The 71673-nt window shown below is 32.2% G+C and overlaps 6 protein-coding genes and 1 long non-coding RNA gene across 8 annotated transcripts; 2 read left to right on the forward strand and 5 right to left on the reverse strand.

The window, feature by feature from the left end:
* Window positions 1-21403: 21403 nt before the first annotated feature.
* Window positions 21404-22517, reverse strand: LOC137827170 (glutathione S-transferase F9). Its single transcript, XM_068633393.2, has 3 exons — window positions 22362-22517; window positions 22219-22267; window positions 21404-22096 (listed from the first exon to the last, which is right to left on the reverse strand). Exons 1-3 carry the CDS (start codon window positions 22503-22505, stop codon window positions 21642-21644), a joined length of 648 nt encoding a protein of 215 aa, XP_068489494.1. The 5' UTR covers window positions 22506-22517; the 3' UTR covers window positions 21404-21641.
* Window positions 22518-27270: 4753 nt separating this feature from the next.
* Window positions 27271-30290, reverse strand: LOC137827151 (uncharacterized). The gene is made up of 3 exons (XR_011083670.2): window positions 30078-30290; window positions 29043-29199; window positions 27271-27841 (listed from the first exon to the last, which is right to left on the reverse strand). It is a non-coding gene; the product is annotated as an uncharacterized LOC137827151 (long non-coding RNA).
* A 2077-nt stretch (window positions 30291-32367) lies between these two features.
* Window positions 32368-33461, reverse strand: LOC137827171 (glutathione S-transferase F9). Its single transcript, XM_068633394.2, has 3 exons — window positions 33306-33461; window positions 33163-33211; window positions 32368-33042 (listed from the first exon to the last, which is right to left on the reverse strand). The coding sequence occupies exons 1-3, from the start codon at window positions 33447-33449 to the stop codon at window positions 32588-32590; spliced, it is 648 nt and encodes a 215-aa protein (XP_068489495.1). The 5' UTR covers window positions 33450-33461; the 3' UTR covers window positions 32368-32587.
* Window positions 33462-36049: 2588 nt separating this feature from the next.
* LOC137827172 (protein JASON) lies at window positions 36050-39460 on the reverse strand. 2 transcript variants are annotated; one of them, XM_068633395.2, is made up of 7 exons: window positions 39216-39460; window positions 39083-39128; window positions 38921-38991; window positions 38177-38415; window positions 37170-37842; window positions 37002-37081; window positions 36050-36583 (listed from the first exon to the last, which is right to left on the reverse strand). In XM_068633395.2, exons 1-7 carry the CDS (start codon window positions 39360-39362, stop codon window positions 36508-36510), a joined length of 1332 nt encoding a protein of 443 aa, XP_068489496.1. In that variant the 5' UTR covers window positions 39363-39460; the 3' UTR covers window positions 36050-36507. The 2 variants fall into 2 exon arrangements, with proteins under 2 accessions (XP_068489496.1, XP_068489497.1); XM_068633396.2 differs by having other exon boundaries at window positions 38921-38988; window positions 39216-39441.
* Window positions 39461-41499: 2039 nt separating this feature from the next.
* LOC137825353 (uncharacterized) lies at window positions 41500-42522 on the forward strand. The gene has a single exon (XM_068631024.1). The coding sequence runs from the start codon at window positions 41500-41502 to the stop codon at window positions 42520-42522; it is 1023 nt and encodes a 340-aa protein (XP_068487125.1).
* Window positions 42523-59231: 16709 nt separating this feature from the next.
* Window positions 59232-61767, forward strand: LOC137827173 (phytoene synthase 2, chloroplastic). Its single transcript, XM_068633397.1, has 5 exons — window positions 59232-59801; window positions 59994-60044; window positions 60134-60306; window positions 60675-60910; window positions 61257-61767. Exons 1-5 carry the CDS (start codon window positions 59435-59437, stop codon window positions 61627-61629), a joined length of 1200 nt encoding a protein of 399 aa, XP_068489498.1. The 5' UTR covers window positions 59232-59434; the 3' UTR covers window positions 61630-61767.
* Window positions 61768-63761: 1994 nt separating this feature from the next.
* On the reverse strand, window positions 63762-68485 carry LOC137824110 (BTB/POZ domain and ankyrin repeat-containing protein NPR1). Its single transcript, XM_068629567.1, has 4 exons — window positions 67189-68485; window positions 65721-66474; window positions 64969-65163; window positions 63762-64310 (listed from the first exon to the last, which is right to left on the reverse strand). The coding sequence occupies exons 1-4, from the start codon at window positions 67732-67734 to the stop codon at window positions 64039-64041; spliced, it is 1767 nt and encodes a 588-aa protein (XP_068485668.1). The 5' UTR covers window positions 67735-68485; the 3' UTR covers window positions 63762-64038.
* Window positions 68486-71673: the final 3188 nt, after the last annotated feature.

Consider the following 71673-nt stretch of genomic DNA (forward strand, 5'->3'; position numbering starts at 1 on the left):
AATTGTATTACCTAATAGAATCACCCAACAAAATGTAAGTTTTTTTACTAAAAGAAAAAATTTATTATATTGAAACAACTATTTATCCAAATAAAAATAATATTGTCTTTTAAAATAAGTGACTCTCAACCAAACAATTCAACTTGTTTTATTTTTAAGAATTACTGTTTTCTCATAATTCAAGTAAAGCATCAGTTAAAATTTAGAAAATATTTCTTAAAATTGTCTAAAATTAAAAATAAATAAATAAATGTCATTTACGCTTCTTAAGAAGATAAGGTGGCAAATGATTGGAAGTTGTAAGAATTTTATCCTATATTTCATAATTCAAATAAAGTCTTAGTTAAAATTTAGAAAATATTAAAAATGTCTAAGATTGAAAAAAAAAGTGCTCTTTTCGTTTCCTAGAAACACAAGATATGGCAAATAATTTGAAGTTATAAGAATTATATGCTCATCTTTTTCCTTTTTTATTATTGTTATCTAGTCAAAATAACCTTCAATTAATTATGGATAAAAATACTAACAATTTAACAACTAATAAAAGTATTATGTGATGTTATAGTAATACTAATATTGAGATAATACTAAGTCCTTATAAGAGGTGGTACTTGATCCGTAGGTCAATTATCGCGACTTGTCGAATTGATATTTTCAATTAATCAACGTATTTTAAATTAAAAATTTAAATAAAAAATAGTTTTAACATAATAAATTTTTATATTATATTATTTGAAAGAGGAAAATATGAATTAGTATTGTAATTTAAATCAATAATATTTGTAAATTAAATTTCAATTATTAATTATAATGAAATAATTGAATACATAAATGTAATAATTAATTTAATTTATTCATTTAAAGACATCAATTAATTAATTAAAAACCTAAAAAATATTATATAATTAAATATTTTTCTAAAATATATATATATATATATATATATATATATATATAATTTAATAAAAAGAAGTTGGTAAGGTAGAGTTAAGATTTTCAACCAATTTTATTACGGTTTTATGTCATTTTTTATGAGCCAAAATCACTTGGGCTGACTCATCTTGCTACTAGCTTCTTCTTCTTGCATCTTTACATTTTTCATCCTGCACCCCCACAATTTTCTAAATCCTGAAACTGACTTTGACCTTTTATTTGAAAAAGGGCATCATGGTTATCAAAAATCGAGATCTGGGAGTGTGTTATAGATTCATCAATCTAGAACTAAATTATTTTTTTTGGATGAGGGAGTGTTCTGGAAGCAAATTTTGCATAAATTATTGATTTTCAGATTGCTGAATCTGGAAGCCTAATTTTAATTCTATTACGGATTGGTGGATCAGAACTTTTTTTTTAATTATGGATTTCTGAATCCGGAATACATATTTATATTATGGATTGGTGGATCCATAATGTTTTTTTAATGTGAAATGCATATTTTGAATTATGGATTAGTGAATCCGAAATTTTACCACAAGTGCCAATCCAAAATTTTACCAGATTCCATAATCCAGATTGCAAAAATATAAATACAATTCAAGTGCATTTTAGGGTTTAATAGGGACAGTTTGGTCTTTGCATAACATTGTGGGAGTACAGGAAGAAAAATATAGGGGTGCAGGAAGAAACTACCCTTGCTACTAAGTGTTATAAGTGTGATTTCACTTTACAATTTTTTTCTCTTAGTCTTATCTTTTTCATGTGTGTCTGCCTTTTATATATATATATATATATATATATATATATATATATATATATATATATTATTAAATATTAATTAAATAATTTTTTTAAAAGATAAATATTTTGATAAAAAAGACATAATATTATTAAAGATCAATGTAAAAGGATATATTTTCTTTTCTTCCATATCAAATATTAAAGAATTTGTTTGAATAAATAATAAATAGAGTACTAAATACTAATTGCATGAATGTTAAGTAATTATACAAAAGAGAAAAAAATTACACATAACTAAAATTTATTAACAACTACAACATTTATTATTTTTACAAAAATTTGAAAAAAAATTATCATAAAAATTTGAATGAACTTAATAGTCATCGAACGATTTTAGAATAAAAATATATATAACTAAAGGTTGTTAAAGTAAAATAAATTAAGAATAAAAAAAGAGAGAGACATAAGTTTATAGATTATTTAATTACTATAAAAAAATCATATTAACGACGGTCAAAATTCCTACTTCAAAAAGATAAAAAAGGTTGTTAGTCGCGTTCAATATTGACGGAAAAGCAACGAAGAAAAATTATTTTTTCGTCAATAATTATTAATATTATAAAAATATTATTTATTATTAAAGCTATCTTATTATGCTATTAATAATAATAATAATATTAATAATAATAATAATTTTAATATTATTAACAATAATGTTATATTAGTATTATTAATATTAATATTATTATCATTAAAATTATTATTATTATTATTAATACTAATATTATTTTAATTATTATCAATTTTATTAATATTAACATTAATCTTATTAGTTAGTTAAATAACTATAGAGTTGGATAAAAATTTCAGAGTATTATTTCATTCATTAGTTAAACTATAAGTTTTAGCTTTTATGATTTCTCTGCTCACTATTTTGGATATACAATCTCTAGTTTAAAGTTTTCGGTTAAATTTTCCAATTAACGTTTCAAGTTAAATTTTATGGTTAAAGTTCTCAATTTTTTGGTTTTCGTTTAATTTTAGATTTTTGATTTATTTTTATGTCTCAGATTTAAAGTTTTAATATTGTTATTAATTTTTATACATTATTTCAATCTAAATAACACAACTAAATTTTTTTAAATTGTTTCATTTTTTATAAATAAAACAAATTTTCTTTCTAAAGAGAAAATCATTAAACTAAAATTGTACGTAATAAATATGATTTCAATACAATTTGATATAATTAAAGTTGTACATGCTAATTAAAATCGTATTTTGCAACTACGATTTCTTCATAAATTATTTTTAGATGCAGTTTTCATAGAACTTGTATTTCTCACATACGGATTCTTTCAAAATTTACAAAATTGTATTCGTTTTAACTTAGAGAAATTTCTTTCAACTAGAGTCTTTAGTTTAGTCATATAAATAGTGGTTTCCAACGGAGTTGTTATTTTGTATGTTTGATCAGTCTTCTTCCCCTTTTATATCGAGTCATCTCCTCTCCCTCTTTTGTATATAGTCCTTTTTCCAGCTCTATTCCATAATAAATTGATGTCCGTAGAAAATTCATTTATATTGATCTCTCATATATGTTTCCAAAATATCGATCTCTTGCATACTTATAAAAACAACTCAGAGTTGCGCTTAGACGTTAATAGCAATTAACATTTCAAGTCTATTTCTAACACTCAAATATGTTAAGTATTGTTGTTTAAGTCAGAAGCCTAAAACTACCTCTCGGTCAGATTTAAGATTCTCAAACATGTCACAACTATTTAGAATCAAAACAACAATACCAATAATCAATTAAGAACATAATATTATATCATATTTAAATATCACCTCAATACATAAGAGCTCAAACATATTACTTCCAATCCCAAAGGATAGAATTAGCCATGCATACTTCTGGCACCTTCCATTCTCCCAATTGGTTACAATTCACTCAATGGTGTTTTCCTCTCAATCTGGCACACTAGGGTTTATCTCTAGCTTCCTATTTAACCTAATTTGCTAGGGTTAGGTGACATCCTGCGTCGCGTTGATGTGCTTAATGATAAAAACATAAAATGACCCAATTTTTCTGACGCATTCTCGCTCAATTGGTCTTTTTTAATTATTTATGAGAAATCGATATAAATGATTTTTATACGGACATCAATATCAATCAAATGACACAATATTAACATGTTAATCAAAATACAAAAGAGCGAGAAAGATGAAACTCAATCCCTATTTTTCAAATTGAAGCAACAAAGTCTTTGACTTGTTCTCTTATTAATCATTGCCATCACAACAACTTTCAACACACTTTTATTATTTTGTTTTATATTTAGTGAATATTTTTTTTTTATTCAACTGTTCCTTGTGGGTTCGATATTCGTCCTTAGGGACACATTATTATTTCTGACAACGCGGTGCACTTGTCGTAAAAAGTCATCAATGGTTTTTCTCCACATCAAGTTAAGACTTATACGTGGCTTTCAATAAATTGGATCGAACGAGGTCGACACCAAACGAAGTTAAGACTTTGATGACTATTTTACGGCAAATGTACCATGTCAGAATTATAAATTGTCCCTAAGGACGAATATCAAACCCATAAGGAACAGTTGAATTCTCAAGTATAATATTCACTAAATAGAAAACAATATATAAAAGTTTGTTGGAAGTTTGTTATGTATGAGATTGCAAGAATGTAAATAAAGCAAAGTAAAGAGTTGTTTGATTCAATTGGAAAAATTGGGATTGAGGTTCATCCTTCTCACTCTTTTGTATTTTGATAAGCATATATTTGATTAATATTGATGTCCATATAAAATTCATTTATATCGATTCCTCGCATATAAAATTATTAAGATAGTCTCATAAATATCAATTCCTCGCATATTTATAAAAACTCCTAATTGTTACGAACAAATGTTGATAAAAATTAACATTTCAAATCTATTCTTAACATTCAAATATGTTAAGCATTATCATTTCATTTAGGTTAGATACTTAGACGTACTTTCCAGTCAAATCTAAGAATCACAATCATGATAATTCAAGTGTTAAGAATAAAATGATAATATCAACCATCAATCAAGAACAAAATATTATGTTTAAATCTCCCCTCAATACATAAGAGTTTGAACAGATTACTCACAATCCTAAAGGGTAGAATTAGCCACTCATGTTGGTCATTACAAGCATGGAAAGCAAGAAAATAAGATCCAGGATGTTTCTCCTTGACGACTACCTCCTTTAGGGTTTTCTATCTCCTTCTATTCTCCCAATGATGTCTTGGGTTATGTCTCACACCTCATATTTAACCTAGTTGGGCTTGGACTAAGTGACTTCTCGCCTAGGCGGGTTATAGCTTGCTTGGACAAGTTTGAGAAGAAAAAAAAACTTCTCTGGAGTGAACTCGCCTGAGTGAGTCTTGGGTGAGTTCCTTTGGAGTGAGCTTGCTTGAGCGAGTTTTAATATGGAATATTACTGAAATATGGCACTTATCAGACTTGTGCGTGGTTTTTCTTCACATCAAGTTAAGACTTGTACGTGACCTTCAATAAATTGGACCGAGTAAGGTCGGCACCATACCAAGTTAAGACTTGTGCATGGTTTTTCTTCACGTTAAGTTAAGACCTGTACATGATCTTTAATAAATTGGATCAAGCGAGGTCGACACCATACCAAGTTAAGACTTTTACATGGTTTCTCTCCACATCAAGTTAAGACCTATACGTGGTCTTCAATAATTTGAACCGAGCGAGGTCGACACCATACCAAGTTATGACTTGTGCATGGTTTTTCTACATGTCAAGTTAAGACATGTACGTGGTCTTCAATAAATTGGACCGAACGAGGTCGACACCATACCAATTTAAGACTTGTGCATGTTTTTTCGTCACGTCAAGTTAAGACCTGTAAGTGATTTTCAATAAATTGGACCGAGCATGGTCGACACATACCAAGTTAAGACTTGTGCATGATTGTTCTTCATCTATAATATGTAATTGATAACTTGAACACAATATGTTAAGATGTAAACAAATTCTCATTCATCATTTATTTTCGTTGAAACAACCAAAAAAAGTGTTACAACTTATTAGTAAATCTAAATAACAAAGTTCCAAATAATTTCATCTATAATAAAAACGAAGATTAGCTGTTAATCAAGAGCTTTGAAGAATCCAAATCCAAGGTGTTTGATGAAAGGCTGGTGTTATTGCTGTGTGTGGGTGGGATCTGGGTAGAATAAAGTGTGATCCACTCTTTTGTTGAATCTAAAACTGATGTGAATTAAAACCTTTTTTAAATTAAATGTTTTTCCAACTAAGTGAAAAACAACATGGTGTTTTGTCGAATCAACCGGTTGTTTTGCTCTTAGAGGTTTTGAAAAAGGTTGAAAGTTGTTTGACTTGGTTGACTTAATTGTCAAACCAAATCAATCGGTTGTTTCGTGGTTTCAACTGATTGTTTCTTTGAAAATCCTAACAGAATTCAGTTTTGAATGGTGAATCTGTCTTAAATGATTTCTAACTGAATACGCTCCTTCATTAAATGTTTTAACCAATCTTTGGAAAATATAAATAGTTTGTTATATGTTTCTGAAGTGTAAGAAACAATTTTGAGAAATTCAGTTTGACATATTTGATCTCACGTTTTCAACATTCACATCAAGCTTTGGATTTTCAAGTGAGAGTGGAATAGGATTGCAATTGTATTCTTTTCAGTTGTACTTTAATCAGGTGTAATCCTTTTCTCAATCTTCTGTATTTCTGTTGTTGTATTTCCATGGAGTGTTGTGTGTTCTTTAGGTGTTCAAGAATACTCTTGGTGTGGTTTGCCAAGGTAGTGTATTTCTTAGGGGTTCAAGGTCACTACTTTGGTGTGTGGTGTTTGTAATCTGATTTGATTTCTTAGTGGATTACCCAGTTGTTTTTGGGAACTGGATGTAGCTCTTGTTGTAAGAGTGAACCAGTATAAACTGCTTGTGTGCATTTCTCTTTCTTTGAACTCCTTTAAATTTTGTTTTTAAGTTGTTTAAGTTTTAACTGGTATAAACAACCGATTGATTCGAAGAAACAATCGATTGTTTTTTCTGTGTTTTACTTTAAAACAGTTTGTGTTCTTGGCTAACTTGATTCCTCTTCTGGATTTCTTCACAGAGTTTCATTAAACCTTCAAAAGTTTTCGAAAATATCTTATAAACAATTCAGCCCCCCTCTTGTTTAAGGCCATATATTCTAACAATTGGCATCAAGAGCTAAGTTCTTGTAGTTACTCAAGTTTTCGATCCTAAATCTTTTTTCTATGGCTGAAAAACTACCTTTTGGGGAGGGTGCCTCAATTAACAGGCCACCTTTGTTTTGTGGTTTGAACTATCAGTTTTGGAAGGTTAGAATGAAAATCTTTGTTGAATCTCTTGATAAAGGGATTTGGGAAGCAATTGAAAATGACCCTTATATTCCAAAATTTGAAAAGGAAGGTGCTTCTATTGATTAACCTTGGTCCCAATGGACTGATGCTGAAAATAAAAGGGCCAAGTTTGATTGCATTGAAAATAATATCATAACCTCTGCTTTGAACTCTGGTGAATTTTTTAGGATCTCACAATATACATCGGTTAAGGAAATGTGGGATACTCTAGAGGTCACCCATGAAGAGACAAATGATGTGAAAAGGGAAAAGAAACATACTCTAATACAAGAGTATGAGATGTTCATAATGTTCAAAGGAGAATCAATTGTTGAAGTGCAAAAGAGATTAACCCACATAGTCAATCATCTAATGAGTCTTGGAAAAATCTTTGACAAGGAGGAGTTGAACATCAAGATTCTAAAGTGTCTTGATAGATCTTGGCAACCAAAATTTATTGCCATCTCTGAGTCTAAGGATTTGACATCCTTAACCACAACCTCCTTGTTTGGAAAGCTTAGAGAACATGAGTTGGAGATGAATAGACTCAATGTTCAAGAAAGTGAAGACAAGCATGTAAGGAACATAGCCTTGAAAGCTGCCAAGAGACAAAAATAAGCAAGACTCAAGTGATGAAAGTGAGGGAGAAACTCTTAGTTTGCTGTCCAAAAAGTTCAGCAAATTCTTGAAGAGAAACCGCAACAAAGAATCCAACAAAGAAAAGTATGGAAACAAGAAAACTAGTGATTTTAATCCTAACAATTATACTTGTTTTGGTTGTGGAGAACAAGGGAATATGAAAGATGAATGCCCAAATAAAGAAGGCAAGGAAAAGAAGTCAAGCAAGAAAGGGAAATCAAAAAAGGCCTACATTGCTTGGGATGAAAATGAAGTCTCCTCATCAAGCTCCTCATTAAGGTTACGTTTGGATCCAGGGGTGGTACTGTTGTCGACGACGGAAGTCACAACACCACCCCATTTGGTTCCATGGTTCGTTGCGGGTGAGAGTGCAGCTGAAGAGAAAGTTGAGGGAATGTTGTTTCTTCTGAAAGCTGAAGAGAAAGTTTCACTGTGCAGTGGAAGTGCCAAATCATCACCACGCATTTCCAATCTTGTCCTTACTTTTTTGCTGGATTCAAGAAGCACAGTGCCTCTGCATGCATGCCAAGTGAAAAGCAAGAGATTCCTGACTTGGTTCAGGAATCTATTGACCATGTGAAAGTTTGAAACCTCATCAATGAAGTGGGTGAGAGGTAGGTGTGTGAGATTCGTGGTTTCTTTATAAACGTTGCTTCCTCCATTCACAATTCACAGATAAGCAAGTGGACTGAGCAAAGAGAGCGAAGCATAGAGTGTGTAGTTGGAGAGATTCATAAGTCACAGTGTGTGTTAGGGGCTTCATTAACGCAGAGGTTATTCATCTGAAAGTGGTGTGTTCATCTCTGGGTTCATCTGAGGTGAGTTTATATGTTTCATTCAACAGTTAATCGATTATGGCTCAAATATCACAGGCAAAATAATCGATTATGGTGTAATCTGCAAAATTTTCCAGGCATAATCGATTATGTATAGTGTGTAAAATGGCTCATAATCGATTATGTGTTTGGGATAATCGATTATGCTTGTTTTTAGCCTAGCAGCATAATCGATTATGCTTTGATAATCGATTATCTGATGTGTGTGAAAGGGGTCCTAATCGATTATGGGATGTGATAATCGATTATGCTTGTTTTTTGCCTACTAACATAATCGATTATGCTTTGATAATCGATTATTCTCTCTGTGTAAGTGATGCCATAATCGATTATGTTCTTGAATTTTTGAAATAAAAATGTTTGTTAATTTATTTGTTTTCTGTTATTTTCAGGTGTGTTGATCTTCCTATAAGGCATCCTATTGCTGTTGTTGCTGTTGTTGAGTGCTTATCTTCAGGTTTTAATTTTTTTTTATGTAAAATTATTTTATTTAATTTGTGTTTTATATTTATGATTATGGTTTTGTAATATAATTTGTTTAGAATTTATTTTAGTTTATTATGTTAAGGCTGTTGTTGTAATATAATTTTTTTAGAGTTTAGTTTAGTTAATTATGTTAAGTAGTTACTAGATAGTTAATTAAATATGTTAAGGAGTTTAGTTAATTAAATTAATTTTTTCAGTTGATTTATTGTTTTAATTTTCGTAGACAGTTATTAATTTTTTAACATTTAAGAAAATTTTTTATTTCTATGAAATGAATTATTTAGAGAATGGAAACAGAAATTTGTAAATTTTATGTTTTTTATTATATTAAACATAAATTATTTATGTTATAATTAAATCAAATAAAAAAATGTTGTTGTGATTAAAGAAAAGTGAAAAATTTAAGATAAATATTGTTTATAAGAGAATAGATATTGTATAATAATAAATATACAAAGTTAATAAATATTGTATAAGAAAACTGAAATATTTTATAATAATAAATATACAAAGTTAATTTTTTTTAACATTTAATTTAATTGTTTATAAGAGAATAGATAACTTTTTTAAATGAATATTTGTATTCTGTATGGTTAATTTTTTTTTTAATTGGACATAAATTATTAATGTTATTAGTTGAAAAGATTAAAAAAAATGTTTTTGTAATTTTTGTTATGAGATTTAATTGTTCTAAGAAAAAAATAAATGTATTTAAAATGAATATTTTTACAAGTGGAATAATGTGAAATGTGTAATTTGTAGGTTTCTTAAAAAGTAATTGATATTTTAGAAGTGCTATTTTTAATTGATATTTTAATTATAAATGTAGAAAATAATTATTTATTTTAAAATGAAATGTTTATGAAACAGATTTAAAAATATTTATTTTGACAGAATGGAATTCAAAATTTTAAAAATATTTTGATAGGGTTTTCAGTTTTGTAGATTAAACCTAATTTATTAATGTTATAATAAAAAACATTATAAAAATGTTGTATTAATTAAAAATAACAGTAAAATTTTAAAGTAGAAATATCATTTTGAGTTTTTTTTTTAATTTGTATTTCACATAAATTATTGGTGTTAGAATTAAATATTAAAAAAAATGTTATACTAATTTAAAAAGTTAGAAAAAGTTTATTTTAGATTGATAATAAATTATTACAAAGAAAAATAAGTTTACAGAATCCAAATAAAAAGTAATAATCTGTAGTTAATATTATTTTAGATTGTACATAAATTATTAGAAAGATAAAAATAAATGTATTTAAAATGAATATTTTTACAAGTGAAAATAGAAATTTTTAATTTGTAGGGTTTTTAAAAAGTAATTGATATTTTAAAAGTGCTATTTTTAATTGATATTTTAATTATAAATGTAGAAAATAATTATTTATTTCAAAATGAATTGTTTATGAAACAGATTTAAATTTGTTTTTTTTTTGACAGAATGGAATTAAAATTTTAAAAATATTTTGATAGGGTTTTTATTTTTGTAGATTAAACATAATTTATTAATGTTATAATAGAAAACATTATAAAAATATTGTATTAATTAAAAAAACAGTAAAAGTTTAAAGTAGAAATATCATTTTGAGTTATTTTTTTTTTAATTTGTATTTCACATAAATTATTGGTGTTAGAATTAAATGTTAAAAAAAATGTTATACTAATTTAAAAAGTCAAAAAAAATTTATTTTAGATTGATAATAAATTATTACAAATAAAATCAGTGAGTCCCAACCACAAAAAGAGCGTCGCAGACAAGAATTGATGGAGTACTTGGTTCACACTGAACAATCTCGTCACATTATTCGCATGGGACCAGAAGCTTTCATTAAATTATGTGAACGAATACGGGGAACTGGACTTGTTAAAGATGCATATCGATCAACCGTGGAAGAACAAGTAGCGAAATTTCTGCACATTATTGGGCATAATGTGAAGAATCGAAGCGTGTCATTCTTTTTCCATCGGTCTGGAGAAACAGTTTCCCGTCACTTTCATAATGTTTTGAGTGCCATTTTAAGGTTGGAGGGAGAATTTTTAATTCAACCAAATGGAACGGTTGTAGAACCACACATCCTTAACAACAGTCGATTTTTCCCCTACTTTAAGGTTTGTTGATAAAAACATTACTTCAAATTATGTGTAATGTCTTCTTTAGTTTGTGGTTAATTAAAGTTATGAATTTTTGTTTACATTAGGATTGTTTAGGGGCCATAGATGGGAGTCATGTACGTGTTAAGGTTGCACGTGCTGATGCGCCTCGTTTTCGAGGGAGAAAAGATTGGCCAACCCAAAACATATTTGCAGCCTGTGACTTTGACATGAAGTTCACATATGTCTTAGCCGATTGGGAAGGAACTGCCTCCGATTCAAGGATATTGAAAGATGTTTTGGTACGAGGCGATCCTTTGGTTATTCCAGAAGGTTAGTTATAGGGGATTGGGTGTGCAGAAAAATTAAAAGGTTGTAGTAATATATACTAACCCAGTTTTCCACAATCTTTGTAGGAAAATACTATCTTGGTGATGCAGGTTTTATGTTAAAACGAAATATAATAACACCTTATCGCGGGGTGAGATACCATTTGAAAGAATATTCGCGAAGAGGGCCACAAAATGCAAAAGAGTTGTTTAATCATCGACATTCATCACTTAGGAACGTAATTGAGAGAACCTTTGGGGTGCTTAAAAAACGTTTTCCAATTATAGCCAGTGGGACTGAGCCACATTATGATGTGGATACTATGACAAAAATTGTTCTAGCTTGTTGTATTCTGCATAACTTTCTACGCGGGGTCGACAATGATCAGTCTCTGCTTGAAGAAGTAGATAATGAATTGTTAGAACAAGATGTCCAACCAAGCACCACCCATGCTCGTGAACATGATTACAGGATAGGGTGTGATATTAGGGATGCTATAACAAACGAAATGTGGCAAGATTATGTAAACAATTAATTTAATGAAATAATTTATTTTCTACCATTTTTCAATGTTTGTCATCCTAACTTTATTTAAGTTAATTAGATGGATCGCGGAAAAAATGTGGCTTCAAATTCATCAGGTTCTTATCGAGAGTTCACCAAGTGGACGGCGGAGATGGACCTAATTTTGCTCAATGCAATGATTGACGAGGTACGAAAAGGGTGTAGAATTGATGGTAGCTGGACCACTCAAGGATACACTAACATAGTTATGGCTTTAAATGAGGCTGGTTTATCGGGTCTTAAGAAAACTAATGTGAAGAACCGGCAGAAAAGCCTGAAGGACAGGTGGAGGGAAATCCATGATTTGTTTGGTGGATTGAGTGGTTTCGCATGGAACCAGACCACTAAACTTTTTGAAGCCGAGGACGAAGTTTGGAGTGAGCTGATTAAGGTACAATGATAAGTACTTTTTTACGTAAGATGAACATTTAACTTCACATGTCGAATGATATACTAATATGTGAGATGTATGTAGGCCAAACCATCTGCGGCAAAATGGCGTTTCACTCTCATTCGCCATTATGACCTCATGGAGGAGTTGTGGTCTAATGATAGAGCCACGGGAAGTCGGGTGAGGACAGCCCGTGACATGAATTCACCTCCTGACATGACCAATTTCAATGTCAACCTTGGGGAGAATAATATGGATTATATCCCCGAACCACCGAACATTGAGGAGGCAGATGACTACGTCCCACGATCACCAGCTGCTGAATTCCAATCTGGTGACACTCCTTCAGACACACCATCAAACACTCCTTCTATGCCGTCTGCTGGCTCTGCGGGCACATCCTCATCCCGAGGATCAAAGAGAAAAGGCCCCACTATGTACGGCATTGATGAACAATTTGCAATGTTGAATACTAATCTTCAACAATGCGTGTCATCAATGAAGGATGAAAATGAAAATGCCTCTCAGTTGGTTAATATTGCTCGTGCACAGGCAACGGCAGCTCAAGATATAGCTGCCGAAATTAGACGAAGAAACGACCTATATGCTGAGCATGTACACCACCATCGACGCCATGCCTCGTACCAGTACTCAGAGTCTGATATTTGGGCAATGCTCGTGGAGCTAAACATTCAAGATGAACAACTCATGGATCAATGCTATGAGTTTTTATGTGACCATCCCGGAAGAGTTAAGCAACTATTTGGGATGCCATATGAGCGTCAAATGACAAAATTGTTTGGCTTTATGACTAGGCATTGATTTCATATCTCTGCGTGGGGTTAGCTTTAATTATTATTAATCTAATATTTGACTGTCTTTGTTAGTAGCTGGACATGTAATATTTGACTCTCTTTCTTAGTTATTGGGCATGTAATATTTGACTGTCTGTGTTAGTTATTGGACATCTAATATTTTGTTTTGTGAACTCCTACTTTCATTTGCAATGTAATATTTTGGTTTTTGTCATTGTTATATTATTGCTTTATGATATTATGTTAACTTCTGTTTAGTTATTTATTGTAGTAATTGCATTATAGATGGCATCATCATCCCACAAACGTAACAGAACCCGTAAGGGTAAATCTCCAGCAGAAGATGTTGACGTTCCTCCTCCACCAACGAGGATTCCAGAAGTTCTTGATTATTCAAGATACTTCAGTACCAGGCGTCAAATGGTGGTTTTTGAAAAGAACTTTCACGCAAGAGCAGTATTACCACCAAAAGTGATGCATACTCCATTTTTTGGTGGTCCAGGATTTCAATTCCAAAATCTTTTGAATTGGCAAGGTTTACAACCTTTCCTCGGAATTAATCTTCCGTATTATGAGGATTTGGTAAGGGTTTTTTATACAAATGCAAAATTCACACCTGCTGGTCACCTTGCCGTTGAGATTTGCGGCAAAATGATACACATCAAAGAAGTGGATTGGATGACCATTGCTCATCTACAGTATGACGGTCTTAAGTTAACCCCCGGGACGATCCCTGAGGAAGTGAATTTTGATCGAGCACTAGCACTATCCACCATGATTCGTGAAGATGTTGAAGGTCAAAATCTGAAAAATGTCGATAGTCTGAACATGAATGACCGACTGTTGCATTACACATGGGTGCATATCTTGTGCCCTCGAGGAAGCAATTATGCACAACTGCTGAATGAAGATATTTTCATGATGTGGTTAATCAAGAATAATGTACGCATTAATTGGCCTCATTACATAATGCAACAGATCATCAAATGCCGGGATAACAAGATGCCTCTCCCATATGCAAATTTGATAACGAGGATCTTGCAGGTGTATGGCTTTGACTTGTCCAATGAACAAGCAACAATGCTAGGCTGGAATAATTACTTTGGCAAAAAAAGTATGACAAAATTAAATATATTCCAGGTCAATGGCATATGGCAACTTGGTAGACCACAACATGCAAACGAAGAAGATGATGAAGAGGATGAATTGCCACCACAAGATGATGAAGGTGGTCAACCTGAGGAGGAAAACCCCACTCAAAGGGAATTGTTAAATCAGATTTTGTCCGGCATGGAAAGGATGAATACCCGATTGGACAGAATGGAGGTTACTCTGGCTGACATTCGACGTCATCAAGGCTATTGAGTGTGTTATTATTTTGTTATTGTCATTGTTATTTTTATTTCTAAGTTTCATGTTGAACATTGATGAATTGTGTTTGTTATTTTTGACGTTGACATTGTTATTGTTAAGGTTTTATGCTACTTTTCATGCTACTTATTTACATAATCATATTGTTTTTAATGCAACTTTTTTACCATCTTATTACTTCGACAACATTGGTTAAGTGTCATTAATGTCTGCGTATCACAACACGTCGTCATCTAGTTGTACTGGTTGTAGTGTGCAAAAACGTGGTACTTTTACCCATGCTACTGGGACCACAAGTGCCTTCGTTGATCCTATTTGTCATTGTGGACAATTTGCTGTTTTGAGAATAGCGACAACACAAAAAAATGCTGGAAAAAAATTTTGGGGTTGTCCCAACTACAAGGTAAAATTTATTCAATTAGGTTTCAAACAAACTTAAGAATGTTATTTTAAACTTATTCATTGTTCAATTTTATTGTTTTCTTCAAAACAGATTAGAAGTGGCATGGTTCTAGGCTGTAATTTTTTCAAATGGTGCATTGAAGACGTTGCCGATGAAAAAGATGAAATTATTATCATACAACAGAATAAGATATGTCTTCTAGAAAACCGTTTGAAGGTCTCCACAAGAAGGATTCAAATGTTATTACTGAGAATGTCTTTTCTTTTTCTAATTAACATTATTATGTTCTTCATGTAATGACTTTATATTATATATTTTGACACCTACTTAATTTTCATGTTATATTCGAAATTTCTATTTTTTTTTTAAATATATTTTATATATATTTGTATATATATAACATAACATAATTTATAAAATCATTTATAATATTAAAATTATGTAAATAAATTAATTTAAATTAAAAATAATTCTTAATTAATAAAATGTTAAATAATATAATTATACTTTAATTTTAAATTATAATTAACTAAAATATGAAATAGGATTAATCATTATTTATTCTTTTTTATATACAAGGGTAAAATTGTAATCTCACAAACTTTACTCTTCAAAATAATTTATAATATTCTTACAACTATCACATCACTCACAATTTCCAATAAACTTTCCTCACACATCCACTCTAACATACCCCAATCCAAACAACCTCAACTTTCTTCACACTTTCTTCACACTTCCACTCCCACTCACCCTCAACTTTCCACTCCCACTCACCCTCAACTTTCCACTCCCCCACACCCTCTAATCCAAACACACCCTAAGTGAAGATGAAAAAGCCAATTTGTGTTTGATGGCAAGGGGAGAAGATTATTCAAGTAGTGTAAGTTCTTGTGCCTCTTTAAATGCTGAAAACTATAGTCAATTGCTTCAAGCTTTTAAAGAAACTTATGAGGAAGCTAACCGATTGGCTCTCTTGAAACCGGTTGAAAGGGTTGAACAACTGGCTTGAAAATAGAGTCAAGACACTTGAAGAAGAATTGGAAAATTCAAAAACTGATTTTGAAAATATTGAATTGCATTGCAAGAATTCTTCTTGCTTGAGTCACTCAAAAGCTTGTGAAAATTGTAAAACTCTTGATAGTAAAGTCCACTATCTAAGAACTATGGATAAACTTTCAAAGGGTAAATCTAACTTTGAAAATCTCTTAGCATCCCAAAAATGTGTTTTTGGAAAATCTGGTTTGGGATTTAATCCTCAAAGCAAGAAAAATAGGATTACAAAGCCTTTTTCAAAAGTGTCAGAAAAACAACCGATTGAAAAATCGAAACAACCGGTTGTTACATGTTTTTATTGCTTGAAGAGAGGCCACTCTGTTAGATTCAGTAAAATTAGGAAATATTTTGTTCCTAAAGATATTATGAGATGAATTCCCAAAGATTCTGAAGTTCCCAATGATAAAAGTAAATCAAAAGGACCCACTTTTGTAAGGGGACCGAATCTTGTTGCTTGAATTTATTGTGTTGTAGGAATACTAAGAGAAGCATGGACTCTTGAGTCATCAGATCAAGCTTTTGGAAGGAAAAGATTATGTCTGGAATTGAACTAAGGATTCTGTACCAGCTTAAGTCTTCTTAAAAGCCAAAAGAAGTTCTCTTGATCATGCATTATGACTCAATGAAGGGGCGTTATGACAAAAGGATAAGGCTTTCTTTGTTTCTGTTATTTTTCTTTTCTTAATTTGTGTTAAATCTTCATCTAATTGTGATATATGTGGAGCAATTACACTTTGATTCTTCTCTGCTTTTAAAAATTCTAATTATTTGTTGCTTTAGAAAAACAACCGATTATTTTTTCGAAACAACCGATTGTTTCTCCTCTGACAGCACTGCATAAAACTGATTTAATTTCTTTATGCATTCTATCTTTTACAGATTTCAATCTTAAAGGAATTATGAGTCAATAAAGCAGTCATATGGATCTGATTTGGTTCAGGAGGAGGTTACTTCTTGTCATAAAAGGAATATATTCCATATCTTCGAAATTCAAGTGCCTTTATGACTAGTCAAATCCACATGTGTTGACCATGTGTTTTTCTGGTATGGGCTGACATGTTTTCTATGCAAGCTTAGACCAGATTCCTCTTCTTGAAGACTAAAACCCACTGCAACCAAAGGATCAAAGAGGGTTTTTTTGTTGCTATAAAACCCTCTGCAGCTGTTTTTCTACACAAAAACAATCAATTGGCACATCTCTAGCTACATCTCAATTTTTTCTCTATTTTTTTTTTCCATTCTGTTATCATGGATTCCACTCCTCCATCATAAAAAAGGATCAAAATCAGGGCTGTAAGAACAGGACGGTCTTGAAGGCTGGTTTTCAGGGGACAATGAGTTGATTGAAAAATATCGCTTTGAAACAAGTCGAAAAGTGATAAACAACCCAAAAGTTGTCTCTTTCAGCTAGCTGAAAAGTCAAAAACTGGATGATGTGCGAAATCTTCTCAAGGAACAACTGCTAAAGAAGTTATTGGAGATGAAAGGGAACATTTATCCTAATCTTATTCGAGTTTTCTACACCAACTTGAAGTTTGTTGACAACAACCTTGTTTCTCATGTCAAAGGTGTGGATATGGAGATTAGTCATGAGGTATGGACTGCAGTAACTGGTTTGAAGTATGCTGGGCTGAGAATCAACAAAGTGAATATTGGTGTGGTGGAAGATTTCAACAAGATTAAGTATTATAGAAGTTGTTTGAAGAATCCTCAAGCACAAGTAAGAACTTGTTCTATTGGAGGGTTCAAGTTGAATGAAAGGTTGTTGGCTCTCATTGTAACTTGGATTCTAACACCAAGAGGGAGCAATCATTTTGTTCTCACTGAGGAAGATCTTGTCTACATATACTGCATTATGAGCAAAGTCAAGATCAATTGGATCCATATCATCAAGGAACACATGCAAATATCTATGAGGTTAAGTGACTATCATTATCCTTATGCTATCTTGATTTCTAAATTCATAAACTATTTTAAAGTAGATCTTGAGGAAGAAACATCCGAATTGAGGAAATCAACATATGAAGTGAACAATGGTTCACTAAGCAAGATGGGTTTTACCAAGATTGGTGGAAGATGGGTAAGCAAGGATGGTGAACATGGTGGTTCCTCAAGTGGTGCACATGCTAAACATGATGAAGAAGATCAAGAAGCTGCTGAAGGTGTTGATGTTGATGCTCAAGATGAAGATCAACCTGCTACTGAGATAGGTGTTGGAACAAGTGCTGGAAATCAAGGAAATAAAATTCTCTCAATGTCTCCTTTTGAGAGATTCATGGTAAATAGGTTGGACAACTTTGTTGAAAATCAAAGAAATCTTCATGATCTTTGTGCTACAAACTTTCAGAACTTTGACAAAAGATTTCAAAGCATGGATACTCATTTTCAGAACCTTGATGAACAAATTGAAGTTGTTCAAAACCAACTTTATGAGCTGCAATATGGGAAAGATGATTGAAGCCAAGTTTCGTTAAATTTCTATGTGAGTATTGCTTTATTTTGAACTATTATGTTTTTATCTCTTCCTAATTCTATTTGTGGAGACAAATAGGGAGAGAAAATGGTTTATGAGTTGTCTTAAAACTACTATAAAGTATGCTTTAATTTCGGCTGCATATGTTGTTTGATTTTGGTGCTGTAGTTTTGATGTTTTTGGCATAGTTTGTGGCTGGTTTTTCTACTCTTGTGGTTATGTAGAAAAACTAGTTGATGTATCATCATAACCTGCTATTAGAGATGCTCTAGATTGCATAGTTTATGTTTTGCACGTGCTGTTTCAGATTCAAACAAGATCAACACAAGCAACCAGGGATTTGTCTTAATCAAATAGGGGGAGATTGTTGATCAAGAGTGGTCAAGAGCTTTGAAGAATCCAAATCCAAAGTGTTTGATGAAAGGCTGGTGTTGTTGCTGTGTGAGTGGGATCTGGGTAGAATAAAGTGTGATCCACTCTTTTGTTGAATCTAAAACTGATGTGAATTAAAACCTTTTTCTAAATTAAATGATTTTCCAACTAAGTGAAAAACAACCTGTTGTTTTGTCGAATCAACTGGTTGTTTTGCTCTTAGAGGTTTTGAAAAATGTTGAAAGTTTTTGACTTGGTTGACTTAACTGTCAAACCAAATCAATCGATTGTTTCGTGGTTTCAACTGATTGTTTCTTTGAAAATCCTAACAGAATTCAGTTTTGAATGGTGAATCTATCTTAAATGATTTCTAACTGAATATGCTCCTTCATTAAATGTTTTAACCAATCTTTGGAAAATATAAATAGTTTGTTATATGTTTCTGAAGTGTAAGAAACAGTTTTGAGAAATTCAATTTGACATATTTGATTTCAAGTTTTCAAGATTCACATCAAGCTTTGGATTTTCAAGTGAGAGTGGAATATGATTGCAATTGTATTCTTTTCAGTTGTACTTTGATCAGGTGTAATCCTTTTCTCAATCTTCTATATTTCTTTTGTTGTATTGCCAAGGAGTGTTGTGTGTTCTTGAGGTGTTCAAGATCAATACTCTTGGTGTGGTTTGCCAAAGGCAGTGTATTTCTTGAGGGGTTCAAGTTTGGTGTGTGGTGTTTGTAATCTGGTTTGATTGCTCAGTGGATTACCCAGTGGTTTCTGGGAACTGGATGTAGCTCTTATTGTAAGAGTGAACCAGTATAAACTGTTTCTGTGCATTTCTCTTTCTCTGAACTCCTTTATATTTTGTTTTTAAGCAGTTTAAGTTTTAACAGGTATAAACAACTGATTGATTCGAAGAAACAACCGATTGTTTTTTCTGTGTTTTACTTTAAAACAGTTTGTGTTCTTGGATAACTTGATTCCTCTTATGGATTTCTTCACAGAGTTTCTTAAACCTTTAAAAGTGTTTGAAGAACTCTAATTATCACCTTGCAGCCAGCTTGCTATCCATGTGAATTTCTCCTGCTTTCCTTAACACCAAATCTCCTTTTCAGAACTCTCTTGGGCTTACTTTGCTTAAAAATTTTGCTTCAATTCTTCTCTTGAGAGCGACTTCCTTCACCTTTTCTTTATCCCTCAACTCATCTATTGTATCCAAATGGAAAAGTCTTCCCTTCTGTTCCTCAAAATCTCCTACCTTTCTAGATGGAATTTCTAACCCAATGGATAATACTACATCACTTCTGTACACCAACCTGAAAGGAGTTTCCCTTGTTGTTGATTGAAATAAAGTGTGGTATGACCAAACTATCTCTGATAAAAACTCCACGCACCTTGTCTTGGCTTTCCCCACTTTCTTCTTTAACCCTGCAAAATCACCTTATTTGCAGCCTCCACTTGTCTATTTGTTAGGGGATGCTCCACCATTGAAAAAACATAATGAATTCACATCTCCTTGCAGATGTCCCGCACCTTTTTACTTACAAATTGTGTCCCATTATCTGACATCACCTCCCTTAGTACTCCAAACCTGCATATTATAGATTTTCAAATAAATTTCTATATTTTTCCAGCTGTTATTGTAGTTAAAGGTTCTACTTCCACCCACTTTGTAAATTCGAGAATGTTTGGAAATCCGACTGGACCCCCTATTCGTCTTGGTGACCTAGGAATTGATGATTGATTTGTTTTTGGAACTCTTCATTCTTCCTTTGGAATTGGTCCTGAACCCTAAAAGATTCCTCCAACATCTCCCTCGTTTGGACATTCTCCCTTCTCAAATCTTATTGGGCTCTCCTAAACTCCTCAACTCGTTCCTTATTTTGCTTTCTCATCGCCTCCATCATTTTCATTAAGGTCTCTGTTGCATCTGGTGCTTCATTGCCTTCCTCCTATTACAGTATGCCGTGTTGCTCTTATTATCATCTAGAAAATTTTTACGACATAAGATTATTTTACATATCTCATAATGGACACAATGTTCTAGCCAAGAGGTATATCTCTCAAGCATCTAGTTTAACCAGAAAAATTGACTTTTAGCTAAATTGTTCTATCTATAGTCTCCTTCTCTTATTATATTAAGTCCTCTCTTTTTCCTCTTTTATATCTAGTTCTGTCCCGTATATCCAACCAATTGTTGTAATAAACACTCTCCCAATTAAATGGAATTTTCTTCCTTAATTTCAGATATCGGCTATAAAGCTTAAATAGGTTCGGCCATTACCTTAATTTCAGAGATCGTTTTGCCACATAAATGGGAGCTCACAATACTTAATTGATAATTTCTTTAAAATCTAATCGTACTCCATGGTTTATCCAATTTTAGAATAAAAAACTAGTCTGTCTGCGGAAATTCGGATTAAAATTATTATACTTTGAGAAAGAAACCGACTGTGTATGTATTATAAATAAAACTGCCACATAACTGTTAAAACATGACTTCTTATATCATTTTAGGAAACCAATTTAAAGTCTACAACTGAACATGAAGTTTCAAACCATTACACTTTTATTTAATTTTAGAAAACATTTGTTGCCTAAAGATCTTTGGGTTTATATTGCAACATTACTCATAATTTGGTAAAAGTACATTTATTCTTCAGAAGCACGTCCAGATATGGATGATACTAAATGCATGGTCCATGAAGCCCATTCTGGAACTAGACTGGAGGTGGGTAGAGTTGGATAACCTTCTTCCACGATGGTCTACTGCTTATGTCATCCCACCAACCACTCACATGCTTCCTCTCTTTTATCAGATACCCTTTATTCATTTGGTTCACTATAAAATATGTAAATGGAAGATGACTTATATCAGCAAGACTGAAGAAATCCCCACCCAAATACTTGCTCTTTGACAGCCTCTCCTCATAAACATCCAACACCTTCAACAGCTTTGCTTCACTCTCTTCAATCACCTTTGGATCTGGAGTCATGCCAAATAATGGAGCAAACAACAGATGCACAGCCAAGTCATAAGCTGGTGGGTGAAAGTTATGTGCTTCAACTTCTAGCCATTGTTCCACAACACCCCTCTCTTCCGGTGTCCTCCCCAACAGCTCAACCCCCTGAGATCTGTATTTGTCTGCATAATACCTCATTATAGCACGAGATTCTGCAGAAACAGATCAAACACAGACAAGTTACAAGGTGGTATAGCAGTAAGATAAGAAAAAATAACTGAAGAAACAAAATATGAACAAAAAAGCAAAAGTATATAGGAGTTGAAAGTGTAACCATATAAGGTGTAGTCTCCATCTTGGATGACAGGAACAACTCCAAAGGGCTGCAGATATGATGAATAAAGAAAATGAATGAGAAGATAAAGAAAGACGTAATCTTGAAGAGTGATGAGGGTGGGCAAAAAAAGAAAATTGAACCTGTAACTTGAGAAACTCGGGATCCTTGTGCTCTCCCTTAGTGAGATCGACTGGGACAACCTCAAATTCGACGTCCTTCTCAAGGAGACATACTAGCACCCGTTTAGTGGAAGCACAGTGAGGACCGTACACCTTCACTACCATGTTTTGATTCTCTTCAGAAACCCTTCAACAAGACTGAAGCAGTGATAGAGCCAAACACAATTTCTACTTCCTGGTAACACTTCTTATAGTGCCCCTACGCGTGAAATCAAGCGCATGTTTTCACACTGTAGTTGTAAATGGATTTGGAATGGGTAGGATAGAATCAAACTCTTTTACTTAATATAATAAAAGATTTGTGTGGAATTAGATAGAAGTTTCGAGTGGTTGGTCCTTTGGGAAAAGAGGAAAAAGAAGATGTGAATATAAATATTACAACTACCAAACATGATGGGCAATGATTTAGAAAGTAAAGATGAGGGGGTGGATATTATTGTGGTCGACAAATAATCAATGTGCTACCTTTAATTGTACAGAATTCGGATTACTGTGTATAAAAGTATAACATTTATATTGATGTCTATTAAAGTTAAATTTATAGTATTATTTTTTTATTGAAAGTTAAGAAAGAGATAAATATTTTAGAACGTGTTTCCCACCAAAAAAATAAATAAATATGAAGTAGAAATTAAAGATGTTTAATTAAAAGTTGAGGTATTATTTATAAATAAACAATGAAATAAAAAATTAAATAGTTTAATAATTATTGACATATTTTATTTTTATTGCAATACAAACATTTTAATTATGTTAATTTCATTTGAGTTCTATTAATATTTAACACAATTAAACAAGTATTTCGTCTTTAATAAGTTGTCACGTGTGTTTGTGTTTATTGGAGAAGAAAAATAATAACTTTAACCTGTAATTAACTTTAACCTATATTTTCTATTTTATACATTAAAAATTCTTTGTGATTCTTTTAAAATTTTTGAATAAACATACGTGATAGTTACAAATACAAAAGTATTTAATTGTATTAAATAATAGAATCCAACAAAATGTAAGTTTTTTTTATTAAAATAAAAAACTTATTGTATTGAAATAACTATTTATCCAAATAAAAATAATATTGTCTTTTGAAATAAGTGACTCCCAACCAAAAAATCCAACTTGTTTTATTTATTAAGAATTATTGTTTTCTCATGATTCAAGTAAAGCATTAGTTAAAATTTAGAAAATATTTCTTAAAATGGTCTAGCAATAAAATTGAATAAAAAAAAAGTGTCATTTTCGCTTCTTAAGAACATAAGATGGCAAATAATTGGAAGTTCTAACAATTATATCCCATATTTCATAATTCAAGTAAAGCCTTAGTAAAAATTTGGAAAATATTAAAAATGTCTAAGATTGAAAATAAAATAAATAAATAAAAAAGTGCTCTTTTCGCTTCCTTGGAAAGTTGTAAGAATTATATCCTCATATTTTTTCCTTTTTTCTTCTAAGGACCAACTCATCAACACCTACTTATTATTATTATTGTTATCTAGTCAAAATAACCATCAATTATGATAAAAGTACTCATAACACTAAGACCTACTAAACCTCGCGACTGGTCGAATTGATATTTTCAATTAATTAACCTATTTTTAAATTAAATATTTAAATAAAAATATTTTAATAGATTAATTTTCTATATTATATTATTCGAAAGATGTAGATATGAAATAGTATTGTAACTTAAATCAATAATAATTGCAAATTAAGTTTCAGTTAATTATAAAAATAATTTAATACATAAATGCAATGGTTAAACTATAAGAAAAGTTGTTTTTGGAAACTAAATTTTTGAGTTTCTAAAATGATAAAATTAGTCAATAACTTAATTAGAAACTAATTTAAAATCTAATTGTAGTAAGTGGCTAAAATCATCTTCGTTAATTTTATATACCAATTTAGATTCTAATTTAGAAACCAATTTAGTTATCAATAAAAACCAACTTAGTGACCAAATATATAGAAACTAATTTAGTAATCAATTATATAGAAATCAAATTAACAACCAATTTTATTGAAACCAATTTAGTGACCAAAATATATAGAAACTCATTTAGTGACCAAATATATAAATATAAAAAAATGGTCACTATAATGGTCTCCAAATAATATAATTTTTTGTAAAAAAAAAAAATTTATCAAATGGAAAAATCAATTCATTTGAAATATTTTAAGATATTCTCTTGTGTCTAAAACTAGTTTCAATATAAGTATGCACATGAAGGAAATTAAATCATTAGAAGGAACAATCCAATTTAGCTTAATCTTTCTTTGTCGAGCCTTATTTAAATTATTTTTCATTATTATAGCATCTCGCATTTCAAAATTATTTCTTGCCCACTTATGATCTGGTGCACAAATCGAAAACTTCTTCTGCATTAATAAAAAAACAAAGTTAATTATATGTAAAACTAACATACATAATAAAATTGAACTAAATAATTAAATAAAGTTAGTTATATGAAATCAACCAAAAACTCTCCGAACTACAAGTCTCTTGTTCTAAACACCAAATAAGATGCATCTTTTAAAAAAGCAAACAAAAACCAAATAGTTTTTTATGACTAGTCGCTCGGAAGAGAAAAATTAATCAAGAAATATTGACCTTATAATTATGGATTGATTCACTTCATCTGCAAACAAAGCAATAGACAGATTAAAAAGTTATAGTACAAAACGAATGGAAACAGCTTAACCTTTTAAAACTTAATTTCTATAAAAAATAAGGAAAAAGTTGTCTCGTATCATTTCTCGAATGGCTGTCAGTAATTGCATATAAATGAGGGCTTTCACTTGCCTTACACTTGTAGGCTTCAATATAGTCATTTTATCATACTAGAGAGTTTACTATCATTCGTGGGACTCCATTAAACTTGACTTTCGACTCGTAAACTCGTAAGAGTCTACTTCATAAAAAAAATTTAACAAAAGAATAATTCATGAAAACAAATCCATAATATTGAAATAAACAAGTTCATACACTAATAAAATAACTAAAACAACACAAATGTTATAATTTAAAAGTCTCATTCTTCTAATTCTTCAAGAAAATCATCTAACTCTAAAACAAACAATCAATTAGTCATTCTGCTTTAAAATTAAACAAAAATCCAATATGTCCAAAGCAGTAAAAGAACTTCAGGATGTCCAAAAATCTGCCCCAACCCAATGAACAAAAACGCCCCAACCCATTTTTAAAAGTTCAAACCTAATTTTGAAAACCCTAACCCAATCCGTCCTCACCGCAGCAGCAGGACTTACCCATCAAAGTGTTTCGCGAACGGCGTAGTGTGACGAGGATCATTGTGAAACGAGGTGTGACAACCAGCGGCGCGATGCGACGAGCGGTGCGGTACGAGGAGCAGTGTGGGGTTGTGCGAGGCGAGGAGCGACGCGGTACGAGGCAAGGAGCGGCGCGGTACGAGGCGAGGAGCGGTGCGGTGTGATGAGCGGTAAAACCCTAAAAAATCTAACCTAATCACAAGGAAACACATCGTTTTGAGTCCATTTTACGCAACTCGATAACTCGACCTTAAACTCACGAGTTTAGCCGAGTTTGACCGAGTCAACTTCGGATTCGGGTTTACTCAAAAACGAGTTTACTCCCGAGTTGACTCGCCAACCTTCACCTGACTCTTAAACTCAAACTCGTAAGGGTTTACGAGTTAACCTTAGAGTTTGATAATTTGATTATTACCATACAAAGTAACTTTCTTAAAAGGGATTTATGGCAACCAAAACAGGCCCAGCTTTCATCTGAATTAAATAGTTATGCACTTAAAGAGGTTATGATTAGGAAAATAAATCAAGATAGAAAATTAAGAGATATAAGCTTACATAGATCATATCTTGGTTGTATCTATATTGCAGGTTGAATAAAACTGCTGATTCATTTAAATAACTAAATAGAAGGTACCATGATAAACTGATTTCAAAACACAGCAGCAGAGAAAAATTGAAATCCAAGGCCAAAATTATCTTTTTTGAACCATAAGAATTTGTATCATTCCACCTGTTTTCCCTAGAGGATGTCAAAATTGATGGCAGGGGCAACGTAACGGATACCAAGTCTTCATCTGCATTAGATGGTCGGTCTTTTAATGATCAACCAATTTATTTTAAATTCTAAGTGTACTTTCTTTTTGGTTTGAGGTTTAAACTAAAAAAATAAAAACTTTGAAATGTACTGATGAAAAATGCCACAATATTTACAATACAATAATATGAAACTAATCTAATCATTTTAATATTATCACTAATTTATAAAAGTAAAAATTTATGTTGGACTCCCACAACTTTTGTAACATGGATCAAGCATCATGAACCAGGTGCACACGAAATAACTCAGTTCTAGAAGGATTATAAAGCCCTTAACCAAGAGAGGCTAGAAAGATTAAAAAGATACACCTCATTGAGGAAAGAAGTGTTCACAACAAAGAGGAAAAAAAAGCAATTTGTCAAATACTTTAACAACCCAAGATTAATTTTCAGAGTAAACAAAATTTTGGTTTAACTACAATATTAGTGTCATTAACAAAGTGCACAAGAAATTACATACCTCACTGAGTACTAACACTACAAAGAGAAGAAAGCACAGTAAATAAAATTATAAAGTTAGCCCTTCCACTCTACAGGTTCCATGCATTTGGTTTTGCAGAGGCAAGCAGAGGTATTGATCCCAATCCCACATATTTGGATTCTAGTTTCTACTAATTAAAGCATGCCTTGTCTGACAAAAAGTCTTTCCAAAGTTCCAAAAGCATTTGTCTCAATAAAGGGAAAACAACTAAACTAGTTGTAGGTGCGTACTAAACCTTTTGATGCTCCAAATACCATTATATTATACTACACAAATCACAATATCTCCAAGTTCTAAATAAATAAATAAAAACCACATTAACAATACCATTGAAATGTAATCAGATACACAAAAATCTACACAATTAGGTAGTTAGCACGATGTCAAAGTTTCAATAAACTTTGAATTTTTGTTTGAGCTTGCAAGCCTAAGGCCTAACTAAACCAACAACACTGACCATATACCGTGCATAAAGATATTCACAAGTTAATGAAACTTGATCAAACTAGACAAATAAAACGAAGACCTCAAATTAATATCCCCATATTAATTATGCAGTTGCTTATTATTTTACTAGAATTACCTTCAAAACTAACAGCCACACAACTTACAACAGAGTACCTTTTATGTGTAATAATCTAGGATTTTAAGATGGGAAGATACATTGAGTAAAGTTGTGAAGTTTCGATGAGCAAACACAAAAATAAAAGACAAAGAGCGAGAATGAAACACGAATTGAAACTTACTATGATAAGCTTAAAGAGGTTAGTCTCATTCGAAACAGAGAAACGTCATTGTTGCGGGTGCGTTACCGTCTCAAGGTGCGTTGTCGTTGTAGGGTGTGGTTTCCGGTTGTTGAGTGCTAAGAGTGAGAGATGAGAAAAAAAGTTAAAGAAAACAGATAAACTTTGAAATTCAAAACCTTACATACCAATTGGTTAAATTTAAAAAAATTAAATAATTTTTTGAAAAATATGCATCTTTATTTAAATTTATTTATTAAAATTTTAATTTAAATAATATTTTGAATTAATCATTAATTTAATTTTATATTTAAATAAAATTAAAAGATTAAAATACTATTTTAAATGTAATTTTTAAATTTATATTAATTATTTTAATATTATACTAAAATTATTAAATTATTAAATTTATTCATATCAATTTAAAATATTTTATAAATTAATAATTAATTTTATAAAATTTAATTACTTCAAAATTAATATTTAAATTCAAATAATAGTGACTAGAAATTTAAGTATCTCATTATAATTATATAATGATTAGAAACTACAAAATTAGTTTTAAATTTTATTATTTTTAGTGACTAAAATTAGTTTTTAAAATAGATTAAAATTAATTAAAATAGTTTCCAATTATATCTTAACAAGATTCTCTCTCTCTCTATCTCTCTATCTCTATCTCTCTCTCTCTCTAATAAATTGAAACATAGATGAATAGAATCTTACACGGACTACTTCTTATGCGGGACAGGATGGTCAAATGAACTTGCATTTCTTATATAGGTTGGACCAACCTGACCTGCGTTTTGCGAGTCAAACATGGGAGGGACCAACCGACATTGCCACCTAATTTGACATGAAATATTTGTTTTGCCCTTAATGATTTAAAAGACTTTGTCTTCTGGATTTTCATATACGTAAGTTAAATTACAAAGTTCTGGATATGCAAGTTCGAAACTAATATGTCACTTTCGGATTTAGTCATCCAGAAGCTTACCTGACCAACATAAATGACCTTCTGGATGCCATGATCCATAAGCAAACATAAATGAACTCGAGATTCTAATATTTAACATCATTTATAGCACACCATTTCGAACATAAAAATCTGAAACTCATAACTCACTTCCGGATATGATCATCCAAAAACTTAAATGAAATATAAAAATGATCTTCTGAATATCGAAGTCCGGAGTATATAACAACCACATTCAAATTTTTGCATCTATAACTAAATATGAAGCCTTCCGAATATCACGATTCGGTAACAACTTAACCCCATTATCAACTAAAACACAAAACGTAAATAATTTTCCTTACCTCATAAAAGATTTACACCACACCACGCTTAAAAGTAATGACTTCATTCCACCACCACACCAACCCAATTCACCACCACTCAAAACGGTTCAGCATTTAAATCACAAAGCTTCACTTTTTTCTGTGATGAACTATGATGGGAGCAACAGCATTAAAACTGCAGAAGCAATGCATAGCTATTTAAAGTCTGAAACCCCTACTTTCCAATTTATTTCAGTTCTTACTCTTTTAAAATTTCTCTAATCAAATTTCAAATAGTGCTTTTACCATGCTCTTTGAAATATACAAATAGTTTATACAATTATACTATTCATTCCACTGGCTGCCTCAGAAAAGAAATTGCACTGCTACATAAATAATTACTTTATGCCACTCATTCCTAAAGCTAACTATGACAGACAAAATATGCAAAAAGGAGTTACTTTCATCTATCAAAGTTGTGTGCTATTATTTTATTTGACTATTGAAAATCTCACCTGTGATGGTCTCTTTCTCACCCTCTAATCTATCAAAAATCCATTTAATGGAGCCTAATTTAGAAGATTAAGTGCTTATGTAGCCTATTAAATGCCTCTTAAGCATCCACACGGCAAAGCTACCTAAGCAGTAAAGCACATTAGCAGAAAGGCTACTTTAGTGACGTACAGATTTTTGAAGGACTTGGGTAATGATAGTAAGTATTTTTAGGATTGAAGCAAAGTCAAATTAATATTTTTTAGGTACCAAAGTGATAACATGTGGGTTTTGGCTTGAATGTTTATGGGCAAAAGTGATTCATTGTGGTACATGGTGATGAAAGTGATGGCTATGGCTTGGACCCGACCCGCTCTAGTCAAGTTCCATTTTTTTTCAGTCAAGTCCGTTAGTAGAACCAGTGTAAAGCACTATGTTCAATTTATTGGAACCCATCAAATATAAATTCTTGTGTGATTGCCATGCTCAGAGACCTTCAAACAACATTACAGAAGAAACAAGAAAAACTAGCAAGCCTAGACAAAAGGATTGAGGTTAAAATTAATGCAAGCAATCAAATACCTTCGTTCACATCTCCGTTCGCCTTTGCTCGCACCTTCGTTCTCCTTCGCTCGCACCTCCGTTCGCCTCCGCTCACACCTCTGTTCGCCTTTGTTCGTACTTCCGTTCGCACCACGACCACCACCCACAACTTCCTCCTCCTCCTCCGACCACCGCCTGCAGCTTCCTCTGCACCTTTGTTCACACCACGTCCATTTTTGGGTATTTGGTGTCCTAAAAGCACCTACAACTTCCAAATAACTCTGAAGCTTACAAAAAATCAAATTCCAAGTTTTATCTAATTGTCACATTCTTTTTTTACTGAAGTCACCTCTTTATAAATAATATTAAAAAATATAGTATTTATGTAAAATTAAGAAATAAATATTAAAGGAGTATTTAAATATCAATGATAATAAATATGAATATTTTAATTAATTAATAATTTTCATACTAATACATTTTATAATTTCTAACTAGCAGATACTTACCTCTATTAATAATTTTTAATTGAAAAAAATAGAAACAAGTAATAAAACTGTTATAATAAAAAAATTAATAATTAAAAAATTATTTACAATTTAATTCTGAAAATTTATTTATTTTTATAAAATTAAAGTTGTTTTAAAAAGATCATTTTATTTAAATTTAATTATTTAGCATAATTTATTTTTTTTAAAGGATTAATTTTATTAACAATAATTATTTTTTTTATGTAATTTTATTTAAAAAAATTATTTGAGGTGATATTTTAAAAAAATATTTAATAAATTTTATCTAAATTTAATAAATTACAAATATATTTGACACATATTTTTTAAATAAAAAAAATCAGTAATACAATTAATTATTTTTTAAATGGATGAGTACTCATTAATATTCAAAGTGCTTGTATAGTTTTTTAAAATAAAAATAAATTATTATTATCATTAATAGTAGTTGTAAAATAAACAAGATTTAGCGACTAAAAAATTTCGATGGCTAAAAAATAAACGTGTTTAGTGGCTGATTCAGTGATAAAAATAAATAATTATATCTAGTGACCGAAACAAAATCGGTAGCTAAAACATAAACAAATTTGATGGCTGGTTCGGTAGTAAAAATAAACATTTATATTCAGCGACCAAAAGAAAATCGGTAGCTAAAAAGTAAATATATTCAGTGCCTAATTTGGTGGCAGAAAAAAAATAATAAAATTTAGTGACCAAAATAAAATTGGTGGCTAAAAAATAAACATATTCGGTCGCTAATTCGGTTGCAGATATATTTTTTCCAATTTATTCGAAACAATCACCACTTTAACGACCAACGGTTTTGTCACTTTCATGTTCGGTCACGGATTCATTCGCAAAACTAACTAACATGATTTTTCATGTTCGGTCGCGAATTCATTCGCAAAACTAACTAACATTATTTTTTATGTTCGGTCGCGAATTCATTCGCAAAACTAAACTAACTAGCATGATTAATAATTCAGTTAGTCGCCATTTCGAATTCGTTCGCAAAACTAACTAACATGATTAATCAGTCGCTATTTCGATCACAAATTTGTAAGTTATTTCGATCGCAAATTCGACACTATATTGTTCGCTAAATTCAGTAACTACAGTATAAAAAAAACACTCTTCTCCAAAAAATAATTCAAAACAAAGAAGATAGGACAATGTCAAGAATTCTCCAAAAAATAATTCAACACAAAGAAGATAGGACAATGTCAAGAAGATAGGACAATGTTGGACAATATCTTAAATGATATGATGAAGGGAGAAACACCCCTAATTTTTTAGTATCAGATTTAGCGTTTTACTATTGTTATTAAGTTTTATGCAAAAAAAAATTTAATCAAAATAACATAACTAAATCTTTCATAAATATTTTACCATTTAAAAAAAAAACAATTTTTTGAAACTGATGAAGTCATACATACTAAATACAATTTTAATACAATCTGATAGTACAAATATAATTCTGAAGTTGTAATGATTTCAATACGATATAATATCACTATCACTGAAGTTATAATGTCAAAATACAAATTCAATTATAGAAATCTTTTTAAAAAAATTGTTTTTATATTATACGAATTTAATTATTTCCTAATTAAAATCACATTTTACAACTATAATTTCTTTAGAAATTATTATCTACATAAAACTCGTATTTGACACATACGAGGATTTATCCAATTTTAAAACAAGAAACTAATCTGTCCATTTAGAAAAATTTGGACTAAAATTACACTAATTTTTGGAGAAAGAAACCGACTAAGTATTATAAATAAAACTGCCACATAAAAACATGACTTATAGCATTTTAGGACACCAATTTAAAGTCTCCAACTGAACATTAAGTTTCAAACTATTACACTTTTATTTAAGTTTAGAAAACATTTGTTGTCTAAAGACTTTTGGGTTTATATTGCAACATCACTCATAATTGGATAAAAGTACATTTATTCTTGAGAAGCAGAAGCAGGTGCAGTGCAGAGATGGATGATACTAAATGCATCATCCATGAACTTCATTCTGGAACTAAACTGGAGGTGGGTAGAGTTCAATAACCTTCTTCCATGATGGTCTACTGCTTATGTCATCCCACCAACCACTCACATGCTTCCTCTCTTTTATCAGATACCCTTTATTCATTTGGTTCACTATAAAATATGTAAATGGAAGATGACTTATATCAGCAAGACTGAAGAAATCCCCACCCAAATACTTGCTCTTTGACAGCCTCTCCTCATAAACATCCAACACCTTCAACAGCTTTGCTTCACTCTCCTCAATCACCTTTGGATCTGGAGTCATGCCAAATATTGGAGCAAACAACAGATGCACAGCCAAGTCATAGGCTGGTGGGTGAAAGTTATGTGCTTCAACTTCTAGCCATTGTTCCACAACACCCCTCTCTTCTGCTGTCCTCCCCACCAGCTCAACCCCCTGAGATCTGTATTTGTCTGCATAAAACCTCATTATAGCACGAGATTCTGCAGAAACAGATCAAACACAGACAACTTAAAAGGTGGTAGCAGTAAGATAAGAAAAAATAACTGAAGAAACAAAATATGAACAAAAAGGCAAAAGTATATAGAAGTTGAAAGTGTAACCATATAAGGTGTAGTCTCCATCTTGGATGACAGGAACAACTCCAAAGGGCTGCAGATATGATAAATAAAGAAGATGAATGAGAAGATAAAGAAAGACGTAATCTTGAAGAGTGATGAGTCTGAGGAAAAAAAGAAAATTGAACCTGTAACTTGAGAAACTCGGGAGCCTTGTGCTCTCCCTTAGTGAGATCAACTGGGACAACCTCAAATTCGACCTCCTTCTCAAGGAGACATACCAGCACCCTTTTAGTGGAAGCACAGTGAGGACCGTACACCTTCACTACCATGTTTTGATTCTCTTCAGAAACCCTTCAACAAGAGTGAAGTGAAAGAGCCAAACACAATTTCTACTTCCTAGCAACACTTCTTATAGTTGTAAATGGATTTGGAATGGATAGGATAGAATCAAACTCTTTACTTACTAATAGAAGATTTGGGGTTGCTAGAGTTTGTTTTTTCTAAATATACTTTGACAAGTGTAAAAATTGCTTTATTTGTGGGTTCAGATTTCAGAAAAAAAAAATTTCTTTTCTCAATTGTAACTTGGTGTAGGACTTTCAATATATCATCACTTAGTTGAGCAGTGATATGTTCACACTTTCTACTGACACACTCTCATTTAACACTTAATAATTTTTCAAAAGTTTACATTATATTTACCAAAACTTATTGGATACTCACTTTTAAAAACTCTCAATCAACACTGCTCTTTTAACAAATATATGATAAATGAGTTTGATGTGGTAAATGGTACTTTGATAAACATGATGTAAACTTTGAAAAATTACTTATTAATAGCAAATTGTTTCGTATAAGAAAATATAATCTTTTAATAAAATAAAATGTGAGTCTATTTGAAAAGATAAAGAAATGTTTAAATGATTACAAACAGATGCATTTAATGATGTGGGCATCCAAAGTAACATTTTTTTATTTTTTATTAAATTCATTTTAACTCTTCCCAGGTCATGTTAGGTTGAATCTGTATTGATTGGGGTACAGCTGGTTTAAAAAAAAATATAGGTGTTGATGGGGGGATCTGTTGTGCCGTGTTTGGAGAAACAGGAGATAATTTATTATATTTATTTATGTAATTTAAATGAAAGCATGTTGTGCAGGGTCAAAAGTTGGCAATAGAATAATAAAGTGATTCCAGAAATGGAGGGTGGTGGAAGAATCACTTCTTAATTTTTAATTGATTCAAGATCTTCAATCTCACTGGGGTAAATCCTTAATATATTTTGCTATTTTATTAGAAAATAATATTTAAACTTAATAAAATGAAATTTACATTTATTGGGTTGATAAAGATTATGATGTCCTTTTCCATTTAGAAGTTCTCTTCCGTCTTGGTTTTGGGAAAATCACTTACTTGCCGTCTTCAATAACAATGGCAGTTTAGCAATCCATGATTACCACTCTTGCTTCCTCTATTTCAAGATTTTCCCATTATAATGTTATTTCAAGATTTTGTTTCTTATATAAATTATGGAAAAAAAAAATAACTAAGCTATCTCATTTAAAAATGAAATTATATTTTTCATTGGGAAGTTTACTCACATGTGAAATAAATAAAGTTACACTTTTTAAGGATGGATATTCAAAATATTTTTTATTTTATTTCATTAAATTTTTTGAAAAACCAAGATGTATTTATTATAGGTTAGAAATGAAAAAAAATTATAAGTACATTGACACTTCTGATCTGTTAACTTGGAAGAAATAGAAATGTATAGAATTTTTCAAAGATTGGATCAAAGTCCAAAGACTTTTATTATTTCTCAATCACATCAGCAAACATCAGAAGAGGTCACCTTACTCACGCACCTGTCACTCTCAATAGAAACTGACGAAAAGGTACAACCAAATGTACCCAGACAAGATCAAATTCTTCCACCTTCCACCACCTCCATTCCTTCCGTATACTGAAATTATAACTTCATCATTTTTATTTACACTCCTATTTCTTGAATCTGAAATATATAATACAATTTTATATTCTAAATTTTAAAATTTAGAAGATATCTTTTGAATTTGAAAATATATTTTAAACTTTAAAATTTGAACTTGGAATATAAAATTGTATTTTGAATTTTACAAGGTCTATATTATACAATTTAAAAATCAATAAAAAAACAAAACATATACCTTTTGTCAAAGCATAATTTTGGAATTAAAATATTTATGAATAATTTTGAAATTAAAATATTTATGGAGGTGTAAGAAGAAACGGAGTGAAAGAAGAAATTGTCATTAAAGGGTAGGCAATTGCTTCCTGCACCCAATCAATTTTGACTCGCATCCAACGAAAATTTTAAAACTCCAATCTGTCCTTTTCACACATTTGTTTACAAATTTTAATTTTTGGAAGACATTTTTATACATTCTAGATTTCGAAATCCGAAAGGTTATTTTCATATTTCATTTAAGCTTCTAGATGATCATATCCAAAAGTGAGTTATGAGTTCCAAATTTTCATATCTAAAATGGTATGCTATAAATGGTGTTGAGAACTGAAATTCGAAACTCATTTATGTTTGCTTACAGATCTTGAGATCCAGATCATTTATATTGTTCAAATAAGTTTTCGGATGGTGAAATCCGGAAGTAACATTAGTTCTGCATTTGTAGATCCAGAACTTTGTAATTTAACTTGTGGATATAAATATTCAGACAAAAATTTAAAATCATTAAAGATAAAATGAACATTTCACGTGAGTCTGAATTGATATGATACAGGAAGAATCAGCCTAGAGGGTATGTGCAGTAATTGGCCCAACCCAGAATGGCCTAAAGAAAAACACAAAACGCAACCGGAAGGAAAGAAAACACAACCTGAGATACGAATGTACTTCATTAAAAGCTAAAAATGTGAAGTAATATAAAAAAAAATGAACATTGCAATAAAATAACTTATTCAGTCAATAAATCTGTGACTTTTTTAAAAATATACAGACACCTTATCGCCAAAAATCAACGGCAGCATTTCTAATCTACAACTAACAAGTATCATAAGAAATCCTGAAAATGTTATTAAAAGAAGCCTCCTACCGTTCTCATTCAAACATTTCAGTAGTTTTCTCACCTTCCTCCTGAGAATGAAGTATTTGTTAGTGCTTACGCAGGCATGAGATGAGACTATTGTCACAGACAGATAGATACTTCTACGCTACTGCAAATTTGTATAATAAACAGCGTATACAAACCAATTAGCATACTAAATGGTGTTTATTATTAGTAATTGGTTTCCAGAATATTGAATTAATTCCCTATGAAGAGATTACGATGGGATGAGACGGACATATACAGATACCAAAATGACACCACATAAAACATGAGTTTTGACTATAGCTGCTGTGATGATGCAGTATCATTTTCTTCAATGTCATCAAATTCCACCGGTTTCCCACGAACAAGCTTCCTGTAAATCAAATAAAAAATTAGGACATTTACACATACATATTTTAAGAATTAACGAGTTAAAAATATAAACAGAATACTGCTATTTCAAAATAAAAACAACAAATTCCTAATCAGAATGAAACAACTAATTGATTAAAACACAGTGAAGTAGTGGCAACAAAGACATGCCAAACAAATGGCTATTCTAATTCAATCATTAGGAATGAATTTTTATCCTTCAACTCGAGTGAAATTTCTATGGTCAACAAAAATGAACCATTACTAAGGAATGCATCTAGCATGCCCTTGATGAAATTGTCACTCTTCTTGTCATGTGGTTCACAAAAATTTTACAAGTTTAAAGATTCTCCCTTCTTTTGGTCCTTTAACCTTTTTAACTGGTAAGCAGATTACAATCAATTGTTAAGTAGAGAAACCTTTTTGATATAAAATTCTCAGACAGTGCCTTATCCAGCCTCTCTTCAAACGGGGTTGCGTGCCATTTTACTTTCTGGTCCTGTGGACAATTAGATAAAGTGCAGTGATCAGATGGAGTATACAGATTTAAAAACCATATAACACCAAATAATGACTGCAAGACATACCTCCTTGTACTTAGTTGTTGAATTCGGGATGCCATTGCCATACCACCACTTAAGAGAAATGGGGGAATTCTCCTCAATGACTGATAGAGGAGTTAATCTAGAAGACAAAATTGATTTCTCCTCATTTTCATATCCATTTGAAATTTTCTTCAACCCTTCTTCTGGGGTAGGAGTTCCATTTTGAGATTGGTCAACCAAATCACTCAGCTCACTTGAATCTTCTTCAGGGTTAGAATCTCCGTCCTCTAGTATTTTGCACCGGAAGATATTATCACTTGGGTTGTTTGTTGGATAGACAAACTGGCAACGAACCTGAGCCTTACCACTCTGTAACTGTTCTAATGATGCAGGATACACAGTTCCTGGTGTTTGCATCTCATCAAATAACTTCAACGGGGTAGGATAAGGAGATTGTCTATATGCACTTTGGTGGTTATTTGGTGATTTGTTTTCCTTCGTATGCCAATCGTCTGATGAGCTTCCATAGGATGCCAAGTCAGTTTCGTTTTCAAAACGAACAGACTTGTTCTTTCTCTGAGTATTGGCGGGTAGCAAAGGTGAAACTAAAGCTGCATTCCTTTCGGACCTATCTTCCCTATGAAGAATCCCTGCATAACTTTTTTCTATGCAGTCAACAGAGTCATCCTGAGTATCTTGTGCTTTGGAGATGCAACTGCAAAAGAAATGAAATGAAACTAACATCTGATCAGGTTCTAGTTCTCCCTCCCACTATTTTACACTATCAGTGGACAATTCTAACTTCCAACCAAAACATCATTTGAAATACAACCATTTGAAGGACATTTCTCTTAAAAACACAACAAATGATCTGATTCTTTATTCGATACAGTTTCTCTACCATGAGCTCTAACTGTTAGGAATGTTGTATCCACCGCTTACTATAATAAAAATTAAGTAAAAAACAGAAGATTCACCTGCCATGCATCAAATATCACTTGTTCAATTTCAATATCAGCATAAGAAAAAAATTCAAAATCACGAATAACCTGCTTGGCGTGTGCTCAAATGAATCCATACTATTTCCCCACTTTTGACAAAGTTTTATGGGAGTTGGTTGATCAAATGGTTGGACATCTGGTTGCAGTTTTTCCACAGACGTGTTAGGAAACCAAGTATGAAATCTTGAAGGGTCATCGGGAGATGGTGATGTTTTCAATTTCTCAGATGCTTTACAAATTTCAATAGGAGTTCCTGTTAAGGTCCCACAAGCTTTAAGAAACTTAGCCTGTAGTTTAAGTAATGAGACAATCAAAATTCAATTGACAAGATCGAATGTGAGAAGAAAAAATAATAAACAAATTGTAAAAGAAACTAAGTACTATTTAAAATTTGATATATACCATGGTTCGCATATACAGTTTTAGAAATTGAATACAAAAAAGTTATAACATGAATACGCTGTAGATGATACAGAGAGCAATGGATATGACTGACTTTTAACAAGCCAGATTGAAAAAATACTAATGGTTCTAATTGTTTCCACCATTCTTACACAAAGAGGTTTATAAAATCACCTTTTGTTCTTCACATTTTGCTTGTATACTACATTCAAGAAGCTTCTTATGTCAGTTTGCAGATTCATTTTATCCAGCTTGACGCGAACTCAAAAGATAAACTATTAATCTTATTTTACTCAATGCCCTAACTTGCTCAAACAAAAAATTATAACAACCAAAAACAACCAGATAAAAAATCATTTCAGACCAATATTAATAGCACAATAAAAATACCTCGTCCTTAAGGTCCTGGAAATCTCCCTGAAACCCCACCCCATCAATCCGTGCAGAATCATCTCTCTCTGCTAAAAAATGTTAGAAGACGGAATTAGTGAAACTACTAAAAAGAGAACAGAAAACATAAAAGTAGAAAGAAAGAAAGAAAACGAAAAGCACCTTCAAATAACAAAGAAGACGAACTATTCCGAGATATCACAACTCCCTGATTTAAACACAGAAAAAATCCTAATTATTACAAACAAACAAAAAGTAATTAAAAGAGAGAGAGATGCGAAATGTGAAATTTTACGTTGGAACGATTGGATGTGGGAATCAGTTGCGGTGTGGGCGTAGGGCGAGCGTCTCTGATCCGGAAGCAGGCGAAGAAACAGCCCATTACTTTGTTGAAGGATCGGAAGAAGAAACGGATAATGAAGCAGAACACTCTCCTCAGCATGTCATGCAAATTCTGACACCCTAATTTCGAATTCAGTTCAAAATCGAAAGGGCGTGAACGGTGCGTGTTGCGCAGAGACTGCAATTTGAATTTTGAAGTGGCTCAAAAGCGAGGGAAATTAAATTAGTTAATTATTTAATTATTAGGATAAAAATTGTTAACTCAATAATCATTTATGAGAATAAATTTTTTTATAACTGTTCTCTTATTCTACTCTTACATTAGACCGTTTTACCATACTTGTACCAATATATAAACAAATAATTGTTTTTAATTTCTACTCTTTAATTATAAAACGTTTTATATTTGACCAGTATAAAATAAATAGCTTTTACAATTTTATTATAGAAGTTTTGTATTTTAAATAGTTAATTGAATTTAAAAAATAGTTACAAAATTGAAATGGAAAAATAATAAAACAAATTATACTGATAAAAGTTAAATGGGTAAGGAATCCAATTTTTTTAATATCTTTAAAAATTTGTTGTGTTTTATAGATATTACATTATAAATTTATTATAATTGTAAATTTATTGGAATTAATATATAAGATAAATTTATGTTACAATTTTTAAAACATATTAATGTACATATATGTTCTAAAAAAGAAAACATTAATTTAAATTATCATTATTTTGTAAGTGAGAGATAAAACAAAAAATTAGTCTTTAGGATAACATTGTTAATAAATTTATTTATTAAATTATAACAATAATTGAGTATAAAACATAATTTATGTTTTAGTAGCCTTCTTACTTATTTTTATGTCATTCATAATATTTGAAGTTTTAAAAACTTTATAAAAACTAATGAAATGTATTTAGACATGTACTGGTAAGCTAAAACCGAGAGGTTCAGGCCGAGAACTACATATTGAACAACCAAGAGGTGTTAGACTAAAATCGAGAGGTTTAGACCGAAAGCGAAAAAGACATACATAAAAGAATAAAACAAAATATAAATATTATTATAAAAATAAAAGTCCAATTAAGATAAAACTTACATGAGGGGTGTGAAAATAATAAAAAGGTGTAGAAAGAAAGCCCAAAAGTAAAGGGGAAAGCCCATTAAAGAAACCCTATAAATAGGAGTTCAGAGTAAGAAAAAGGTAAGAGTGATTTTATCTGATGAACATTAAACTATTTCTGACTTTGGCATCGGAGCGACTTGCAGGTACCCCCCTGCCGTGAGGAGAAGCCGAGAGCACTTGCTGTGAGGAGAAGCCGAGAGCCCTTGCCGTGAGGAGAAGCCGAGAGCACTTGTTGTGAGGAGAAGCCGAGAGCCCTTGCCGTAAGGAGAAGCCGAGAACATCTGTCGTGAAGAGAAACCGAGTGTCCAGCCCAAGATTGAAGGATTTGCATAAAGAATTAATCTTGTTAATCCATTTCGAGTGTTCTTGGTCCCTGTTGTAAGAACATTTTGGCGGTCACCGTGGGGCCGAGAAGTAGTTGAAAAGGGTTAAAGACAAGATGGACCAAATAGAAGAACAAGGTGGAGAACAGGAAGACAATGTTAACATGCCAATGGCAATGTTGGTACAACTACAAAAAGAATTCGAGATGTTAAAAAAGAATAATGAAGAAGAACTAAGCATGTTGAGAGCCGAAAATGCACATATGAGGAGAAAACTGCAGGAAGAGACAGTTCTGAATTCGTCCTTTGAAACTGTTCAACCTAAAGCACAAATGAATGAAAGACTTCATCACAACGAAAGTTCCCAAACCAAAAGAAGATTGCTTGATACCTCTGGGGTTTTTTCAGGAGCATCCTCCATAAAGCATCCGTTTTATGATGTTATAGTTGATACTCCATTACCTGACAATTGGAAAAATTTGACAATTGGAAAAATTTGACAATTGACAAATACGATGGAAGTACAGACCCTGATGAACACATTGCAATATATACCACTCAGATAAGCTTGTATACGTGGAATGATGCTATTATGTGTAGAGTGTTCCCTACGACGCTGAAAGGAGCAGCTTTGAGTTGGTTCACGCGCCTCCCACCTTTGAGCATTGATTGTTTCGATACACTGGTAGGAAAGTTCGGTGCTCAATTTGCAACCAGTCGCCCTCATCATTTAACATCAATTGCTTTGGTGAACATAAGACAAGAGAAATGAGAGTCATTAAGAATGTTCATGGAACGCTTTGGAAAGGTTGCCTTAGGTATTCGAGATCTTAGCCCAGAGGTTACCATGCATCATATGATAATAGCATTGAAGCTGGGACCATTCGCCGATAGCCTCTGCAAAAAACCTGCAACCAATTTGGATGAACTAAGGCAGCGAGCCTCAAAATTTATGCAGATGGAAGAACTGAGAGAGTTCCGAAACCAAGTGAGGGTTGATGGAGGTGAGAAGAGGGTGATGGAAAGAGAAAGCGGACCTATGGTCAGAAGAGCCCGAGAAGAGTTCAGAAGTCGAAAATTCCAACAATATACACCTTTGAATACAAATAGAGCAAGAATTTTGCAAGAAGCCATGGCAGCAGAAATAATACCACCACCAAGAAAAGCAAGAACACCAGAAAGGGTAGATCATACCAAGCGGTGTGAGTATCATAAAAATCATGGCCATCATACAGAAGAGTGCATCGGGTTGAAAGATAGAATAGAAGAATTGATCCAAGCGGGACAGTTGAAACGCTTCATTCAAGGAGGAAATACGAAAACAAGATTAAGTCCTGAAAAAGTGTTGAAAGGGAGAGAGGTAGGACAAAGAAGAGTGGAAGGATTTGAAAGAAGAGAAGATAGAAGAGTTGAAAAAAGAGATGATAGGAGGGAGGGAAGGCCAGAACGAAGATGTGATAGGTTTTATCAAAACACCCAGTCGGTTAGGCGAAGTAGGGAACGAAGTCTGGGAAGGCCGGTCAGAGGATTTATAAATACAATTTCAGGTGGTTTCTCTGGCAAAGAATCTTCATCGGGAAGAAAACAACATTGGAGAAGTATCAGAACCATTAATCACATTTTTAAAAAAAGAACTTTGCCACCGATGCTTTTCACAGATGAAGACTTTCAAGAAATCGATCCCGATCATGATGATCCTATGGTGATAACAGTAGAAATAGCCGAGTATGCTGTCATGAAAACCTTGGTTGATCAGGGGAGCTCAGTTGATTTTTGTTTTGGGATACTTTCAAAAGGTTGCACTTGAGAGAAGAAAATATTGTACCTTTCCGAGAACAAATTATTGGCTTCTCGGGTGAAAGAGTTAGCACTAAAGGATATGTTGATTTAATGACAACATTCGGCAGAGGCAGTAAAACTAAAAAGATCAAAATCAGGTACTTGGTGGTGGACGCTTCCACATCATACAATGTGTTGCTAGGGCGATCTTCTTTGAATAAGTTGGGAGCAATAGTTTCAACACCGCATTTAGCCATGAAATTCCCAACAGAGAAGGGGGAGATAGCCACGATATATGTCAATCAAAAAGATACTCGGGAATGTTACGCAACAGGCTTAAAGATGAATTTGAAAACAAATAGAGATACTGAAAGAATGGTGGCGATGGCAGATTTGGACCCCAGGTTAAATGATGAGAGGTTAGAACCAAAAGAAGAGACAACAGTTGTAGTATTGGGACGGGACGAGAAGCAATGCACTTACATAAGTGGAAGTTTGCCCAAAGAATTGTTAAACAAACTTATCACATTGTTACGCAACAACAAAGACTTGTTTGCTTGGAAACCATCTTATATACCTGGAATCGATCCAGAGGTAATTTGTCACAAATTGTCGGTATGTCGAGAAGCGAAACCGATATCTCAAAAACGAAGAAAGTTGGGTGAAGAAAGACGAAAAGCAGCAATTGAAGAAACCGAGAAGTTAATGCAAGTTGGTTTCATTAAGGAAGCTCAGTACACAACATGGTTATCCAATGTGGTGCTAGTCAAAAAACCGAATGGAAAATGGAGAATGTGTACCGATTATACAGACTTGAATAAAGCTTGTTCGAAAGATACATATCCATTATCCAACATAGACCGATTGGTAGAAGGGGCGTCTGGACAAGAAATGATGAGCTTTCTCGATGCCTATTCAGGGTATGACCAAATACAAATGTATGAGCCGGATGTTCCAAAAACAGCTTTTACCACAGATACTGCCAATTATTGTTATAAAGTCATGCTTTTCGGCTTGAAGAATGTTGGAGCAATATATCAAAGACTCATGGATAAAGTGTTCAAAAATCAAATTGGGAAAAACATGGAAGTATATGTGGATGATATGGTTGTGAAATCGGAGGAGGTAGAGAAACATTTGGGAGACCTTGAGGAGGTGTTTGCACGCATAAGAGAATACAATATTCGTCTTAATCCGGAAAAATGTGTTTTTGGTGTGAAAGGTGGAAAATTTTTAGGCTTCATGTTAACCAACAGAGGTATCGAGGCAAATCCTGATAAATGTGAGGCAATAATGAAAATGGGAAGTCCAAAGAATTTGAAGGAGGTACAAAGACTGGTGGGGAAGCTGAACTCATTGTCAAGATTTCTACCAATATTAGCCGAGAGAACCAAGCCGATAGTTAACTTGTTGAAAAAATCTGAAACCTTTGAGTGGAATGACCGATGTGAGCAAGCCTTTACTCAGATCAAAAGCATAATAGCCGAACCACCAATCTTAGTTAAACCTGTGTCAACCCAACCTATCATAGTTTACCTAGCAACTTCAAATGAGGCCATAGGAGCAGCTTTAATACAAGAAAACCCATAGCAGAAACCGATATATTTTGTAAGTAGATCCCTTCAAAACGCCGAAACCAGATATCCCAAGGTTGAAAAAGTCGCCTTAACATTAGTGTATGCTGCAAGACGCCTTCGGCCATATGTTCAGAATCATCTGATAATTGTGAGAACAGATTATCCAATATCTAAAATTTTGAGAAAACCAGAACTTGTAGGTCGAATGGTGACGTGGTCGATGGAGCTTTCAGAATACGGAATCAAGTATGAACCAAGAGGACCGATCAAAGCCCAATCACTTGCAGATTTCATTATTCAGATGCCGACAGCAACACAACCGGAGCAATGGACATTATATGTAGACGGTGCGTCAAGCAAAAGAGGAAGCGGAACAGGGATTGTGCTTGAAGGACCAGATAACTTCCAAGTAGAAATGGTGTTAAGGTTTGAGTTCAGAACATCCAACAACCAAGCCGAATATGAAGCTCTTGTTGCAGGGTTACTACTGGCCAAAGACATGGGAGTCGGGAATGTCATTTGCAAAAGTGACTCTCAACTTTCGGTGGGACAGGTGCAAGGGGAATATCAGGTAAAAGATCCATTATTAATGAAATATTACCATAAAGTGTTAAATATTATGCAATGCTTTAATAAGGCTGAAATGAAATATATTCCGAGAGAATTAAACATGAAGGCAGATTCATTATCCAAATTAGCAAGCCAACAGAGACAAGGGCAACATAATTCAGTCATACAGCAAACCCTTAGTTAACCGACAGTGAGTTTAGAAGAATGCTTCAATATTGCAACCTTAAAAGATGAATGGATAAAAACGTACATAGAAGTAATAAAGAGCCAAGAACAAGGAGTTGAACCAGATGCAAAAACGGCAAAGAAAGTAGCTAGTTTTGTGTTAATCGGTGATGAACTTTACAAAAGAGGATATTTTATGCCTTTGTTAAAATGTCTGTCAAGAGAACAAGCCGAATATGTAATTAAAGAACTTCATGAAGGAATTTGTGGACTACACTGTGGAGCTCGAACAATGGCAACAAAGGTCTGTAGAGCTGGTTACTATTGGCCGACAATCAGAGAAGATTGTGAACTTTATGTTAAAGCATGTAAAAAATGTCAAGAGTTTGGAAGTTTAAACCACATACCGGCACAAGAGTTGCAAGGAATTGTTTCCCCTTGGCCATTTGCAAAATGGGGAATTGATATACTTGGCCCGTTCCCACTTGGACGAGGACAAACCAAGTTCATGATAGTAGTTGTGGACTACTTCACAAAATGGATAGAAGCAGAAGCGTTAACTAAGATAACAGCTCAACAAGTTCAAACGTTTGTATGGAAAAATATAATATGCCGATTTGAAATCCCACACACCATTATAACTGACAATGGCCGACAATTCATTGACAAAAAACTTATGGAATTTTATGTAGATTTGGGAATCAAGTCAACAAATACTTCAGTTGAACATCCGCAAACAAATGGACAAGTTGAAGCTGCAAACAAAGTTATTCTCGGACACTTAAAGAAGAGGTTAGGAAGCGCTAAAGGTTTATGGGCAGAGAAGTTACCAGAGATATTATGGGCATATAGGTGTACACCTCAAACGTCAACTGGAGAAACACCATTCAACCTCACGTATGGAACAAATGCAATGTTACCAGTAGAAGTTATTGAACCAACATTACGAAGGCAAATGGAAGATTGGAATGCCAACAACGAATGCTTAAGGACTGACCTTGATCTTATTGAAGAACTCAGAGAACGAGCAAAAATAAAGGAAGCAGCAGTGAAGAGAAGAGCAACGAAGAGGTTTAATGCAAAAGTAAAACTAAGAGATTTTAAGGAAGGGGATTTGGTTTGGAGAATGCGAACTGATGCTCGAAAAGATCCACGACATGGAAAGCTAGCATCCAATTGGGAAGGTCCTTTCAGGGTACTGGAAAATTTACAAAATGGGGCATATAGATTAGAAACTCTAGAAGAGAAAGTAATACCAAGAACATGGAATGCGAGTCATTTAAAGTTCTATTTTAGTTCAAATATATGTAAATAGAAGACTTTCGTGTACATACTTATCATCTAATCAAGAAGCATTACCAAGTAACAAAGTTCATCTTGTTAGCTTTCATACTTAATCTTCCACAACACATAAACATTCTTATTCGGTCTTGGATGATTTCACTCTAAGTGAAAACCCACCCGAAAAGGCACATATTTACAAAGCTTTCGGTCTTGGATAATTTCACTCTAAGTGAAAACCCACCTGAAAGAGCACGTATTTACAAAGCTTTCGGTCTTGGATGATTTCACTCTAAGTGAAAACCCACCCGAAAAAGCACATTTACAAAGTTTTCGATCTTGGATGATTTCACTCTAAGTGAAAACCCACCCGAAAAAGCACATATTTACAAAGTTTTCGGTCTTGGATGACTTCACCCTAAGTGAAAACCCACCCGAAAAGGCACATATTTACACAACTTTCGATCCTGGATGATTTCACTCTAAGTGAAAACCCACCCGAAAACATCTCATTCTATGCCGAAAACACAAATAGCGAATAATTGCCACATTAAATAAAGCATACTGTCATACTTCACAGCAGGGTAAACCGCATAAAAAACCTGAAAAGGTGAAATTAATTGCATAAGGTTGTCTAAATTTCATCCATCATTATCATACTTTACATAAACTTTATCTTATATGTTCGCCCAAAAACGCTTTCTCACGTCTTCTAAAAAGTTCCTTTTTAATAGTTACAAAATTCGTGCAGAATCCTCTATTTTGGAACACTTTCGCATACAAAACCGAAAGATACTTGTGCCTTAACATCGTAAATACCGAAAGATACTCAGTGCTTAAACCGAAAAGTAATCATTAAAAATACTGAAGTTAAGAAGTATAAGTTAAAAGCATTTAAAACATTTCAAACATTTTCAATTACCAGACTGAAAAATTAAGCATCTAATGGTAAAAGTCGAAAGGTCTATCACGACACTTAATCATACAACCGAGAGGTCACAACCACATTAAATAACAATCGATGAAGTAACAAATAAAAAGTATCCAACACAGCATAAGACAACTGATAAAAAGAAACTATTAAACTTTATACGTATTGAGGTTCCAAAAAAGAGATTACATTCAACATTCCACAAAACTCCATACATGGGTCAGCATTCCCAAGATACCCATACATAGATCAGCATACCAAAACAATTTCACTTTCAGCAAAGCAAACTTGTGCCCACCTAATCCTCAATATTAATATCTTCAACGTCATTGTCCGGAATCTCATTAACAGGAACTAATTCACCCTTATAAAAATCCTTCTTAACATCAAAGTTGCCTTCATCAATAGGAATCTTATAAAAATATTTAGCTTGTTGAAGGCCTTCTCAAAACCAAGGTTGTGTTGTTCAAAGATAAAGCTTTCAGCTTCAAAAACGTTAGTCTTCAGCTGATTTATCTCTTCATCCATAAGTTTGATCGTGTTCTTGTCAACTTCGTTTGCAGAGGATAATGTCGATACCTTCTCGCTCAAAAGTTGGTTTTCTTTAAGTAGTTGAGCATTCTCTTTACCAAATCTTGAGTTTTCACTCTTCAATTCAGCAATTTCCTTCCCAAGGCCTTCCTTTACAGCTTCTTCTTCATTTTTCTGTTTCTTCATCTCTTCTAATTGCCAAGACAAAGAGCTCATTTTTTCCTTATACTTGGCAAGATCAGTCTTCAATTTTTCAAACTCAGATAGAGACACACAGTTTCCATTTTTCTCTTTCATCATCTTTCCAAACAGCAGACCTCTACTTGACAATTCAATAATAGAATCTGACAACGAAGCAGCATCCATATTTTTTAACATGTTGTAAGATGGTTCATTAAAAGAAGTTTGAACAAACTTCGCATATTTTGTTGAAGCACTAAAAATTGTTTCAGAAAGAGGTTCAGATGAAACATTTTCAACATGGCGATGATGCCGAGACGACGAATGTGATCTCTTGTTGTTTCTGTCTCGTTTATTTGACTTCTTCGAGGGACCGGCAGCATCAACATTACGTGTAACTTCACCCACTTCAACATGTGCAACCGGTTCCACGAATTCTACTTCCACCACAGGATTCACCACATTCTCACGTCGCGGAGTTACATCGCCCACCTTGTTCAGTAGTTTTGAAAAGTAAGATCGAGCTTTCGGATTCGTGCTTGCCATCAGAGCTGAAAATCCATAAAAAACTTAGCAAAGTTAAAAAAACTCATCCTATAAAGCAGGAAAATGTGGAACAACCACGTACTAATAAGATCTTCTCGAGGACTTGATGAAGTGTACAATTGTAGCAAGGCGCGAGTGGGAACCTGGTACGAGAGACGACTAAAAACTTCAATAACATGACGATCGGCCGCACCCATTGAGTGAAACGATATTGAGTTAAACTTCACGGGATCCCTCGTCCAATACAGAGGAAACTTTGGAGAATCTCCATCAAAAAAATACTCTCTTCCTACTGGTTCTATTAAAATTTTGAAAAAACCTCCCTTAAAATCCTTATATGATGATGTAAAAGGTTTAAGGAAACAAACATTGGATTTGCTGATAAGGGATAACCACCCTGGCCGTTTCCCAGGCCGAGAGCTATAATAGTACAAGAAAGAAGCAAGACTGGGAGAAAGCGATAATAATTTACACAAAATGCTAAATGCTTGCATTGCAGCCCAACCATTGGGATGAAGCTAAGTAGGAGCAACATTAAGGAAGTTAAGAACGCCTATTTGAAAGTTGTTCAAAGGCAATCGAATATGAAGATCTCTAAAAAAGCAAGCATAAAAATAAAAAAATTCATAGCTATCACCCTCTCGGCCATGACAAACATTATCGACATCTCCAACACGCCGAAAAGAAATAATATCATTTTCAATATCAGAATAATAAATTTGAGAATGGGAAAGAAAACTACGAAGTTCAATAGCAGAACGATACTTCGAAAAAAACACTCGGACCTTAGGATTAACCCATTGATAACCTGGACGAAGATTTTTCCGAGGCAATACAATTCCGAATTCTTGAGGAGCATCAATAGTCGGAGCTCCATTTGAATCGTTCATACAAGAAGGAGTAGCAGATGAAGACTTCGAGTCTGGATGATCTTCTTCTCGAACCACTCGCCCAGTTGATTCACCACTCGCACTCGAAAAATCATCAGAAGCAGAAAAACTCGAAAGAGACATATTACCTTTGCAAGAATTGATTGAAGATTGAAAATGAGCTCCCTTTTTCAATAGCAACGAAACACACATTCATAAAGGTTTGAATGAAGAACCTATTTATAACCCAAAAATACACCCTAGAATTCGAAACGTTGCACCAATATGAAACCGTTCAAAAATATATAATATAACGGCTAAAACAGCAAATTCACGTCAAATAATTTAAATTCAGCAAACTAAAGCACGAAAACCAAGGCATTTAATATCAAATCAAATCAAATGTCAAAATTATTATATTATATTAAGACACAAATATTTTTGTTTAAACTTAAAGTATTTCTGTCTCGGGGGGCCAGTGTACTGGTAGGCTAAAACCGAGAGGTTCAGGCCGAGAACTACATATTGAACAACCAAGAGGTGTTAGGCTAAAACCAAGAGGTTTAGACCGAAAGCGAAAAAGACATACATAAAAGAATAAAACAAAATATAAATATTATTATAAAAATAAAAGCCCAATTAAGATAAAACTTACATGAGGGGTGTGAAAATAATAAAAAGGTGTAGAAAGAAAGCCCAAAAGTAAAGGGGAAAGCCCATTATAGAAACCCTATAAATAGAAGTTCAGAGTAAGAAAAAGGTAAGAGTGATTTTATCTGATGAACATTAAACTATTTCTGACTTTGGCATCGGAGCGACTTGCAGGTACCCCCCTGCCGTGAGGAGAAGCCGAGAGCCCTTGCCGTGAGGAGAAGCCGAGAGCCCTTGCCGTGAGGAGAAGCCGAGAGCACTTGCTGTGAGGAGAAGCCGAGAGCCCTTGCCGTAAGGAGAAGCCGAGAACATCTGTCGTGAAGAGAAACCGAGTGTCCAGCCCAAGATTGAAGGATTTGCATAAAGAATTAATCTTGTTAATCCATTTCGAGTGTTCTTGGTCCCTGTTGTAAGAACAAGACACATTAATAATATATAATCTATGATAAAAGATTTAATAAAAAATAACAATGGGTAGATTTTTTTTTCACAAAATTTGTTATTATAACTATTATTTATTATTGAATTTTCTCAGAGGAAAATTGGAATATATGTATTATTATATAAAAAAATTAGACAATTAAAAAGGTTAGAAAAATACATATATGTAGGTGTGTGTATTTATATGTGTCTCAAAAAAAAATTATTTTTATTACCCAATAAAATAAATTTACAAACGATAATCTTACAATGAAAAATATGATTTATATGAATATAAAAAAAGTTGTTAGACATCATTATAGAAAATCATCATACAAAAAATAATATTTAATTATCATATAAGGGTTTTTTGAAAATTTGAGAAGAACTTCTCAACAAAGCAACATATAGTTCATAATGACTAAAAACATAAAGGGAAAGACATTGGATATAATTTGTTTATGTGATTTATTCATGGTAATTACAAAACTTAACTTCATGGAAAATTATTTTCTAAAAATACATAGGACTAACATTTTCTATTATTTTATTTAATATTTAATTCTTAATAAGAAACAGGTATGATAATGTCTTTTTCTTTTACTTAGAGTGAAACATGCACTAATGATGTATTAAAGAAGCAAAATACATTTTTTATGGTAAAGGTTTAGAGTTTAGAGTTTTATAATGTAATAAAAAAACTATTAAAATTTAAATGAGTCATTTTTTTTTACGTGACAAATACCAAATAGATATGCTTTAAAAATCCTTTGCTATATTATTTGTTATCTTATATGACCACTTAAATCAATAATTCCTACCAAATAAATATAATGTATGAAAATTTTAAATTTCTAATTCCTAAATTACTCCTTGTAAGATCAAGTAAAATGAAAAAAATAGCTTATTTTATACCAGGAAATTTGACAACAAGAATAAATAAAATATCTAACCAGAAGAAATGGATTAATAGAAATAAATCTTTTGTGTTGATTGTGCGGAAGAACTCCATGAATGATGAAAAGAACCTGTGATGAGAAAGATGCAGAGATGAAGGGAAGATAAACCATAAAAGGGTTGAAAGAATCAGACCAGAGAGAAGGGAAAAACGTGAAATAGTATTGTGAAATTGAATTGGGAAAAAACTGAATTACAAAAGTTACCAAGTAAAAAGTAATACTAAGCCTAAGATACATGCTGAAAGAAATAAAAGAAGGCCCCAAATCCCAAACAATCCAAAATAATAATAAAAAAATATGCTAACTAACACCCCCCTCAAGCTGGGAATAGATATTTTGCATTCCCAGCTTGGACTTGAGAGCAGTAAAGGTGGAAGCAGCCAGTGGTTTAGTGAGGATGTCAGTAGTTTGCATGGAGAAAGTGATTGGAAGCAACTTGAGAAGACCAACATTAATTTTCTCTCGGAAAATATGACAGTCAATCTCTATGTGCTTCGTTCGTTCATGAAAAACCTGATTTGAGGCAATATGAATTGTTGACTGGTTGTCACAGTATAGAATTGCAGGTTCAATGTAGGGGATACCAAGATCCTTAAGAATGTAAGTCAGCCACTGAATTTCACAAGTGGTTGCTGCAAGAGCTCTATACTCGGCTTCCGAAGAACTTCTTGAGATAGTAGGTTGTTTCTTGGACTTCCATGACATAAGAGACTCACCCAAGAAAATGGTGAAGCCAGTAACAGATTTTCTGGTTTCAGAACATGTGGCCCAATCAGAATCACTGTAACCTCGAAGCTGGTTGTTACTATTCTTGTGGAGAAAAATTCTCGAGCCAAGATTACCCTTAAGGTACCTTAGGATGCGAAAAACAGCTTGTTGATGGTGCTTTGTAGGGGAAGAGACGAACTGACTTAAGTTGTTGACACTAAAGGCTATGTCAGGCCGTGTGTTGGTGAGATAGATCAGTCGTCCAATAAGTCGACGGTAGGTAGATGATGATTCTTCATTGAGTTGGACGCTGTCCGTGGAAGAAAGGCGAGAGGAATGGGACATGGGTGTAGGCATGGTGGCACAATCCAGCATTCCCGTTTCATGGAGAAGATCAAGTGTGTACTTTCTTTGACTGATATGTAAACCAGATTTGTTGCGAGCCACTTCCAGTCCCAAGAAATATGTGAGGTCCCTTAAATTTTTAATTCTGAATTGTTGATCCAGCAACTTAGTGATATGAGCGGTTTCCTCATCATCGTTTCCAGCAAGTACAATATCATCCACATATACAAGAAGAACAGTGAGTTTAGTATGAGTGCGTTTTAAAAAGAACGAATGATCAACAAATGACAATGTGTAATTATGTGAAAGTAAGAAATTAGATAATTTGGCATACCATTGTTGGCTAGCTTAACGAAGACCATAGAGAGATCTTTGGAGTTTGCAAACGTGGTTTGATGAGGGGAGAGTGAGACCGGGTGGTGGCTGTATATACACTTCCTCGAGGAGATCTCCATGTAAAAATGCGTTATTGGCATCGAGTTGTTTGAGAATCCAATCATTGGAAGCAACAGCAGCAAGTAGTAAACGCAATGTTGTCAATTTTGCAATAGGGGCAAAGGTATCTATGAATTCAAGGCCTTCTAACTGTGTGTACCCTTTGGCAATTAGGCGTGCCTTGTACCGGTCAATAGACCCGTCTGATTTGTGCTCTATCTTGTAAATCCAACGACAGCCAATAGCCGTCTTCCCAGGCAGAAGTGTGGTAATCTGCCAAGTGTGATTGGCATCAAGTGCAATCAACTCCTCTTGCATAGCTTGTTTCCAGCAAGCATGTTTTGAAGCTTGTGAAGCTCTGAATGGGAAGACATAGAAAGAATAGTGCATTTAAAAGCAGGAGATAAAGATTTATAAGAAACAAAATTATTAATGGGATATTTAGTACTTACACTATTTGTGATGGTCAAATCAGTTTGAAAATATGCAAGGTATGTTGGTGCCTTTCTTTGTCTATTTGATCTCTTCAGTGGTATGTTCAGATCATCAATTTGTGTATCATCCAAGGTCTCGCCATTTTGGTTAGGATCCATGTCCACATCAATTTGTGCAGTACCCATAGTCTCATGAGGATGACAATTATTTTGAAAAGTAATATCACACCTTGAATCATAATTGTGAGGAACAGGCAAAGAAAGGTTGTTGGAATTCACACAAGAATCCTTATTCAAATTATATGGAAAATGGTTTTCATAAAAGATAATATTCCTTGATACCTCAATACTATGATTTTTAAGATTTAGAAAAATATATCCCTTTGTGTTGGAGGACAAACCGAGAAAGATACCATGCACGGAACGATCATCAAGTTTCTTTCTGTGTGCAGTGAGAGTGCTAGAGTAACACAAATGTCCAAATACGCGTAAAGAAGAAAGATCATATGGTCTACCATTCAATTTTTCATAGGGTGCAATGTTGTGCAACAAAGGAGTGAGAGTGCAATTGATTAAGAAAACAACATGTTGTACAAAAAAATTCCAGAATAAAGGAGGTAAATTTGCTTGAAAAAACAAGGCACGGGTAACATTTAAAATGTGTTGATGTTTTCTTTCAACAATCCCATTTTGTTCAGGTGTTTCTACACATGTGGTTTGATGAACAATGCCTTTAGAAGAAAAGAATTTTTTCATGGCAAATTCAGCACCATTGTCAGTGCGAATAATTTTAACCGTAGTTTTAAATTGATTTTCAATGTAAGCAATAAAATTAACAATATGATTTCTAACTTCTGATTTTGTGTGTAAAGAAATAACCCAAGTAAAACGTGAAAAATCATCCACAATGGTTAAGAAATATCTAAAACTGTGCATGGAAATGACAGAACAAGGACCCCAAATGTCCATATGCAGTAATTCAAACATGTTAGCATTATGAGATCTACTTAAAGCAAAAGGGAGTTTCTTTTGTTTGGCACGAAGACATACATCACATACATGCGGTTTTTCAGCAGGAATATAAGAGTATTTAGTTCTCAAAACATTTAATCTTTCATCTGAAAGATGCCCCATTGTATAGTGCCACAGATTAATGTCTTTGACAGTACAATTGAAAGAAGGAGCAATAGTGTGTGTAGCAGTATTACGAAAAAAAGAAGATTCAAAAGCATACAAGCCAGCTTTGACACTAACTATATCAATCCTCTCTTTGGTTTGATTGTCCTGTATCACACAATTATTGGAGGAGAAAATTAAATTGCAGTTCAGATTTAAAGAAAGTTTAGAAGTAGAGACAAGAATAAAGGAAAGTTGAGGAACATATAAGACATCAATAAGGTAAAATTTGTGATTAAAAATCACAGTTCCAGAATATTTTGCAAACACATGACAACCATTAGGTAGACTAATAGGAATAGGTTTAATGTTTTTTGTACGAAGTAAACTCAGATAAAGAAGAACACACATGATCAGTTGCTCCTGAATCTAGAATCCAATAATTTATACCATGCTATAAATTATTTAAGGTAAGAATATTTCCAGTTGGAGACCTCTTTGCCATTTTATGATTGGTGTCTACAGTGAACGAGCCCACCTGATTTACTTGAATATTGGCTACAGTATTATTGCTGGTGCTTTGTCTAAACAAATATGACAAAACTAGATATTGTTGTGTTGTGAGGTGATATTCCCCTTTTTTCCTGTTCTTTTTGGCGAGGCTCAGAAAACACATCATCAGATATAACAACATTATTAACTTGATTGGTTTTACTACCATAAAACTTGTATCCAGGATGATACCCGTGTTTCTAATAGCAAGTTTCTATGGTGTGACCATTTATTCCATAGTGGGTACATATTTTCTTATTCCCATTATTTTTGAAAAACTTATTTTCTTGATTAGGAAACCCAACCTTATGAAAACAAGCGTTCTCTGAATGGCCATTTTTACCACAAAAAGTGCATATCACAAAAGAAGAGATGTGATTAGAATTAGCACTATTAATATTTGAGACAGAAAAGTTGATGGCCAGTTGACGTTCTTGTTGCACCACAAGAGAAATTTTTTCGTTATAGGTGGTATAGGCTCCATAAGAAGTACATGGTGAAAGAAATAAAAGAAGGACCAAGCCCCAAAGCCCAAACAGTCCAAAATAATAAAAAAAAATATGCTAACTAACATGGATCTATAAAAGTAGACTTTATATCTTAATATATCATTGTATATAAATATATATATATATATGTATATATATATATATATATATATATATTTATGTGTTAGGTAATATTTTCTTTTTGTCATGAAATTTTCTTAATAAAAACTAGTTTCGTGATATTGTAAGCATACTTAATTAGTTTTACGATTTTTTTTTTAATTTGAACATAAGTATTTTATTATACACTAGAAGAAGCTCATGTCCGCGTTTATGTGTCTGTCTATTTTAAATATTTTTTAAATTTTTTATGTATTTTCTTTGTTATAAATATTGCACTAATAGTTTAGAATTTTATTGAATTAATATATGATATAAATTTATAAATATTATTGCAATTTTACTATATACATATAAAAATGAAAACACTTATTTAAAGTCTTATAACCTTATAATTTTATAATAAATAATTATTTTTTAATATTATAAAATCAAACAAAAATTAGTATTTATAGTCTATTTGAATTTACTTACAATTTATTAATAATATTACTTATTAAATTATAATAACAACTTAATATAAATTTTTAATTTAAAATAAATAATTATTAAATTGATTATATTTTAATTATAACAGATAAGATTGGAAAACGATGTATGTAGTGTAGATAAAAGAATCCAGAATAGATTAATTGTCTTCAGAATATGTGAGTGTGATTGAACATTACACGTCAAGTAACACATGACTAGTTGTTATTGAACACATGATTACTTATGAAACATTATGAATACTTTTTTTTTTCTGACTAAGTTTCTATATTATTGTTGTTTGAGGGTGAGAATATGAAGTTCGGACATTTCTTGGTGTGTTGGTGTCGGATACTCATATCGGACACCAACACTCGTATGATATTTGTATGACACGTATTCGTGAAGTGTCCAATTTAAAAAGTATTTGTTGGATTTCTGACAATTCTAGTGTAGTTCTAACACAATTTTAAAAAAGAAAAATATACACTAATTTTCTAAAAACTCAAATTTATTGTATAAATTTTTATTATGATTATAAAAAATAAGAAACAAATCCTTGTGAACCAGTTATGAAAAACATGTTTCTGTTCCAAAAATAATCTGAAACATACTTGTACATATGAATCTTTATTATCAATTTATATAATTCATAATTCTATAATATATAGATTCGTGTTCTTATGGTTTACATTTTAAAAATTATACGTATCTTCGTATTCGTGTCATGTCGTATCAATGTCCGTGTATGTGTTTATACTATATTTAAGTGATAAGAGTTAAGTGATGCAGCATTATTTGGTTGTAAATGGTTATCGTGGTCTTTGGTAGATCACAGAGTTAGGGACAAAAGTTACGGACAGAGTTAGGTACCTAGTTGCCCTCATCACCACATACATTCAGCATAATCAATTTCTATAGAAAATGACAATTTTCAGATTCCAAAAGTGCAGGAAACCATATCCTTCACTTCAACCTTTCTCACCTTAAACAATGCTAAACTCCATTCCTCATAAATGCTTCAAAATACTTTTATATTATAACTCTCTACAAACTATGAACAAAGCTTAATAACATTTCGTAGTTCTGAGAGTGACAATCTCTCTTAAATTCACGGGCCAAATACTTCTCAAACACATTTTCACACTTAAATCGCTGATTAAACTAAAAGAATAGAAACCAAACTTGTTATTAATCTAATAGTAATCACCTTTTATTACATATCTCATGCATTATTCATCAAGAAAGACACGTACTAATTTTTTTAATTAAAGTTGCAATGAATAGTTAATTAAGGTTCACTATATTTATATTTGTTGCTTGATGAGTTTATGTTAATGTGACAAACTTCCAAACTTGTCACATTCCTCGCAGCATCTTTCATGGATCTGAATTGGCATCAAGGTTGGGTAGGAAAGAGTAGCATGATTGTTTTATTCATGTTGATAATTTCTTTGGAAAATTATATATATATATATATAATTTTTTTTTTAAATATTGTTTTATTCATGGTCTTAATGAATTACTTTATAATTGTTTTGGATAATTATATATATATATATATTTATTTATTTTTTGTTAAAAAATATTTATAATTTTAATAGAACCGTTATATGTTTTTTTTTAATAATATAGGATAATTTTATAAATTAATTATTGAAATGAGTATTTTTTTAAATTATTAAAATAGATAAGTCGTGATAATGTTTAAATAATATTGAACTTGTGTCAGACAACTTATTCTAATTATATTAAAGTTGTTGACACTAAATCCTAAACACAACTTCAATTCAAATATATTTATATTTCAAATATATTAAACTATTGTCACTTTCATCTGACTTCTTAATATTATAATTATGACAAATTAACACAATTTATTTATTTTGATAATTTTTTAAATTTTTATTATTTTGATAATTAATCTATAAAATCATCATATTTTGTATATGAAAAATTAAGTTATATATGTTTTAAATTTGTCTTAATGTTTTTACATACAAGTGAGACCACAAATCACATACTTCACATGGAATAAATAACTGAAAGAGAAAAAAATAGAAAGAGTTGTTTCTTTGCATAAGTTTATAGTAATAACTGATTGATTTCTTAATCAGATACTAACCAATTGTTTCAACTCGGATCAAGCCAGTTTTGTATGAAATTGGAGAGATTGAAAAATAAGATATTTATAGAAATAAATAGATATTATGAGTATTTATAGAAATAATTTTAAGCATCTTTTCTCACCACATAAGTTAGAGGATTTCGATTTGCCTAGCAAAATTCATTAGAATGTTATATGTGATATTTCTATATACATCAACACATCAACGTAAGTGCAAATCTTATTCTGATTTAACACTAAACCTACGTGTTAGATATACTTGCAAATTTGTTTGTTAATTGTCATTTTGATATTCATTATACGTGTACAATTTTACTTAAATATTGGTCAAGAAAAATACTTGAAAAAATCTTACCTGAATACATAATTGACACAACACCAACTTTTTATGTCAATTTTATTATTAAATCGAAAATCTAAATACACGTTGAGCTTCATATTCATGTTTCCAACTTGAAAACCAAAATGATTCAAAGTAATTTCAACTTAAATATAAATGTCCGAATATCTGATGTATCCATCAAATCTTTTTAGTGTTGATTTCAGTAGTTCTGTAACATTGGTTTGTCTTATTATATAATACTTTTCTTTTTTCAAGAAAAATAATTTATTCATCTTAATGATCTTATCATATTCTATTTTTTGAGTTAAATTTAAATTATATTTTTAATATAAAATTAGTTTATCTACATATTTTTATGGTTAAAGAGTAATGAAAAGTAAAAAAAAGTGAAATGTAATAAAAACGATAACATTTCATAAAAATCGATTAAGAAAAGGTTGCTTTGCTTTTCTTACGTTTTGTTATATATATAATTTCATATTTATTAGATCAATGAAAAATTCAATGATAAAAATGTAATGTTTTAAAATTTAAAAATAAAATGTGAATGAAGACATAATTCGAATGTGTGATGAATAGCGTACCGAAAATCTGTGGCTCTGAATGTGGTCAGAGTAATGCACAGGAAAAGAATTTGAAAGACATTTCAGCCATGAAATACAAAGCAAGGAAGCTAAAACATTGGACCACACACTGGGTCTTTAGATGGGATAATGATTTTATTTTTTTAAATTCATACAAAATTAATTTTTCCCTTTTTGATGGTTATTATTATAAAATATAATGCAGTAAAAGAAAATAAAATTCTGGCTTAAAAATAGAGGGTGAGAGAGATGAAGGTGTTGCACTAAAGACAAAGAAGTTGATCCCAAGTTGATCACGTTCAGGATTACAAGGCCACTGTCCATACATTTTGACATGTGTAGGCTATGGGATTCATGACAATCACAACTTCTTTTTCTATATCTTTGGTCAGCTTCTAAAATTAGTTACAACCTCAAAAAACAAACAACCTTACTCATTTTGCTAACCAAACTTCATTCACAAAGGTTTTTCATTTTCTTCCTTCGCTACTTCTCAAGCTGCACCCTAAGCAGTGGAAGGAAGTTTCCCTGCTCTTGAGATGTCTGGTGTTCTTGTTTGGGTGAATTGTGGACCCAAAGAGAACATCAACTCCTTGGTGAGCCTTGCAGGCAGGAGTAGCAGTGGTGAAAGGAACCAAAGGAGGTTCTCAGGACTCGGTTTTTCTAGTGGGGTTTCTGCTTTTTCTGGTGCAGTGGCAGCTGAAACTGCAAGATCCTCGGAGGAGAGGGTCTATGAAGTGGTGCTGAAGCAGGCAGCTCTTGTAAAAGAGAACAGAAGGGGTACAAACATTGCTCTAGATATGGACAAAGAGGTTGGAACTGATTTCGCCAATGGGGATCTGTTGAATGTAGCTTATGATCGGTGTGGTGAAGTCTGTGCTGAGTATGCCAAGACATTTTACTTAGGTGCTTGTTACTCTTTTAGCCTTCTTTCATCCCTTTTCTCTTCTTCAAATGAATTTTGGTTCTCGTTTTGTACGAAATTGTTGCATTACAAACTTTTAATGATAGTTGTTGATCAATGGATTTTAGAATTTTATTTGCTGCTGGTATATTTTATTGTTTAATTGACTTGTCTTCAAAACTGTAATTTTCTAGGCACACAATTGATGACTTCAGAGCGACGAAAAGCCATTTGGGCAATTTATGGTATCTGTCATAAGATTACATTACTTACTGCTACTTTCAGCTTCTTCAGTGAGATTTGTTTTGGATTGAGAATTCATTGTGCATTGCAGTGTGGTGCAGAAGAACTGATGAGCTAGTGGATGGGCCAAACTCTTCACACATCACCCCTGGGGCCTTGGACAGGTGGGAGCAACGATTAACTGATGTTTTTGAAGGTCGACCCTATGATATGTATGATGCTGCCCTCTCACATACTGTCTCAAAGTACCCAGTTGATATTCAGGTACTTTACATGCCGAATCAAAGATTGAGCTTTACATAATTGTTGGACTAAACTTACATAAAGTTTTTTAGCTACTTTTTGTGTTATTCTTCAGTCAAAGTTAGAGTTTTAGTTTGGTAATTTATAATGCAGACCTTTATTACTTAAGAGTACCCTGATGAAATTTCAATTCTGCATGGAACCCTTACTTAAACTCGAATGCAATTACATCTTAGTTTTATCCTTTAACATGTTCGGATTAGATACTAGAACGAAATTGGTCATCTTATATGAAATAGAGGAGTAATTGATTCTGACAAAACAAAATTGTGAAACTAATGTGCTAGAACTGATGATCCTAATGACATTGAACTGTGTCTTTGAAACAGCCCTTCAAGGACATGGTCGAAGGAATGAGGATGGACCTTAGGAAGTCAAGATACGATAACTTTGATGAGCTGTACCTTTACTGCTACTATGTTGCTGGGACAGTAGGCCTTATGAGTGTGCCAGTAATGGGGATAGCACCAGAGACAAAGGCTTCAACAGAGAGCATTTATAATGCTGCATTGGCTCTAGGCATCGCAAATCAACTTACCAACATACTCAGAGATGTCGGAGAAGAGTAGGTGTTTTTGAGACTTCCATGCCATGCAATTAAACAAAAAACAAAAAAGAAATTAAATTTAACATCTTGTCACTAAAGGGTATCTAACCATAACTTACCAAGATATGAAAAAAAATAGCAACATAACTAAAAAGCAAAATAAAACTAGGCCTATGCCACAGAACATTTAAATAATATATGCACCAATAGTGTAGAATTTTTCTGCATGATCTTGTCACAAATCTCATGTATAATAAGTTGACAATGTAAAAACTTTTACACTATGTATGCTAAACTCTAGTTTTAATTGTCCTTACCATTCAAATCATGTTGTCTAACTTGGTCCTGTTGTTGGTCATTGCAGTGCTAGAAGAGGAAGAGTATATCTTCCACAGGATGAATTGGCACAAGCTGGGCTTTCAGATGATGACATTTTCAGAGGTAAAGTTACAGAGAAATGGAGGAAATTCATGAAGGGACAGATAAAGAGGGCAAGGATGTTTTTTGATGAGGCAGAGAGAGGAGTTGCAGAACTAAACTCAGCTAGCAGGTGGCCAGTGTGGGCATCACTGCTGTTGTATAGGCAAATATTAGATTCTATTGAAGCCAATGATTATAATAACTTCACAAAAAGGGCATATGTAGGAAAAGCCAAGAAGCTCTTGTCACTGCCTGTTGCCTATGGTCTTTCATTTCTAGGCCCTCAGAAGAACTTCACCAAAATGGTTAAGAGATAATTAAAAACTGTCACAATTTGTGATACCTAGTTAGAATTCTATACATCTCAAGTTACCTACATGTATTCAAGAACAGTGGCAATCCATTCATTTAATCCATTCCTAATACATCATAAATATCAGAGATCATTCTTCAAAGTTTTCAATACAGTTATATATATACACATGTAATGTATGTATTCATCTTGAAAACTCACCAAAGTAATTTTGGGAATGAAGGAAGACATCATGCTCCTCTTCTTATAGTCTCTCTCTTCCTTCCCTCTCCACACACATAAATCACTTTATTTTAATATCAGTTTATATAATTTTTCTTTATATAATATGATCAAAATTATATATACAAATACATTGATGAAGAGACTAAAGTATAGTTTTTGAATAGAAATTACAGCTACTTTTCTCAGGAGATAATTTTGCATTATTATTTGCAATAAAACTTCTGACAGAAGATAATTTTAAAAAAAAATTAGTCAACACCCTTTTTTTCACTCTGAAAAGGGAACTTTATAATGTAAATTTTACATTGCATGAGATGTTTGATGAAATTTTTGAAGTGCTGGATCCCACATAATAGGTGTTTCTTCATGCACTCAACAAAGTTCTTCCCGCACCCCATTAAATGGGTAAAAAGTCAAAATGTTTCATTTAATCCGATTTTATTATGGAAAGCTCTTTCCAGAATGCATTCTAAGAAAATTATTTTGGAAAACACCTATTATATATGTTCCAAAAATCTTATTCTCAAAAATACTTTCCGAAATTTTCAAAAAAAGGTTTACTGGAACATACTTATAAATTTTGGAAAGGAGTATCCAGAAAGATTTTAGAAAGATTAATCCGGAAGTTATTTAAAAAAAAAGAGTAACATTGTATTTTCGGATATTGATGGGTGTAGGAAGAAACACCCTTCTATTATAGGACACACTTTTATTGGGCTTTCTACCAATTAGGCCCTGTTGGGCTTTCTACCAATTAGGCCCTGTTGGGCTTTCAGCCAACAACTTAACAATGGTTTTTGTTTCCTGCACCTCCATGATTGCTAACTGCACCGCCAACATCAAAGTTTATCACAATATTATAGTTCGAACCACCATGAAGAACAGCTGCAAAGTGACAAGACTCTCAACCAAGGAGGAACCATTTCGAATAAAATAGCAAGGATAACACGGGTATTTTAAAAGTTATGGTAAGTGCAGATATAAATTATGGATGTGCAACAAGTAAAAATCCTTCATTATTCTTCTCATTAGCCTATTAGCAATATGAATAATAAAAAGACATTTATTTAAAATAAATAAATAAATTGAGCCTTTTATTTTGGAAAAAGTTTGGAATGCAATCATTTTTATATTCTAGATCATTCATTTTTTTTAAAGGAAACTGAGACCATAATATAATAAAAATGGAGAAAGTGTTTGACCTTTTGAAATTTAGATCCTTTGACCCAGATGATTAAAATAAGGGGATTTTTTTTTAAAAAAAAGCTTGAGACATTCACTGCGAGTTTTGCTGGAATCCATTAATATATAATTAGTTTAGGAAGAATGTCTCTAACAACAATCATAACATAATCTCTTCTCACGTGTTCTTGACAACAAGAAGAAAAAAATATATAATTTGACATGTAACATCATATTTCTCTGTCAAGTCAATGTAAAAAAAAAAACATTTTCTAAGAAAAATCCATTACCTTGTTTTTTATATGCTTTTAGTAAATAAAGTTGCAAGATTTTTTTCTCTCCATACTAAATATAAGACAAGTATGTTTAATTCATATTTATTAAAAAATATTAATTTAATTACTAGCATTAAATTTATTTGTAATTATATGTTTTTTTTTCAAATTATATCTAAATATTTAATATGTGGCGAGAATAATAGCAGTAAAATTTTAGTTTATAAAATTAAACTCTTAAATTCTTCAATTTTCATGAGAAAGAGAAAATTCATAATATTTACAATTTCTGAATTGAAATAATTAAACATGTTTCGGTAAAAAAACAATTAAAAAATCTAATAGAAATAAAAAGTTTCAGGATAATAATCTTACAATTAAAAAAGATAATCAATAAAAATGAGATTAAACAGTTTTCTGTATAAGTTTTAAAATAATTACTGTACAAGTAAAATTTTCAAATTGCATGACAATCTCTAATTGGATATCAATGTAAGATTTTACAAGTACTTTTGATTTTTTGGAAAAGGTGAAATATACTACAAGCCAATAGTTGTTCCTTTTTTCTTCATCTGGTCCAACAACTATAAGAAATAAAATGAAGCTAGTAAAAATGTGCATGTTCATTGGCAAAACCCTCTAATTCAACAGAACATCTTATTTACTAAATATTCCACAGCTTCTTCTTATACTTGGAAGTTGCAACACTCTACTCTAGCAGAACATGGAGTTCATTTTTTCCTCACTCTGTGGTTAAGACTTTCCCTCCGAGTAGAAGATGATGAGGAGGACACTGAAGATGAAAAAGCTGTATGGTTATTTTCAGCCATATCTTTGTGAAATGCTTTCTGCACATCATCTTTAAGTTCCATGAACCGTGCTTTCTTCATTCTCTGCTCTTCTTCACTGCCCTTTTCTAGGAAGAACACATCTGGCATATCATCTTCCAGAAACTTATCAAGCACTTCAGAACAATGGGGAAAGAAGCGCCTACCATTCTCAACTGTACAAAATTGTGTGTTAGTTAGTTGCATTAAGTTCATTTTCATCTGGGTTACTTATGAAGTGCTACAATTGCACATTGAACTTCATCATAAGAACAAAAGAAAAATGAATTCTGCTTAACAACTTGTTTGTCACATTATGATATTGTCTGCTTGGATTATGAGATACAATATTCTGTTTCAGCATGTTCTTAAAAAAGTTCATGACCTTTGTTATCACAATTTGAGGGGTGAACATTGAAGAGATCTACACCAGTTGATGACAAACCAACACACAAGAAAAATGATATTACCTTCAACCCAACAACTTAAGATAATAAGATTGTGTATCTTTCTCACTTGTAGGTTTCTTAACTTTCCATTTCTACATAAACTAACTTGAAGTCCAGCACTTTCATGATTGATGTACTAATTAAAACTAGTCATGCTACAAGTGATGAACTGTTTTTATACTACATTCCTTCAGTTTAAGTTGTAACTTCTATTTATTTATTTTTGTTAGTATTACGTACTTGTGATAGTTTCAAAATTTTGGCAAGTTTCGACCAAGGCCATGCAAGCTTGAGTTGGTGTTAATAATAGAACAAGTGTTGTCCATATTCCACAATCATGCATAATCATTATAGGAAGCCATTTCAAAATTGTCTTAGGACATACCTGTTTTCATAAGGGCATGCAATCTTAACTGAAGTTTTCTGGTTCGAGCAGAGGGAGATTCATTTAGATCAACTTTTAGATTTCCATTTGCGCCCTCCAAAGCTGATGCGTTTGCGTGCAGTGATGACGAATCTGCCTCAGCATTCTCAATGGCTACCTTAGCCTCAGCAGGATACAACAACCGAGCAAATGTAACTGCAACATATGGAGCTTGTTAATTTCATGTTCTCATGCTTCCGAATTGAAAAGCATCGTGCAAATATTATTTTGCTGTGATTCTAATGCATGCATAGACCTAAAGTAAAAGTAAAATGTCAAATTATTAATGAAAATGTTCAGTGACAACTTAGGAACATGTTACTTCTCACCATTTTACAACTGTGACACTATTTTCAATAATTTTATTGATTTTTAATTGTAATTTGATGTATGATTGTGAACGTATCATTACTTAAAAACTTGTTGGCATAGCCATGTATTAGTAATCAAGTAGTTACTGTGATTAATGTAATTAGAAGGAATATTTTATTTGATTATGCACAGATCTTTATTCAAGGTCTTCATTTCCTTGTTTCTCCATAACTCCCTATTTGAGGTACTCTCATTAGAATCTATAACTCCCTATTTGTATACCAATATATGTATTTTTATGAACAGCAGAAAACAAATTCTGATTTTTATCCTTTCAAACTTCCAACTCACAGACCCAATATTGATGGAAACAAAGTGACCAAGAAAAGTGAAAGCCATACCTCTATTTTCAAGGTAATCCAGTCTTATGTGCAAATCATCAGCTGTTAACTGGGATGAAACAGACATACTCACAGTCATAGAACTTCTTCTCATCTCCCTCTCCAGGACATCAACACAGAGCCTGTCCTTGTTAGATTCCTTACACTTCACTGTTTTCTCATGATAATCCTTGCGTCTTGTCAACCTCTGACAAATTGAAAGAGCCGTTTGACCATCTGGAGTGGTATCTGTTGCACATGCCCCTTTATTCAGCAGTGCTACCAAAATGGATGGATCCTTTCGCCTTGCAGCCACATGAAGAACCGTGTATCCTCGAGAATTTCTACGAAGAATATCAGCCATACCTAGACCAAGAAGTTCTTGAATAACCTTAGAATCACTATAGGCACAGGCATAGTGCAGGGCATATGCATCATCTAGGGTGACCCTTGACTCATTTAGAAGAAGCTTCAGTAGCTCAACATCATCAGAGTCCAATGCTTTATGGATTCTCATGATACTCTTTTCACTCAAAGGCTCCACTTCCATTGCATCAGCTGCGGATTCTGGCTGAAATGAGAGACGGCACGATTTGATTTCAGTCACAACTTCATGAGGGAGCTCTTTTTCCAAAGATATGCTGTCAAAGTCAGAGCTTGCTACTTTGTGAATGCACCGAGAGAGAAGCTGCTCTAGTTGGCAGTTGAAAGCAGCCATAAGAATAGGAATCACATCTTCCACAAGAGCCTTATCAACAAAGTTTAGCAGTTGCCGCTGCATCAATGAAGAGACATTTACATTATATTTGTTAAGCAGAAGCCGAAGCTGACTTTTTCTTGTCAGTAAAAGAGAAATATACAACTAATAAAAAGTGTATAATATTTTAATAATTTGACACCATGAAACAGGAAAAACATTCATTTGACAATTTATTATAATAATACATATGATTAAAAAATAAAATTAAAATATTAAAATATTAATTTATTGAGTTGTTAAGTGGTTGATATAGGATCACTAAATATCTTCTTTAAGAAATGTGTGAGAACATAAAAGCTACAGCAGAAAAATAGGATAAAATGGAACTTGGAAGACATGTTATCATTGATACATTACTAAAATCAGAAAACCTTAGTGGACAAAAGTACTCAGAGGAGTCAAAAGTATGCATGTGGGCTAGGTGTAAATCTATTTCAAAATTTGTTCGCTGGGAAAATAGATAAAGTGTTGAACACATTCCTACAGATAAGAGTGTAAATTTGGAAACAATTTCCAAAACCTGCAAAAGCTATAATGTTTATCTGCTGTTTGTCTGATGAAATAGGTGAACTTTGGAGTACTTTATCTGGTTTTGAGTTTTTCAGCCCAGAATGATTAGTTGAATTGCTCCAAATATGTCACGTTTTTCATCTCATTTGTGGAAAAATTAGCAATGAAAAGGAAAAAGAACTAGAAATGAGGAAATACACAACCTAAAACACAATATACCTGAAAAAGTAAAACCAGCTCTTTCATCAGAAACGCGGCAGAAGCATACATCAGCTCCAACGCATAATCGATAGCAGGGCGACATGCATCATGGATACATGTTTCACCAACACATGTTGTCACTTCTGTTGGTGAATCTTTTAGCCTTCCAGTGTACAAATAGTACAAGAAAACTTGGAAAGCTTCATATCCAACTGCGCCATAAGGCACCAATTCTGACATGAGATACCTTGGTTTTCCTTCCTTCCCTGATCCATCCGTTCCTTTCTTAAAAAGTTCATGAAAAAAAGGACTACGCGAGGCCAATATACAGCGATGAACACCCACAGATATGTCTTCAACGACAATCTCAGCATCACTATAGTCATACTCAGCATCAATCAGTAACTTCTCAAGGCTTCCACTGAGCTTATTCAGAGTCAAAATTTCAATATTTGCCCCATGCTCATTGCTGGTAAAGGAAGACACGTTGTGATTACTAGAACCATGTGAAAGTTGAGATGATACAAAAGTCAAGGATGATGATGAATCATTTGAGTTGTCCATGACCCCAAATACCGTAGGTTCCAATTGAGTCAAACAACTGGTTTACTTAATTTAGAACCAAAAGAAGAAACCAAACCCCTTCAAGTACCCATCTCAATTGAAAAGCTAGCCAACATATTATATAGCTAAACAGACCAATCCCAAATAAGCAAAACTCCACAAAGGCACTGTTTCCCCAACCACAGCACCAAAGTCACTTGCAAGTCAAGCAACAAAACTGAGATTCCCAGAGAGCCTAAAGTGAGTTGATTTCTTCATCTGGGGACGACCCATCAAATAGATTGAGGCATGAGGACGAAAAAGTTTGTAATTTTAGCAGTTAACTTGTACGGAAAGAGCTATGAAGAGGCAAAGAAGAATAAATATTACAGAGGGTGACCCTTAGAGTTAATAGTGAAGATGAACTGAACAGCAGCTTGAGAGAATGAACCAGAATCAAAACCTTGTACAAGAGACTCTTGGAAGAGGATTCAAAACGCTGCAAAGAAACAAAAAAGTAAAGAACATGCCTAGTTTGACATGAAGAATACTGAAGGGTTTCAAAGTCCCTTGAACCTAAGAAGGGAAGACTTGGAAGGGAAAGAAAAAGTGAAGCAATGAACCAAAGGTTGACCAAGAAATGGAAAGAGAAGATAGGGAAAACAACAGAGAGATGCTCGGTAACCGAGAATCCCTGTTTTCCTATAAAGAGAAAGAAAACAGGAACTACCACGTTGTTAGATTTTTCTGTCTTTCAATTTTTCTTTTTCTTATTCTCTCTCCTCTTTTTTAACCCTGTAAATAAACACGTTTTATCAGCATAATTTTTAAATTATTATTTTATTATAATATAATATTTTATTTTTAAAAAAGTTATAGGAAGATTATTTTCTAAGCACACAGTGAATGACTTTGCCCTCTTGTTCCTTCTAAAAACGACAAAATTTAGATTTCATAACTATTTTAGTTCATATTTTCTATAAGTTTTGAAGTTTTATTTTAATAATTTATAGTGACATTTAGAAATATTTTATTAGACATATTATAGCTCTAACTCTAACAAAAAATATATTTCCTTCTAATATTTGGATGTTCTTATTCAATTCTACTAATTTGATTTTGATGTCTGTCACTTTTTATAGGATATTAAATAAGATTATAATTGAAAAAAAAGACTAATTAGACTTAAATTTTTAAAAATGTTTTGGGATAAAAAGAAAATATTAAAATATCAATAATTAAGGATTGGGAAGAACATTAACAGCATTTTATCTTTCTTTTTGTCTCTTCTGTGAATGATGCTCTTTGTCTGTATTCGTGTTCGGAGTGTGAAATTGTAGAAACAAAAGAAAAAGGTTTTTTTTTAAGTAATATGGTATAATTTTAAGGGTTTAAAAAATTATTTATATGGATAAACCATGCATGATATAATTTTATCATGAAAAAGTGTGTAAGTATAACACAACTTTAATACGACTTTAATTAGTTTTAATTCAAATTTTTTTATTTCAAATAAAGTTGTGTAAGTTTTTTTCTCATTTAAATAAAAAATTATTTATATGGATAAACCATGCATGATATAATTTTATATGAAAAAAATGTGTAAGTAAACACAACTTTAAATTTGTCAAAATTTGAATGTAGAAGGGGAAATTATATGAATCAAATACGACTTTAATTAGTTTTAATTCAATTTTTTTTTATTATAAATAAAGTTGTGTAAGATTTTTTCTTATGGAACATATTAGATTTGCAAATTAAATTAAAATTTTGTATTAAATAAAAATTAACATTATGTTAATGTTTTATTAAAAATATATATATAAATTTAGTTATGACTTATAATCTGAAACAGCTACATTATATTTCACTTAAAAAATAAGAAAATATAATATCACATTTGTTATTAAATGGTATGATATATATTATCTAAGAGGCTGTTCATCTAACATTTTCTTTCTTTTATTTACATTTCATCTTACAAAATTAATCTAATTATAAATTTTGGTTGTCAAAAAATATAATAATATGGATTCAAATTAGATTTTCTTAGATATTATACCTTCATGATTATTTTCCTTCTGCATCTTGTATCTCTTTTATCTGCAATTGCTACAAGATGTACAAGTTTCAATTTTCTTTTCAAGTTTTATTTATTTTTTATTTAAATATGTTCTTATCTTACCTTCAAAATTGAATTTGTTTTTCAAATTTTGTATCGATGGTTATTTCTATCTACATGTTTTTTAGATTTTGCATTTTGATGATTATTTTATAACTTTTTGTTCAGTAATGGTTCTGTTTCTACTTTGCCATCACTGTTTCTCTACTACACACTTAAAAACTTGTTCCTTGTAGATTATTATTATTATTATTATTATTATTATTATTATTATTATTATTATTATTATTATTATTATTTATTTCTAGAGTATTTTTAGACACATTTTAATAATTATTAATATCTGTTTTTCATGATAAGTTTTGATATAATTAAAGAAGATTAATTTTAATTTTTTATATTGTAATCCTTTCTTTTCACTTTCGTGAGCATGATTTTTAACAGATTTTTAAAAGTTATATAATATGTTAATAAGAAATAGATTAATTAATTTTTTGTTATTGTAATAAATTCAACCATATTCATGTGGAAACAACATTAATGATTGATATATAAGTTAATTGGTGTATAAGTTTGACACTAAGAATCTATTAACGATTGATGTCATATGGTCATTTATTAATATTTATATTTTATTGGCATCATTTATATATTACATATACCAAAATAACATGTAGTAAACCGTTTAATATATCTATCTATTATAATAAATGAAGATGAATATTCCTTGTCTGATACTTTAACGTAGCGTACGTAATCGCACGTAATCGTAACGAAGAAAGAGAGGTTTTGATGAATCTTAATTGTAGAGAAAAATAAATATAAAAGAAACTTTTATTCACTTGTATATTATTAGAGAGTAAAATACATGGTGTATATATAAGAAAAAGATTAAGACTTAGCTGAAACAGAAAAAGAAAAGTTGGGTCAAACAAACAAAGCCCAATAATTTAAAATAGAAAATTAAATATATTAACACCCCTCAAGCTGGGGAGTAGATATTTGTCAGGCCCAGCTTGGATTTGAGAGTAGAGAATTGTGCGGAAGCAAGGGGCTTGGTGAATATGTCAGCAACTTGCATTGCAGAAGTAATGGGTAGTAGTTTGAGGAGACCAGAGTTAAGTTTTTCACGAACTAGGTGGCAATCAATTTCGATATGCTTGGTTCGTTCATGAAAAACTTGATTGGAAGCTATTTGAAGGGCAGATTTGTTGTCGCAGTACAGGGTTGCAGGCTGGGAGAGAGGAAGATGTAAATCTTGAAGGAGGTAAGACAACCATTGTAACTCACATGTGGTGGTGGCAAGGGCTCTATACTCGGCTTCAGAGGAGCTGCGGGAGATAGTTGACTACTTCTTTGATTTCCATGATATTAGGGAGTCTCCTAAGTAGATGGGATATCCAGTGACAGATTTGCGTGTGGTAGGACATGTTGCCCAGTCAGAGTCACTAAAACCACAAAGGTGAAGTGAACTAGTGTGAGAAAAATATAGTCCTTCACCAGGGGTGCCCTTGAGGTAACGCAAAAGACGTGAGACAACTTGCTAATGATGAGTTGTGGGTGCAGATATGAATTGGCTTAAATTGTGGACAGCGAAGGCGATGTTTGGTCGCGTGTTGGTTAAGTAAATTAGACGTCCAAGGAGTCTTCTGTATTGAGAAGTGGCATCAACATCGAGAGGTGAGCCTTGGTCGGGAGAGAGACGGGAGGTGTGAGTCATAGGAGTGGCCACAGGTGCAGAGTCAAGCATGCCAGTTTCTTGAAGGAGATCAAGAGTATACTTGCGTTGACTTAAATGAAGACCAGTACTGTTGCGAGCAATTTCCAGTCCCAAAAAG

Source organism: Phaseolus vulgaris, chromosome 8, assembly GCF_051622355.1.
Source record: "Phaseolus vulgaris cultivar YP4 chromosome 8, ASM5162235v1, whole genome shotgun sequence".
Lineage (NCBI taxonomy): Eukaryota > Viridiplantae > Streptophyta > Magnoliopsida > Fabales > Fabaceae > Phaseolus > Phaseolus vulgaris.

What these genes read in the sequence shown, in the direction of transcription:
- LOC137827170 (XM_068633393.2), bottom strand. Translation starts at nt 22,505, where the DNA reads ATGGTAGTGAAGGTGTACGGTCCTCACTGTGCTTCCACTAAACGGGTG. An exon ending in CCGAGTTTCTCAAGTTACAG is followed by an intron (nt 22,268 to 22,361) that starts GTTCAATTTTCT and finishes TCATATCTGCAG; the next exon opens with CCCTTTGGAGTTGTTCCTGT. An exon ending in TGGAGACTACACCTTATATG is followed by an intron (nt 22,097 to 22,218) that starts GTTACACTTTCA and finishes CTGTTTCTGCAG; the next exon opens with AATCTCGTGCTATAATGAGG.
- LOC137827171 (XM_068633394.2), bottom strand. Translation starts at nt 33,449, where the DNA reads ATGGTAGTGAAGGTGTACGGTCCTCACTGTGCTTCCACTAAAAGGGTG. An exon ending in CCGAGTTTCTCAAGTTACAG is followed by an intron (nt 33,212 to 33,305) that starts GTTCAATTTTCT and finishes TCATATCTGCAG; the next exon opens with CCCTTTGGAGTTGTTCCTGT. An exon ending in TGGAGACTACACCTTATATG is followed by an intron (nt 33,043 to 33,162) that starts GTTACACTTTCA and finishes CTGTTTCTGCAG; the next exon opens with AATCTCGTGCTATAATGAGG.
- LOC137827172 (XM_068633395.2), bottom strand. Translation starts at nt 39,362, where the DNA reads ATGCTGAGGAGAGTGTTCTGCTTCATTATCCGTTTCTTCTTCCGATCC. An exon ending in GTCTTCTTTGTTATTTGAAG is followed by an intron (nt 38,992 to 39,082) that starts GTGCTTTTCGTT and finishes AACATTTTTTAG; the next exon opens with CAGAGAGAGATGATTCTGCA. An exon ending in CAACAACTAAGTACAAGGAG is followed by an intron (nt 37,082 to 37,169) that starts GTATGTCTTGCA and finishes AATTGTCCACAG; the next exon opens with GACCAGAAAGTAAAATGGCA.
- LOC137825353 (XM_068631024.1), top strand. Translation starts at nt 41,500, where the DNA reads ATGTTCATGGAACGCTTTGGAAAGGTTGCCTTAGGTATTCGAGATCTT.
- LOC137827173 (XM_068633397.1), top strand. Translation starts at nt 59,435, where the DNA reads ATGTCTGGTGTTCTTGTTTGGGTGAATTGTGGACCCAAAGAGAACATC. An exon ending in TGCCAAGACATTTTACTTAG is followed by an intron (nt 59,802 to 59,993) that starts GTGCTTGTTACT and finishes GTAATTTTCTAG; the next exon opens with GCACACAATTGATGACTTCA. An exon ending in AGTACCCAGTTGATATTCAG is followed by an intron (nt 60,307 to 60,674) that starts GTACTTTACATG and finishes TCTTTGAAACAG; the next exon opens with CCCTTCAAGGACATGGTCGA.
- LOC137824110 (XM_068629567.1), bottom strand. Translation starts at nt 67,734, where the DNA reads ATGGACAACTCAAATGATTCATCATCATCCTTGACTTTTGTATCATCT. An exon ending in AGCTGGTTTTACTTTTTCAG is followed by an intron (nt 66,475 to 67,188) that starts GTATATTGTGTT and finishes TCATTGATGCAG; the next exon opens with CGGCAACTGCTAAACTTTGT. An exon ending in GGATTACCTTGAAAATAGAG is followed by an intron (nt 65,164 to 65,720) that starts GTATGGCTTTCA and finishes CATATGTTGCAG; the next exon opens with TTACATTTGCTCGGTTGTTG.